This window comes from Hevea brasiliensis, chromosome 6 (assembly GCF_030052815.1).
Source record: "Hevea brasiliensis isolate MT/VB/25A 57/8 chromosome 6, ASM3005281v1, whole genome shotgun sequence".
NCBI classification, from domain to species: Eukaryota; Viridiplantae; Streptophyta; class Magnoliopsida; order Malpighiales; family Euphorbiaceae; genus Hevea; species Hevea brasiliensis.
The window spans coordinates 98,737,599-98,800,560 of record NC_079498.1 but is presented as its reverse complement, the minus strand read 5'-3'; the positions used below and the strand labels follow the sequence as shown (position 1 = coordinate 98,800,560).

Here is a 62,962-nt window from a genome sequence, read left to right as displayed (position 1 = left end):
CTTTCATTAAATTTTTTATTATTTATGCTATTCAAATTACTATTTAGTCTCTATATTTTAAGAAAATTAATTAGTTAATTCCTATATTTTTAAAAACACTACTATTTAGTCCCTCTATTTTAATAAAACTAATTAGTTGGTAAATGTACTTTGAAAAATATAGCATTACTATGTGGAAACTAAATCTAAAATAAGGGAGGAAGGATTAGGATAGTTTATGTATAAAAAATAATTAAATGACTAAATAGTTAATAGAGTCAAATTACAAGGACTAACTAATTAATTTTATCAAAATAAAAGGACTAAATAATAGTTTGACTAATATTGACTAGCAAAAAAATTGACAGATAGATTAAACAGTTTAACAGAGGCAAAATACATAAACTAAATAGTATATTTTTCAAATTACAGGGATCAAGTAATTAGTTTTGTTAAAATACAATGACTAAATATAGTAATTTACCTCCCCCCAAATATAAATTTTTTTTTTATTGTAATACTTTTTATCCTTCCCTCTCCTTACTCTTTTTTACCCTAAGTGTAAGATCACATATCCTTAAATGCAATAAAAAAATCTAAGACTTTTTTTAATAAATTATGTAACCAATAGGGTATTAAAGTATATTTTTCCTTATCAGATTCTAATTGCTAACTGTTAAAGGCAAGTTAGCAAAATATTCATTATCATTTGTTATCCTATCTTTTACGGATTTAAAATAAAAAATATTAGAGATAAATAAGTAATTTAAAAAAAAAAACAATTCTTCGAAGACTAAATTGTAAACTAACTTAAATTTATTTAATTCAATCTTATCAATAAAAGAACTAATTTGCCAACAAGTTGATTAAGTGGTGAGTGACTTGGGAACATTTTCAAAGTTAAAAATTGGAGTGGTCTTACTATCCAAAATTGTCCTAAATTTTGGCTCAATATAAATGTAGTGAGGTCCTTACTAATGTTTGTTAGTGCCATGAAAGACCATGTAATTAAAGAGTGAAGCACAAAACTTGCTTATTGGCCAATAACGAATCTTCTAAATTCTTTATGTTATTTTTCATATGAGTGTTTAATTTCATTTATATAAAAATATAATAAGTTAATTTATATTTCTCTTTTATTCTCTATTCGTAATTAATGAAATAATTTTTTATTTTTATAAAAAAGATAAACTTCTTTACAATAAAATTGACCAATAAATAGTTATTTTTATTTAAAAATTTAATTTTAAATATAAAATAATAGTGTTATGAATATATGGTAATTTAAAACTGTTTTCACAAACTGAGTATCAAATATTGATACTAATGAGTATGCACAAGATGTTCAACTTATTGCCATCCTTAATGACATTCAAGGCATTAAATCTCAGGATTGAAGTTATTGTTTGCAGAACATGAGCTTGCAATTTTCGAATGAATTTAGGATTATTCACAGAAAGTCTTTCAAATTTTATTTTCAAATACATTTTGATTTTTATTTTTTTAAAATTAAATTTTTTAAATATACTTTATCGTAAATGAAAAATAAGAAATTTTAAAAGCTAAAGTGTTTTTAATAAAATGATTTAAAGATCAAAGTAAAACTACTCTCCCAGTTTCTCTTCATCATTAATACATTCCTTTATATATATATATATATATATATATATATATATATATATATATATATATATATAAGTGTGAGATAAGAAACCACCATCTTCTCCATAGGGAAAGTATATAGATACAAAGCAGGATGTAATTTCAAAGAATTAACACATGACATTGACGTTATCTATTGTATTAGCATATGGCATTTTTTATATAATTCTCTTTTATTCTTCTGTTAAGTATATAACAAAATTTTAATATTTAAAATGATAAAAATAATCATATGATTAAACTAACTTTAAATAATTTTATATCTCTAAACAAAGTTTTTATTATATTAAAAAAGATATTTAATTAATAAAATATAAAATAATTGATAAAAATTTAAGATATTATTTAATTTTCATATATTAAAATTATATACAACTCAACTCAACTCAACTAAGCCTTTATCCCAAAAATTTGGGGTCGGCTATATGGATTCGCTTTCACCACTCTGAACGATTTTGGGTTAAATCCTCAGAAATGTGTAATGCTTCTAGATCTTCTTGTACTACTCTCTTCCAGGTCAATTTAGGTCTACCCCTTTTTTTCTTTCTATCCTCTAACCTAATGTGCTCTACTTGTCTAACTGGAGCCTCCGTATGTCTATGCTTCACATGACCAAACCACCTCAATCTCCTTTCTCTCAACTTATCTTCAATTGGCACCACTCCTATATTTTCTCCAATCCTCTCATTACGAACTTTATCTAGTCTAGCATGGCCACTCATCCACCTTAACATTCTCATCTTTGCAACTCTTATCTTAAATGCATACGACTCTTTCAGTGCCCAACACTCACTACTATATAACATAGCCGGTCGTATGGCTGTACAGTAAAATTTTTTTTTCAATTTATTGGGAATCTTACGATCACATAAAACTCCCGTGACACGTCTCCACTTCAACCATCCGGCTTTAATCCTATGACTAACATCCTCCTCACATCCCCAATCTACTTGAAGGACTGAGCCTAGATATTTAAAGTGATTACTTTTGGACAGTACCACTCCATTCAAACTAGCTCCTTCCCTATCACCAGTTTGGCCTTCACTGAACTTGCAATGCATGTATTCTGTCTTCGTTCTACTAAACTTAAAACCCTTTGACTTTAGAGTACTTCTCCAAAGTTTTAGCTTTCTATTGACTCCTTCTCGTGTCTCATCTATCAGAACAATATCATTCGCAAACATCATGCACCAAGGAATACTCTTTTGTATATGTTTCGTCAGTTCATCTAAAACTAATGTATAAAGGTAAGGGCTTAAGACTGATCCTTGGTGTAATCCAATTGAGATCGGAAAATCTCTTGTGTCCTCTTCCACTGTGCTCACAATAGAAGTTGCTCCTTCATACATATCTTTCAATACTTGTATGTACCTAATAGATACCATCTTTTGTTCTAATACATTCCATAAGATATCTCTTGGAACACTATCATAAGACTTTTCCAAATCAATAAAAACTATGTGTAGATCTTTCTTCACATCTCTATATTTCTCCATCAAGTTTCTAATGAGAAAGATAGCTTCCATAGTTGAACGACCGGGCATGAAACCAAATTGATTGAGAGAGATAGAAGTATAATGACGTAGTTGATGCTCCACAACTCTCTCCCACAACTTCATAGTATGGCTCATGAGTTTAATTCTCCTATAGTTTAAGCAACTTTGTATGTCTTCCTTATTTTTAAAAATAGGTACTAAAATACTCTTCCTCCATTCATCAAGCATTTTCTTTGAGTTTAGAATCTTATTAAATAATTTAGTTAACCATGCCACTCCCATATCTCCCAAATACTTCCACACTTCAATTGGTATTTTATCGAGTCCACAGGCTTTACCCACTTTCATTCTCATAAGTGCTTCCTTTACTTCTAAAGATCTAATCCTTCTAGTATAATTCACATTCTTTTCTATTGTTCTATAATCTATACTCACGCTATTACCATTTTGACTATTATTAAAGATATCATTAAAATAATTTCTCCATCTTTCTTTAATGTCCTTATCTTTCACCAACACTTTTCTCTCTTTATCCTTAATGCACCTAACTTGATTGAGATCTTGACATTTCCTTTCTCTCCTCCTTGCTAATCTATAAATATCTTTCTCCCCTTTTTTAGTTCCAAGTTTCTCATATAACTTTTCAAAGGCCTGTGCTCTTGCTTGACTAACTGTCTTTTTTGCCTCTTTCTTTGCTATCTTGTACTGTTCATATGCCTCATTATTATCACATTTAGGTAATTTCTTGTACCATTCCCTTTTTCTCTTCACTGCCTTTTGTACTTCCTCATTCCACCACCATCTCTCTTTTGAGGGTGGTCCATGTCCTTTAGACTCTCCAAGTACTTTTCTAGCTACTTCTCTAATCTTTGATGCCATCTGTATCCACATATCATTAGCTTCCATATCCAGCTTCCATACTTCGGACTCGAGAAGCTCATTTTTGAACTTCACTTGCTTTACTCATTTGAACTCCCACCACCTTGTTTGAGCTCAACTATTTCTTCTGACCTTACTTGAATTGTTCCTAAACTTGACATCCAAGACTACTAACCGATGTTGACTTGTTAAAGCCTCTCCTGGAATGACCTTGCAATCCTTGCATAGAGTTCTATTTGTCTTCCTGGTTAAGAGGAAGTCGATTTGGCTTCTATGTTGCCCACTTTTGAAAGTCACTAAATGTGGCTCTCTTTTTATAAAGTAGGTATTTGCTAGTATTAGGTCGTATGCCATAGCAAAATCCAGGATGTTTTTTCCCTCCTCATTTCGACTACCAAAACCAAAACCTCAATGAACATTCTCTTAACCTTATCTATCACTTCCTACATGTCCATTCAAATCTCCACCAATGAAAACATTTTCTTCATTCGGTATGCTTTGCATTAAATCATCCATATCTTCCCAAAACTTTTATTTACTCTCACTGTCTAGTCCTATTTGTGGGGCATAAGCACTAACTATATTTATTGTTTCTCCTTCTAGTACTAGCTTTACTAGTATAATTCTATCTCCTACTCTTTTTACAGTTATTACTATGTCTTTCAATGTTCTGTCTATGATTATACCCACTCCGTTCTTGTTTCTCTCCTTTCCGGTAAACCACAGTTTGTATCTTGAATTACCCACTTCCCTAGTTTTCTCTCCTACCCATTTAGTCTCCTGAATGCAAGTAATATTCACCCTTCTCCTTTCCAAGGTATCCACAAGCTCCATTAATTTTCCTGTAAGTGATCCAACATTCCAAGTCCCAACCCTGATCCTCCTCCTATCCTGCTCCTTCCTAATTGGTCTCCTTCTATGATATCTTCTATTGTTTTCTATATCTATCTTGTGTTCTGTTCCACTATCTGTTCTACTATCTTTACCCACACCCGTCCATGATGTGGGAACCCTTGCTCACTTAACACCACACCCAGGCGCCGGCATGGCGCGTCGCTTTCGGTGAACGTCCTACACCCTTGCATATTTCTCACTACACCCAGGCTCCGATGTAACGCGTCGTTAGTAGAGGACGCCCCAACGTTCATATTTATTTGAATCCATATCATAGAGTGTGACGAAATTTTTACGTTGATTGTCACCTACCGCAACCCTTCTTCTTTATGCGGATTTGGGACCAGCTAAGCGCAAACTATTTAAGCGGAGTTAAAATATATATATATATATATATATATATATATATTAAAATTATTTATATATTAAATTTATTAATAGCCGCAATTTCCTATTAAGATCAAATTTTGGATGGGAAGTTCTACCCAACTCAGTCAAATTTCACAAAGATGCCATGGCTGACCATCGAATAATGCCTAAGTGGTGCTATTAACTTAAGAGTTCAGAAGCTAGATTGCCCTCATAAGCAGCTAACTTAAGACTAATTGCCAAAGGGAAGTCTTTCCATAATCCAGAGAGAGAGAGAGAGAGAGAGAGAGAGAGAGAGAGAGAGAGAGAATTAGAAGGATATTCAAGTACCCAATTAGTCTTGCCCAAGAAATGTTGGCAATCGCTATACGACAAAAGATGGAGATGTCATTGGAGCCTCCATACTTTGAGATGACACAAGATTAGCATCTTGTTTCAAATGGGCAAAGACAAAGATAGTGGCCTTAGTCACAAAATGTTATCAGAGAGCACTAAAATGTCAACCGAAGCCTTCTAGGCACAAGTTGCACTCACAGGACTCTAGAATGTCAATTGCAGTCCCTACCTAAAAGACAATTTCAACTAATGGCTTCAGCCACATCTTGCATCCATATTTCTTCTCCTCTCTCTCTCTGTGTGTGTGCAACTATACGTGGCAAATATTCCAGGCCCAAAGGTTGAAGTTGCGCATGCCCTATTAAAAGGAAAAAAATAATCTATAATCTATATTTTTTGTCCTATAAATTGGCATCCATTTAGGTTTAGTTGAAAATCTACTCATCATTGTTGCAACCCATGATGGAAGAGATGAAACGGATTTTTAGTGTCCCCACAATTCATAGCCTGAATTGAATTTTTATATCTAAAATATCTATCACCTTCACCCATGCCCTCTTTCATTCCATCAAACCACTGCTGCACAACTCTCTCTCTCTCTCTCTCTCTCTCTCTCTCTCAAGTTTTCAGGACTTCAATTACATCATTATTATTATGAAGCAAGATGAAAACAGAAGCAGAGGGCTTCACAAAAGTAATATTAGTGAGCACTTAACAGAATAATAAAAATGGCATTCATTTGGACAGTTCTGCTGCTCCTCCAGCATTTGGTTTTAACACACCTCTTTGCAGTTTCAGGTTATAGTCACCATCTCAACCACTCCTTGCTTACAGACAAGGCTGCTCTTCTAGCATTCAGAAGGACCCTAATTCTAGATCCAAATTTCAGACTTGCTAACTGGGTTGAGGCTGTTGATGTCTGCAACTTCACAGGTGTCAGATGTGACAAGCACCATCACCGCATAGCACAACTGAATCTGTCCAACTATGAACTCACAGGGCCACTTGCACCAATCATTTCAAACCTCACTGGACTTCGAGTTCTCAACCTAGTCGAAAACTACTTTTTTGGCCTTATTCCTCCTGAACTGTCTTCCCTTCGACACCTGCGTCACCTCCAGCTAGACTTGAACCATCTAGATGGCTCATTGCCAGAGTCCTTTGCCCTGCTTTCGAAACTCACTTTGATAAGTCTCAGGGGCAACAATATGAAAGGTGAACTTCCACCTTCTTTCTTCTCCAACTGCACTTCATTAGAAAATGTAGACTTGTCTCGTAACTTTTTCACAGGAAATATTCCTGAAGAAATTGGAAATTGCCCTGACCTATGGACCATCAATTTATACAACAATCAATTTACAGGAGAACTTCCTGTATCTTTAACCAATATTTCATTTTCACTCTACAATATAGACGTGGAGTATAACCATCTTTCTGGTGAATTGCCTGCAAATATTGTAGGAAATCTACCTTCACTTAGCTTACTCCATCTATCATATAATCATATGGTTAGTCACAATAACAACACCAATCTTGAACCATTCTTCACTGCACTTGGAAATTGCACTGACTTAGAGGAGCTTGAATTGGCTGGGATGGGTCTCAGAGGAAGCTTGCCCAGTTCCATTGGCCAACTTAGCGCCAAACTTTCTTCTCTTATGCTGCAAGAAAACCAGATCTATGGATCAATCCCTTCAAATATAGCAAATCTTACTGCTCTTACAGTGTTGAATTTGACATCCAATTATCTAAATGGAACAATTTCAGCAAAGATCAGTCATTTGCTCAGCCTAGAGCAACTTTTCTTATCACACAACTTGTTCACTGGTGAAATTCCAGCAGCATTAGGTCAGTTTTCTCATCTTGGTCTGCTTGATCTATCAAATAATCAATTCTCAGGTGAAATACCAGCAAGCTTAGGAAATTTAGTTCGGGTGAATTATATGTTTCTCAACAACAATCTCCTTTCAGGAAACATACCTCCAACATTAGGACAGTGCATTGATCTGTACAAGCTAGACTTGTCCTATAACAGATTGATTGGGAGCATTCCTCCAGAAATATCAGGAATGCGTGAGATACGAATATTTTTAAACCTTTCACACAATCATCTTGACGGGCCTTTGCCAATTGAACTGAGCAAGCTGGAAAATGTTCAAGAGATAGATGTTTCATCAAACAATCTCACTGGAAGCATCTTCTTTCAGATATCAAGCTGCATTGCATTGAGGATGGTAAATTTCTCAAATAATTCCCTTCAAGGGAACCTACCTGATTCCCTTGGTGATCTAAAGAACCTTGAATCCTTTGATGTTTCTGGAAATCACCTCTCTGGAATGATCCCAGTAAGCCTCAACAAAATTCACACCCTCACCTATCTGAATCTTTCTTTTAACAACTTTGAAGGACTAATTCCCTCTGGTGGTATCTTCAATTTAGTTACAAATAGGTCATTCTTAGGCAATCAGCATCTTTGTGGTGCAGTTTCTGGCATGCCTGCTTGCTCTCAAAAAAGTCGCTGGTTTCGCTCACGTATGTTCTTGGTTATATTCATCCCAGTCATATCTGTATCAGCTTTCTTTTCAACAATATGTTGTGTAATTGGAATCCGCCAAATCAAGGTTATGGTTTCTTCTCGAAATTCACTGAGAACTGAGAGAACAGAAAAACCAACAGAGCCAGAATTGATCCACAATTTTCCAAGAATTACTTACAGAGAACTGTCTGAGGCCACTGAAGGATTTGATGAACAAAGACTAGTTGGTACAGGTAGTTATGGACGTGTCTATAAGGGAATTCTTCCAGATGGGACTCTGATAGCTGTAAAGGTATTGCAGTTGCAATCTGGAAACTCAACAAAGAGTTTTAACAGAGAATGCCAAGTTTTAAAGAGGATTCGGCACAGAAATTTGATCAGGATTATAACAGCATGCAGTCTTCCTGATTTTAAAGCTCTTGTTCTTCCATATATGGCAAATGGAAGTTTGGATAGCCGTCTCTACCCACATTCAGGAACAGGTTTGGTTTCAGGCTCCTCTGATTTGACTCTCATCCAGAGGGTGAACATTTGCAGTGACATAGCTGAAGGGATGGCTTATCTGCATCACCATTCACCTGTTAAAGTCATACATTGTGATCTAAAGCCAAGCAACGTTCTTCTTAATGACGACATGACGGCTCTGGTTTCTGACTTTGGTATTGCAAGGTTGGTTTTGACAGTTGGTGGTGGAAATGCTGTGGTTGTTGAGAATATGGGGAACTCTACTGCAAACTTATGCGGATCTATTGGATACATTGCACCAGGTACAAATTCTTCCATTGCTTCATCTGTAAAAGTAAACACCAAATCAAAAAGTTCAAGCATGTTTTAGGAAAAAATGCACTCATCAAGATTGAGTTGGGCAATGGTAAGCTGCAGTTCTGCACGTAAGTTCATTCTTTAAGAAGACACCATAATCCTTTAAATAAAAAAACTGGCTTCCCTTGTTTCTTTTCTGATTATCTTAAAAGTCATTTTCCACAATTTGGGTCGGCTACGAAATAGAAATGCATCATCTGCACAAATTATGCATAAAAGATTGGGCAAAAAATGATTCCTTAATTCCAACATTACACTGTTGCCATAAAAAGGATCCCACTAGCATCATCAATCATTATTTACATTTATTTGACTTTCTAATTCATTATTTAATAATTAAAGTTCTGTGTTGCAACCAATTGGTACCAAGAACATCCTAAGTCAGTTATAATTTGATAATGCAGAATATGGGTTTGGTTCAAACACATCTACAAAAGGAGATGTTTATAGCTTTGGTATTGTAGTTCTCGAGATTGTCACAAGAACAAGACCAACAGATGAAATGTTTGTTGGTGGGCTAAGCCTGCACAAATGGGTGAAGAATCATTACCATGGTAGAGTTGAACAAGTTATAGACTCTTCATTGGTAAGAGCTTTAAGAGATCAATCCCCTGAAGTAAAGAATATGTGGGAAGTTGCACTAGGAGAATTGATCGAGTTAGGTATTCTTTGCACTCAAGAGTCCCCCTCCACAAGACCTACAATGCTTGATGCTGCTGACGACTTGGATCGGCTAAAAAGGTATCTCAGTGGGGATACAACTGCCACATTTGCATCCTCTCTGGGAATTTCATCATCCACAGCAGGAGATGACTGATCTTCTCTAATTGTTGTACAAAAATTGTAAAAGCAATTAGTTCTCTGATTTTTTTCAAGAAATTTACTTTGACTCACCTCCTCCTGGGCCAAGTCATTTATGTATGATTTTTTTTTTTATCTAATTCCAGGAAAAATGCATATAGCTTGTGTTTGCTAAAGTCAAACGTTAATACATAAGCAAAATGAATATGTTTGCTAAAGTCAAATGTAAATGCACACGCAAAATGAACATGCAACCAGAAGATGATATTATTCTATCACTTATGCCTCTCCACTACTCATTCCCACAGGTAAATTAGCCATAAAACCTGTGAAGTCAAACAAGGATTCAAAAGAATATATGCAATCAACAAAGAAAAATGTTCTCTTTTTTTTTCCTGCTTTTTTGTTTGAGTGAGGGCGGGGAGAGGGGGCACCTCGGGAAGGAGACACGGAAATAATGTGACATAATGTGTTCTATCTCAATCAAAAGCAGTGCCAAAGCTGAAAAATCACCAAGCATAAAATATTCTGCAGTTAATACTTTTGCGACTGATACAAGCAGACAACAACAACTAAATCTTAAAAGCTCAAACTAGTTGAGATAATGAGATCAGTTATATGCATTCTTTTTCGCCATTCAGCTTTGTTTGAAATCAATTCCACATTAATATTCAAAAAATGTAAATCTCTTGTTACTACTTCTCTCCATAACACTTTAGGTCTCTCCTCCGTACTAGAGCACTTGATGCTACACGTTAAACATGACCAAACCATCTTAATTAACCCTCTCTCATATTCAAAATGAAACAATTACATGGTTTTTTGAGGAACATGAAGGTTTGACATACAATTGTACTCATGCACAACAAAGTTTGAGAAAATTGGCCAAAATGAAGAAAGAATTTTAGCACACTCAAAGGCATTCAAAATACAATTTCCAGTGATATTATTCTCTACCATTAGTGTCTTCTATCAAATATCATTCACAGGGCTTGGTTTTGTGATGCTAACATGGAGAAAAGGAAATTAGTTTGACCAGAGGAACATTCATAATTTTTGCTACTCCAGCGTATCAAGAAAAGATTCAATCACATAAACTATAGATAATTCACAACTGGAAGTAGATAACAATGAGGAAGAAGAAGAAGAAGAAGAGAACCTTATTTTGAAGCAGAAATTCGACAGCCATGAAATCAAATTCACTTCGTCCTTCATTTCGGCATACGTTTAGGGCAGTAAGAAGCAAGAGCTCAGGATTGAATTGAATGCATTGCTTGCCATCTTGCAAGGTTTATAAAAGCCCAATAATGGCCCAGCACGGCCCATATGATTAAGACAGAAAAATAAAAAAATAAAAAATAAAAATAACTATTAAATATTATTATTATTATTATTATTATTATTATTATTATTATTATTATGGCACCTAACAACTTAAACTGGAGAATTCATTCAAGTATGAACCAAAACAGAGGACCAAAGCAAAGCCTAAATACACGACAGTCTAAATTTCACGCATTCAATCCACTTCTTCAATCTTGGGTCCAGCACCTGAACCGCCGAAGCTGGTCTTTCCATAGTTTCCGTTCGGCATTTGGGCGCCACCCTGATACATCTTTGCAATAATTGGATTGCACAAGCCTTCTAGCTCCTTCAACTTGTCCTCAAACTCCTCCACCTCTGCTAATTGGTTCCTGTCCAACCACTCAATTGTCTCATCAATTGCTTTCTCAATTTTCTCCTTGTCTGCCTGAGCCAATTTTCCGGCGAACTTGTCATCCTTCACTGTATTTCTCATGTTATATGCGTAGTTCTCCAAGGAGTTCTTAGCCTCCACCTTCTTCTTCACCTCTTCATCCTCTGATTTGTACTTCTCTGCTTCTTGCACCATCCTTTCAATCTCTTCTTTGCTCAGCCGTCCTTTATCGTTAGTGATTGTGATCTTGTTCTTCACTCCGGCGGTCTTATCCTCTGCAGAGACATTCAAAATACCGTTGGCGTCAATGTCGAAACACACATTAATTTGAGGAACGCCCCTTGGAGCAGGTGGGATTCCGGTGAGCTCGAATTTGCCAAGAAGATTGTTGTCTTTGGTTTTAGCTCTTTCACCTTCATACACCTGAATAAGCACTCCTGGCTGGTTATCAGAGTATGTCGAGAAGATTTGCTCTTTCTTGGTAGGAATCGTTGTGTTCCTTGGAATCAAGACCGTCATTACACCACCAGCAGTCTCAATTCCGAGGCTGAGAGGAGTGACATCCAAGAGAAGCAAATCTTGAACCTTCTCATCCCCTTCACCACTAAGAATTGCGGCTTGGACAGCAGCTCCATATGCCACGGCCTCATCTGGGTTTATGCTCTTGCAGAGTTCTTTTCCATTGAAGAAATCCTGCAAAAGTTGCTGAACTTTGGGAATTCTGGTTGACCCACCCACGAGGACAACCTCATGAACTTGACTCTTATCAATCTTGGAGTCACGAAGACATTTCTCCACGGGTTCCATGCACTTTCTGAACAAATCCATGTTCAGTTCTTCAAATCTTGCTCTAGTGATCGTTGCATAGAAATCAATACCCTCATAAAGAGAATCAATCTCAATAGTTGTCTGTGAGGTTGAAGACAGAGTCCTCTTTGCCCTCTCACAGGCGGTTCTCAATCTTCTCAGGGCTCTGGCATTGGTACTAATATCCTTCTTGTGCTTCCTCTTGAACTCTGCAACAAAATGGTTAACAAGCCTATTATCAAAGTCCTCTCCTCCAAGGTGGGTGTCTCCAGCAGTAGCCTTCACTTCGAATATACCCTCCTCGATTGTCAGAAGAGAAACATCGAATGTTCCTCCACCAAGATCGAAAATTAGCACATTCTTCTCGCCTGATCTCGACCCCTTCTTGTCCAAACCGTAAGCAATGGCTGCAGCAGTAGGCTCATTGATAATTCTCAACACGTTTAGACCTGCAATAGCACCAGCATCCTTAGTGGCCTGTCTCTGCGAGTCATTGAAATAAGCAGGCACTGTGATCACCGCATTCTTCACCGTCTGACCCAGATAAGCCTCAGCAATCTCTTTCATCTTGGTTAAAACCATAGAAGAAATCTCCTCAGGCGCGAAATGTTTCTCTTCGCCTTTGTATTTCACCACGATCATAGGCTTGTCGCCAGGGCCAGAAATGACCTTGAAAGGCCAGTGCTTCATGTCGCTCTGGACAGAATGGTCAGAGAAGCGCCTACCAATGAGACGCTTAGCATCAAAGACGGTATTTTGAGGGTTCATGGCGACTTGGTTCTTGGCCGCATCACCTATTAACCGCTCAGTGTCGGTGAAGGCGACATAAGAAGGAGTAGTTCTGTTGCCCTGGTCATTGGCTATAATCTCAACACGATCGTTCTGCCACACGCCCACGCAGCTGTAGGTGGTGCCAAGATCGATGCCAATAGCTTTGCCTTCGGTCTTTGGCGCCATTGAAGAAAACGGTTAACTATAACAAGAAATCAAGAAACGAAAGAACTTGGCTATAAACAAGGAAAAAAAGCCAATTAAAGAATCAAGAACTCTTGATTAATTGGTATAAAAAGAGAAGATTTGTTTAGTTCGATTTCGAGCTGACTTTTGTGCTTCGGATTGTTCCAAGTCTAAGGGTGGTGAGTTGAAGGCAAGAGATATATAAAGGGTGTGAGGGTGCTATAGAGAATTTTCGAGAGGAGAGTAGAAAGAGAATGACGCCAGCCAGTCAATAAACCCCTGAAGCGCAGAAAGTGTAACTAGAGAGTTCTGGAGGAGTGGTGAGGTGGTTTCTTCTCTTTGGATTTTCACAAACACGTTGTTGTGTGGAGTCAGAACAGTTAAATGGTTGTGGCTTAGGTACCGCCCGCCCAGAATATTTGGGCCAATAATATAAACCGGCCCCGTATATTAACGATATATTAAATTAAATTAAAAAAAAATAAGCAAGAGATTTTTTTAGGAAAGAATTAGCAAGAGTTAAATTTTTACCTGACTCGATTTTAAATTATAATTTGCATTTAATGGTATTCTTTTTACACTTATTTTAATATTCATTTAAGATATAAAATAATATATAATAAAATTTATTTATTATATAATAAATTCATATATTTATAGAACAATTATATTTAAAAAAGAAAAAAGTCTAATCCCATGGTAGTGCAGTTGGGGAGATGATTTCATTACTTTTATAATAAATTTATGAATATGCCTTTAAATTATTTAATTGTAAATTTATGTTTAATTAAAGATATTTTAATTTCTTTTTTAAATCTACAAACATTTATAATAAAATATGTAAAATTATTGCATGCAAAAATAATTTTTTTTATTTTATATTTTGTTTTATTTATATTATAAAAAATAATTTATATATGAAAAATATTTTTTATGATATAAAAAATATTTTTTATAAAAATATTTTTAATTATTTAATTATAATTTTAAATTAATAATATTTATTTATTTATTTCATATTTATATAATTATTTTTAGAATATTAAAATCTAAGAAATAAAAAATAATTTTATTTTTTAAAAAATAAAAATTATTTTCTTTTAAAATGATTTATTTTTTATTAAAAAATATTTTTTATTAATTAATTTTTTTAATATTTTAAATATTAAAAAATTTAAAAAATATTTTTTATAAAATAAATGAAATTTAAATATTTTTAAAATTAATTAATATTATCTAATATCTTATTTTAAAAAATATTTATGAAAAAGATATATTAATTTATAAAATTATATAGTAAAATCCTTGTACAAGGATTTCCCTATACAGTAATATCTTCTTTTTATCATGTGAACGATGAGTAAAAGATTTTTCTTTGGAACTCTCTCCATTCTTCTTTGCCTAGTATCTTCTACCAGTGTCTGCAAGTCTTTAGCACTTTCTTCACCTGTTTACATCTCTTATATATCAAACCCACAACCCCCATTTCCATCCAAGACTGAAATCACAGCAAAAAATCCACATTCACACAGACAAATTAACCTTTCTCGGTATCAATCTCATCCTTTCTTGAGCTGTTTGTTTGAAACTTTCTTGCTTCAATGGCCTCAAAATCTGAAGGCAAGGCTATTGGCATTGATCTTGGTACCACCTACAGCTGCGTGGGCGTGTGGCAGATCGATCGTGTTGAGATCATTGCCAATGACCAGGGCAACAGAACCACTCCTTCTTATGTTGCCTTCACTGACACCGAGCGTCTTATTGGCGATGCGGCCAAGAACCAAGTCGCCATGAACCCTCAAAACACTGTTTTTGATGCCAAACGTCTCATTGGTAGGCGCTTCTCTGATCCTACTGTCCAAAGCGACATGAAACACTGGCCTTTCAAGGTCATTTCTGGCCCTGGTGACAAGCCTATGATCGTGGTGCAATATAAAGGTGAAGAGAAACAATTCGCGCCTGAAGAGATTTCTTCTATGGTTCTAACCAAGATGAAGGAGATTGCTGAGGCTTATCTGGGTCACACCGTGAAGAATGCTGTCATCACTGTTCCTGCTTATTTCAATGACTCGCAAAGGCAGGCCACCAAGGATGCTGGTGCTATTGCAGGGCTAAATGTCATGAGAATTATCAATGAGCCTACGGCTGCGGCCATTGCTTATGGTTTGGACAAGAAGGGGTCGAGGACTGGGGAGAAAAATGTGCTTATTTTCGATCTTGGTGGAGGAACTTTCGATGTTTCTCTTTTAACGATCGAGGAGGGTATATTCGAAGTGAAGGCTACTGCTGGTGATACCCACCTTGGAGGAGAGGACTTCGATAATAGGCTTGTTAACCATTTTGTTGCAGAGTTCAAGAGAAAACACAAGAAGGATATTAGTACCAACGCCAGAGCTTTGAGAAGGTTGAGGACTGCCTGCGAGAGGGCAAAGAGGACTCTGTCTTCCACCACACAGACGACTATCGAGATCGATTCCCTCTATGAAGGTATTGATTTCTATGCCACCATTACTAGAGCAAGATTCGAAGAACTCAACATGGATTTGTTTAGAAAGTGTATGGAACCTGTGGAGAAGTGTCTACGCGATGCAAAGATAGATAAAAGTCAAGTCCATGATATTGTTCTTGTTGGTGGGTCAACAAGAATTCCAAAAGTTCAGCAACTTTTGCTAGATTTCTTCAACGGAAAAGAACTCTGCAAGAGCATAAACCCCGACGAGGCTGTTGCGTATGGAGCTGCTGTCCAAGCTGCAATATTAACCGGTGAAGGAGATCAGAAAGTTCAAGATTTACTTCTTCTGGATGTCACTCCTCTTAGCCTTGGAATTGAGACCGCAGGTGGTGTCATGACGGTCTTGATTCCAAGGAACACAACAATTCCAGCCAAGAAAGAGCAAATTTTCTCAACGTATTCCGATAACCAGACCAGTGTGCTCATTCAAGTGTATGAAGGCGAAAGAGCTAGAACCAAGGACAACAATCTTCTCGGCACATTTGAGCTTAAGGGCATACCTCCGGCTCCAAGAGGTGTTCCCCAGATTAGTGTATGCTTCGATATTGATGCAAATGGTATATTGAATGTGTCTGCGGAGGATAAAACTGCAGGAGTGAAGAACAAGATTACAATCACCAATGACAAGGGAAGATTAAGCAAGGAAGAGATTGAGAGAATGGTGCAAGAAGCAGAGAAGTACAAGGCAGAGGATGAGGACGTGAAGAAGAAGGTGGAAGCCAAGAACAAGCTAGAGAATTACGCTTATAATATGAGAAATACGGTGAAGGATGAGAAAATTGCAGGTAAACTGAATCCAGCAGACAAGCAGAAGATTGAGAAGGCCATTGATGAGACAATTGAATGGCTTGACGGGAACCAACTGGCAGAGGTGGATGAATTTGAAGACAAATTGAAGGAATTAGAGGGCTTGTGCAATCCAATTATTTCAAAGATGTATCAAGGTGGTGGTGGTGAAGATGTGCCAATGGGCGGCGGTGCTCAGCCCGGAAGTGGGTATGGCCCTTCTAGCTCTAGTGGTTCTGGAGCAGGGCCAAAGATTGAAGAGGTGGATTGAGGCTTGAAAAAAATGGGGTTTGTTCTGTTCTCTGTTCTGTTTCAGCTTGTGGTTAAGCAAATTCCAAATAATGCTTGTAGTTCTGTAACCATAATAATGGTAATGCTTGTAGTTTAGGAATGTTGATGATAGAGATTACGATGTTTGTGATGTATGTTTTACTGTTTAATGAAATAAAAGGAGTTTTTTTTGAAAATTTTTTGTTCTTGATCTTTATCCTTATGAATCATTTTATATACCAACAATAAAATAACAGCTATTTATTAATAGTAATAGAGAGTTTAGTTTAAGTTTAATTTCTGGAAAACAACCCTAGTGTGATATCAATGCACACTTCAGCCAACAGGAATTGATGTATGACAAGATGGATTTGTACCTATACTGAAATTGTCCCTGCAAGATGAATGTTGAAGCCAAGATTGGCCCAAGGTCCCTCTTACGATCGGTTCAGTATTAAATTAAATTGAATTGATAAAATTAAAAATAAAAAATTTTAAAATTTAAATTAAATTTAATATTAAAAAAAATTAAATTAAATTAATAAATATCAATTTAATTTAATTTTAAAATTAATTAAATTAAATTTTATAAAATTTTATATTTTTAATATTAAATTTCAATAATAAATATATGAAAAATAAATTTAAAAATAAAAATAAAAAAATATTAAAGTTTTCTTGATATATATATATTAGTAATTTTAATTTAATTCGGTTCGATTTTTTTTATTTTTTATGAAAATAATTAAATCGAATTGATTAATTGAAATTATCAAAATTTATAAATCGAATTGAACTGATTAAATTTTAAAATTAAACCGATTAAATCGAATTAACTTGATTCAATTCAATTTTTCAATTTAAATCAAAATCTGCTCACCCCTAATCACACTCTCCAACTCAAAGGCTGGAGCTCATTGAACTAACCCAAGCCTGTTAACATGATGCTATATTGAAACAGAGTAAATATATATTAAAAAGGAAAAAGAGAAATGAAAATTGTTACGAGAGATTGATATTCAATCATTAAATTTATGATTTAATAATATTTTTATTAATTATATATACAATGTTTTACTGTCAATGTAACTAAACTTATAATAACATAATCAAATATTGTAATAAAATCGTTTTATATGCATTAATTTGATTAAATAAATTTATTAAATAAAAGTTATAATCAAATTTAAAAAGAAAAAAATCAAAAGATTTATATTCTTTTATGTTTAAGTATTAAATGATAATTATATTTTTTTGAGATATAATAATAATACTTTTTAAAATATAATAAACAATTTTAGATGAAGCATGCCCTTAATATATCATATCATATGCTATGTTAATAATTTGAGAGTTATATTTTGAGAATTTTAGTATATATTCTTTCAAGTTTGATTAAAATCAACAATGATTTCAAAAATTATGCATACAATTAAAGATTAAAAATACAAGCTATAATGACAAATTAAATTAAAATAAGAATAGTTAATTCACACTAAGAACCCTAAAATAAATTATCTTTTATTATGTAATAATTTAAATCATAAGATTTTATGTCTAAAAGAATGAGTTTGACACCACATCCAACCTCAATATCACCAAGAGTCTCAATTACTCCACCAAACCCTTCTAGCTCCAAACTCTTCCTACTCCATAGGGTCTATTAGGAGTCTCACGACTCTTTCCATCCACGTGTCAAAGTACTATGGGAATCATTGACTACTGTTTCCATACTTATCCTTGTCAAACAAAACTCTGATATCACTTATTAGGGATGGGAGAGTCTAAAGTGTTTGGAGAGAATTCCTTTTAATGAGTCTTATAAAGAACAAGCTTATGGGTTTAATACTGTATCTAACCCAAAACCTTAAAACAACGAATATAGATATCATTCCCATGTATACCACTCTCATTGACCTATCTCGCATGTTTCCAACAATATCTATTAATTAATAAATATAATAAAATTAATTTTTAAAATAAATTTACTAAAAAAATGACAAGTGACGCTCCATTAGAAATGCCAAGAATTAGGTCAATCATCATAGAAAACTCCTCATAAAACATAACCTTTGTGTAGGAAAGAAAAAGAAGCATCAGATCCTCTTTACACCTCTGCTCAGCAAGCACTAAAGTTGATTTTAAATTTGTCTAAGCATTTTGGTATTAATCTAATAGTGCCTTTATTCTAGCTGCCACCCATTTGAAGGATCTGTTCCCCTGTATTTTTTTCGAAGGCAGCTAATCAAATTATGCATTCCTTTCATACCCAAAATTTGGAGAAATATCTCTTCTCAAACAGTGAATTAGAAAAGTGAAATGAGCATTGAATAAGGAATTATGTATATGAAGGATCACCTTTCATACTGACAAACCCATCTCAATTTTTTGGAATTTTGTACTCGTTCTAAAATTCTTGCTTCCTTTCCCATGACTCACCAGCCAAACAAAACCTTTAACCAATTATCAAAGGTGGTAAGAGTAATCTAAAAGTTCATGATTGTGTCTTAAAAATTAAATCAACTTCGGACATGAGAAGGAAAATAGGAATGGCAACAAGCCGAGAGCAAGAATCACTCTCCTTGTCTCTCTTTGCCCCACAGGAAATTAGAGTCGGAGCAGAATTTTCCAAAGAGATTTTTCTTTTTCTTTTTTATTTTAATTTATTATTTTATAATGTAAATTTATTTATTAAAAGTTAAATTATAAATTAAAAATATAAGTTTTAAATATAATTTTAATAATATACATGTATTTTTATTAAAACTATAATATTTTAATATATAAAAATAATTTACTTTTTAAATTAAAAAAAATTATCAGGCTGTTACGAGAATTCGAGGCGTAAAAACCTTCTCCTTGTTCTCACCCCACACAATATTTGGATCCAAACGATAAGTAGGAAAAAAATTGATCGAGGACAAGTCGAATCCGTTTTGAGAAGAATTGCCAATTGCCAATTGCCATCCCTAGGAAAGAGAGAAATAACAAATTTAGACCAAAAAGAAACCAAAGGAAGAAACATAACTTTTGAATTGAACCATTGAAACACTTGATCTTGATATTTCTGTTTTAACAATTTAAGAAATTGAACTACCTGTTGTTGCTTGGCTTGTACAGATTCCAATGGAACTGTCTTCTTACTCTTGTCACACAATGAAATGAATAGACAAATGTGAATGGTAATCTGGGACAGCAAGCACTTGAAATGGGATGCTAAACTGATACCTTCAAAAGATTTTGCTCCTCTTTAACGCTACCACTTGGTCAGCATCCTCTTTTTTTCACATAATCTTGATGTATATAACAAGCTGTAATGATGGGCCATTCTTTCCTATTCTCTCACAAGTTTTACTTTTCTCTTTCCAAAAAATTCCTGAAATCTCCAGTGAAATCTATAACATCCGCTTACCCTGTGCCTATCAGAACAGGTCACCCCTATACTACAATAGCAACATCTCTCTCCCCCAGCCAAACTTCCATTTCTTGATTTTCTATTAAAGAAAATAAAAAAACCCATTGAGGAAATGAAGTTTACATTTCTTGCATGGTTCTTCATCTTCTTATGTGGTCATACCACATCAAACATGGCTTTTGAAGGCAAACCCACATCAAAACAGGAAGATTTCACTCTCTCAGAACCTGGTAAATATGGTAGGGACTCCACTTGTCTTTATTCAAGCCTTTCTCATTTTAAATAGGCCAAGGTTTAATGTTGCACTAAAATTTTCTACCCTGCAGGTCTAAATGACACTGGGAAATTGAATGAAGAAGATGAAAGAAAGGAATACAAGGGAAACCATGAACTTTTCCCCTCAATCAAGGGACAGAAAGGGAAGGGAGCTTATGGGGGTGCAAATATTGTTCACCGCCCACGCCCTGGTGAAAAAAATGCAGCAATATTAACAGTAAAGCCTTCCTTCTTTGTGTCAGCCACCATGTTGTATGTGAGTTGGGCTTTGGTTCTCACGTCTCTCCCCATTCTAAGTTAAATTAGGCGCGAGGTCGATGCTAAACTCTGAGTTCTCTCTTGGTGCCTAATGGCAGAGTTTGGTGTAGCTCTTGGCAAGCATATGCTTGAACTACTTGAGCATTTTGATATTGTTAATGTCAATCATTTTTGTGGTTAGTACTTGGGTGAGTTTTACTAGCCAACAATACGTTGGTTCAGCAGTTGGAGACTTAAAGCACTCTTAAATATTGAAAGTTTGATTGGCCTCTCAAACATAGGTGTGATGGGATTCCTCCATGTGTGTGTGGATGTGATGGAAGCAATGATCTACTTGCTTCCCATTTTCATATATAAAAAAACGCAAGTGTTATCAGATGTGGGCCATTTTTTTTAATTTTTTGAAATTTTATTGTTTCACTCAGTAACTTAAAATAGTGAGTGTTGGTTTTGTAAAGGGATATGTTAAAGAGTTGCTTTCTCCAGCTATTATCTGTACAAACCACAGTAGCATTGGCACTTGAAATTGGGACAAAATTCAACCATATTAATTTTTAATTTTCTTCCAAAAAGTTAACATTTGTTCACAGGTGACAGATGTACAACACGAGCCCTCTCGAAGGGACATTTTCCCTGTAAATCCCTTCTTGCATTAACCATGCGTAGAGAACTAAAGATAACAAAGCCACTAAGGAAATAAAAGAAAGGAGCAAAAAAATTTCTGGTACCATGTGAAACTGCCTTGGCTTTGATTTATTGCCAGCGGCTCAATTTCTTAAATTTCATAGATGAACTTCTCAAAGAGTTTCATATGTTCTGATTGCAATGCAATGGCTACTGATAAGCTCCCATCATTTGTTGGGCTGGGCAAGATGAAGGAAAGACCCTCGTAAGGAATCCCACCAGGCCCCATAAATATGGGTCTGCCCCATCCAAAATCAGCATCATGGATGGGCAGCCTAACCCAGCTGGTAATCCCAAGATTTGGGCACTTAAATGTATGGGCTCCACGAACAAGAGCTGATAAATCAGGCTGAAGCTCCAGGTAATCAAGGGCTGACCTTAAGTAATCGTTGTCCATACGAACCAATGCATCATGAATCCGGCCTGCAGCATACCAGGTTGGCTTTGATTGCAGATCACCTGCTGCTGCAATTGGTGTTGCTGTAAAGATCACATTGCCAAAGTAACCAGGTGGAAGTGGGGGGCGTAATCTGGACCGTCCATCGGTTGCAATGTATAATTTGGATTCTTGATCATCTGCAAGTCCACGAGCCCTGCAAGCTGATCTCCATACATGACCTGCTAACATCTCATAGGAGCTGTAACTTATAGTGTTTCCATCTTCCTTTGCCTTGGCTTTGAGTGTGGTAAGCTGATCCCTTGTCAACTTGAAAATGGAGACTGTTGTACCATCTGGTTTCAAGTTTTCTGCAGGAACCTTCATGGCTGGAGGAGGCTGGTACTCAATGTGGTGGAATGCAGGCTGAGGTGGGTCTCTGGCACGGAGTAGGGTGCGGTCAATGAATGGGGGAATGGTAATGTCAAGACCACGAGCTATATCTGACCATGCATTCACGAAGTGAAGACCGGAAAATCCATCAGCCGCATGGTGTTGCATACCAACTCCAAGTGAAACTCCACCACATTTGAAGTACGTCAACTGCAGAGAATGAGAATCAAATCAAAAGCATGCTTAATAACCATATAAATACGATAGTTATTCAAATTTTACTAGAACTTTCTTTTAAGGATTTTACTTGAGTGCCCCTAATGCAACAACCTTTCGCTGCTGATTTATTGTTTTAGAAGTAAAAAAGGAGCAGAACAGCATTAATGGATATGAGGAAAGAAACATGCTGTGTAAAGCATCCCAAGTTGAACCTTCCTTTAGTTAATGAAAGTCAACTGACAATCGATGGTTCTGTACTGTATGGGACATTTCTTTATTGATCGCCGAAAGGCAAAACAACTAAACGTGCTAAGTTATTATGCTTAATTAGTAGATACTTATACATGTTCCATTCTTAATCTTTCAATAAATATGTGCTAATATTCTCCCATCCCTTAACCAACTGAAGAAATCCATAGAGTCTACGCTCTCTGTTCTTAAATTAGCTAAGTTCATAGATCACTAAATATCAATAGCCTCAGCTGCTCAAGCATAGCCAGACTAAGCCAAAGCCAAATATATGTCATCAAAGTGATTCCAACAACTCAAGTTTTAAGCCAACAGATTCTACAATCATGTCTTTCCACAAGCAAATTATGAAACTACAGCAGTCAATAGTAGAACGCAATCTCTCTAAGCATAATTATCTTTCTGAACTCACTCATGCTTCAAACATTTTTGCAATAAAAGGTTACAAACAGCAGGGAATGTGGGATCTATGTATCTGATGGTTGAGTTATACCATACATATTGTTTGATAACATTCATGCACGCTTAAACTGATCAATCCAAAATATAAATTATGATGGCTACAAAATAGTAAGTAATTAAAAATATAACGTCAATTATTAGTATTATAACTAATTTTATAATGATTTATTATATATATAAATCAATTAATATCAACCTAATAGTATACACACATTTAAAGTAATTTATGTGATTTAAAGGTCACCTAATTTTTATGAGAAGATGCAATGGCTCCTATCAGAACAAATATATATGGTCTAAAGATATCTTTTTTTTTTCCCTGAATGGACTAAAGATATCTGCTGCCCTACAATATGAGTGAAAGTTATCTTTCATCCCTGTCAATTACCTTCAAATTGAATGCTAAAATAACCCTTCAACAACTGTTGCAGTGACGCTTTAATTGGAAAACAGATTACTTTAGTATCTAAGCAAAGCTTACTTGTGGTTGGGAAGCCAGCTGCACAACTATAATTAAAAGACCCACCAATATACATGACCCTACTTGATTTAATGTCACAAGTCACAACCAATAAATTTTATGATGTTGAGCACTAGTGCAATTTTGGTCAGAGCCATATTTTGTAAACCATATCAGCTGGTCCAACCGAACCGACCGGAAATTGGCAAATAATTCACTCTAATTGATGAAAAATTTTAGCAAGACTTAGTTTATTATGAATTTAAAATATAAATATATAAAATTTATTAATTTTATTTATAGATCTCGCTATATATTGTATCTTGAATTCACGATAAATCAAATTTAAATAAGAATTTTTTCTAATTCATAATCATATATTGATTTTATTTAAGAGAAAAAAATTATGAGACCTTTATTTTTTTAGAATAACTTTTTTTATTTTGAAAACAATTTTTCTAAAATTTTTAAAAATAAAATCATATTTATGATATCATGACAACGTCACATTTATCGGGGCAGACAATCTAACAAAAACCCGGGACCCCATTTTTAAAAACTATACCAGAAAAATGCCCAAAATAACAAATCCAAGCAATTGACCCATTTGGACATCTACGAAGAACAAGACGTTTAAGCTTGTACAATGCAATCGGAAACTACACACGGAAAATGCTATGTATAAATGTAGAAAATTGAATAGAAATGTAAATAGAGCTTTTATGTTATTTTTTAATTGAGGGAATTCTCAATTAGAAAAATTAACCCAGAAAAATTCATGGAGTTGCTGAGTACTTATGGAGGATTTGGCTTTTGCCGTGGATACTCTGCATAGTTTCATGAGAAAGAAGCTTAAAAAATTCTTATCCATTCGTTCATTGGTGAGAGGGCTTAGTCATGTAATATAGTTTGGAATAATAATAGTAAAATATGGCATGTTCATAAACATAGCCTGTGTAGAGGTGAAATATTATTGTTTATTTTGTCTCTTTTTGCACAGATCAGCCTTAGATTTAGATAGTGTTTCAATGTATAAAAATAATTTAATTAATTGATTTGATCAGCACATACCTGCAAAACTAAGAGAGGATAGGTAGATATCCCGCCGGAGTAATCCACGGTTGGAATAAGCTTCTTGAGCTCCAAAGTTGGAGCGAAATCGCCGAAGTCATCGATGACAGAGCTTGTCTCCGCCACGACAAATAACACGCCCTCGGCATTGCAATCAATCTCAATACGACCATCCTCGTCTCTCCGCAACCGTCCGGCCATCGGATAGAAAGGCACGAGGGCCTTACTGAGAGCCTCCTTGACCACATTTGGATCGAAGAAGTTGGGAGCACCAGTAGGTCTGTAGAAGTAGACGCTTGGGGTGTGGAATCTCGGCACTACGAGGTCGACGTTCGCGTTCCACAATCCCAACCGTGGCGTCTTCTCCGCCGGCTGCACCAGCGTTGACTCCTTCGCGTTGATAATCATTGTTGCGGTTGGTGAGTGCTAACTGCTAACTTACGACGATCTGTGGTGGGTCCAAGTATCTCACACGCACAATTTGACTGCAGTTTGTTTGGATACAAACAAATTAGTGAACGGAAACCTTTCCTTTCCTTTCCTTTCCTTTTACTTTTCTTCCCGATAAGTTAAAATTAAGATAACCTGAAAACTGCAATGGATTTGAAGGAAAGAACAAGAACAGAAAGGAAGAAGATAAATGAATTACCTGTGAAGTGCAAGGACGTGTTTGGTACGGAATGGGAAATTGGATGGAGGAGAAGAGGTTTTGATGAAAAACTTGGAAATGGAATTGGTGAGAAGGGGTTGCGAAGCAACTTATAAACAAGAAAATGTGACATGTACATGTATGATCGGTCGCTCACCTACCGCGCCTACTAATATTGACCAATTGTCAGCTGCCACGTTTGCTTTCCTCTCTCGTAGACTGGACCCCCTCCAATTGTTTTTAGGAGGGGAGAGAGTGTGTTGACAAAATTTGGTGAGCCAGTCCGTCCGTGCAAACTTTTTTCCAAAACTTGGTATTTGCTTTATATTAATTTTAAAATTTTAATCATAAATGTTTAAAACCAATCAAGTTAATTTAAATAGTTTTAAATATTTAATATTAATAATTTTTAATATTCATAATTTCTAATTTAAAAAAATTCATAATTTTTTCTTTCATCCTTATTTTTTATTTTGTCATAATATTTTTTATATAATAACATCTTATAATTTTTGACAATGAAATCATTTTAAAAAGGGAAGGCTTAAAATTATCATAATATTATATATTTTAATAATTTTAAATTTTAATAATACAAAAACCGCTTAAAAAATTAATTATGTCATCTATGCCATGTGCTTCTCTAATATAATATTTTAATTTTGATTATTGATTACGGCCCGTCTCTCAAATATTTTACCATAATCAATTTTCATAATTTATTATTATATATTCAATATTTACATTAAATAATTAATCATTATCACTAGGGGTGAGTATTTAGTTAATCGAATCGAATTAAATTTTTAACTAGAATTGTTAACTAATTCTAAAAATATTAATCGAAGCAAATTAAAATTAAAATAAAATTAAAATTAATCTAAATAAAAAATATTCGATCGATTATCAGTTATAATCAAATTAACTATGTGTATATATATATATATATATATATATATATATATATATATATATATATATATATATATATATATATATATTAATTATTTAATAAAATATTAATAAAAATATTTATAATCCTTTTTATTTATTAAAAATAATAAATATCATTTAATATTAATAAAATAATAAATATAATTAAATATTATTATAAAATCATATAAATAATAATTTATAACAAATATAAATAAAATTATAATTAATATATTAATTAATAAAAATTCAATTATTTCGATTAGTTCTGTCACACCCTACTCCTCCGTAAGGCATAACATGATCCCGTAGTACACTTAATGAATTACCGTACTTCGCCTACCGGTAATCCATTAAATATACTACAAGAGATTTTAAAACAATTTTTATAGTGGTGGAATGTTTAATATTTATTAAAAAGCCTTTATTTGAAATTTTGGTCATGGATCAAATCCTTGATTAAAATCTAATGTTACAAAAAAAATTTTAAATTTCGGCAAAGTGCCAGCTGTATTTTAAGAAAACAGTTCTTCAAATCTGAAAGGAAAAACACTTCCAATATGTTTTCTCAACCACAACTCCAATACAAATCATTTTCATATCCCAATTCAACACAATCAACTCAATTTAATTTTCAAGCCATGCATGGGTTTCAAAACTCAAGAGGAAATTTGAATATCATACTCATTAGGATAATAAAATTACTACTATAAAAATATGCAAGTAAAGAAATTCTCAAATTAAGATACAATAATTTGATTTCATTACATACCAAAATAATATTACAAGAGTTTTTGTATAACTGCTCAAATAATTTATATACATATAATTACATGCATATATCCAAATCTAATGTACAAGGGTATACCTCTAATATATCCGAAACTAATCCCAATGAGTCTTCAAGGCGCAGCTGCCGGAAATCTCACTCAGTTGCTTTATTTTTACTTTCACCTGCGACAGCATACAAAGCTATCGCTGAGTGGTGAACTCAGTGGTGCACAACTATAATTTAAAATGTAATACAATATCCATTGACAAAGTTTATAGCAAATAATTTAGAAATCTTGAAATTTATCAAAATTCCAAAAAATCAAAATATTCATTGTCAATATTATAAATCATTTGTTCAAATGACCTTGATCAATAAATTTAATTTATCAAATCACAACTAAACATTTAAAGTAATTCCAACAATTTATGAAAATAAATCTTAATTTCAATAATATCAATTATGCACAATTCTCATTTAAATTCAAAATTCATTACTATTCAAAAACTATTCTTTATCTCACTAACTATGCAAAACTAATCCGTAAGGGCTATCTTCGGGGCAATTCTAACTCCCTATGGTCGGAGAGGTCGAATCATCGTGCACAGTACACACCACAATAATGCAACTTCCGAAAGAGCCAATGAAAAACTTAGATCTAACCTCTAATAAGAGCAGAATCTAAGCCTGTGCACATATCATAGTATTCAAAACAAAACAAAGCTAACTCCATGGTCTCCTCAACAAATGAGAGAGACGGGTAATAACCTAGTCAAGCATCTATAGTGAGATATAAAATAATATCATAAATCTCTTTGTCCTTTTTGTGAGCATAAATCACAACGCAATTCAATTCAGTGTCAATTCCAATATTCAATAATTTTTATGCTCATCACAATTCAAAACAAATTTTATCCCTTTCCCATGTCAAGTATGTTTCAATCAAATTTTTCCAAAGCTAATTTTATTCAATTCATGACAAAATAAAATCATAACTAATTTTATTTTCCAAAACTAAACTCATTCATACTATAACACGTTTCAATAATTGTTGAGATAAATTCAATATTTGATAAACATAATACAATAAGAAATAAAATCATTTAGTCAAAAGACATATGGAAAAACATAACCAATAAAAACACTAGTTGTGCACAAACCTCTTTGTTGACTAGTTTACTCCAAAATTTGGTTTTTCTTTGAAGATTCATTTTTACTATCTTTTTCAACTGAAACACATAGTTTACAGTGTTTTAGTGCCATATCTCATAATAATCCATTAATTTATTTCATGCCTACTTAGTTGTAGCCTTAAATTTGCTTAAATTGGTATCCATTGAATTTTGCATTTTGAATCACTATTCATTGCACTATTCAAGTCAAAATATTGACTTTTTCCTACTAAATAGGTTTATTAATTCTAATTGCACTCACATACCATATTTTGAGTCATGTTTTTATTGGCATTGATTGTCAAATTCAATTCAAAGTCTATTAGGATTAAATCTCAAAATTTTAGTTTTGGGTTACTTGTTTGTACTGTTCCATTGATCTGCCTACAATGGGAATTTTGTTACACCCTACCCCTCTGTAAGGCATAACATGATCCCGTAGTATATCTAATGAATTACCAACTCCGTCTACTGATAACCCATTAAATACACTACAAGGGATTTTAAAACTTTTCTTACCTTTTTTTTTTATATATATATATACAGTGGTGAGCACTTTTTACAGGTGTTAAAAACCTTTTTGAACTGAAGTGAAACAGCTAACTCATTTGGACTATTAGTAATTTCTGTAAAAATTTTGGCGGAGTGCCATCTATATTTTGGATAAAACAGTTCTTCAGAAAACCTGTAAAAAGCACTTCAATATTTTCCTCAATCTCAAACTCCAACAAAATTCAACACAATATTTTTCTCAACTCAAATCCACAACAATTTTTCAGTATTTTCAAAGGATGAGATAAAAGAAATATAATATAAATTTTACAAGTCAAAATAACTCATAATTTACTTTATAACTTCAATGTACAATTTTAATTTACAACTGCTCAAATAATTTACATACATATTATTACATGCATACATCAGACCTATGTACATGGGTATACCTATAATATACCTGGAGCTGATCTGAAAGTGTCTTCAAAGAAACTTACTCACTGCTCTATGCTCTTCTTACCTGCGACAGCATACAAAGCTATCGCTGAGTGGTAAACTCAGTAGTGCACAAATATAATTTAAAACATAGTACAATATACATTGACAAAATTTACAGTAAATAATTTGGGAATCTGAATACTCATCAAATTCTAAAACTCAAAATATTAATTGCTAATAATGTGAATCATTTGTATAAAATGACTTTGATCACGAAATTCAATTTATCAAATCATAACTAACCATTTAGGTAATTCCAACAAAATCAATTATACATAAATCATAATTGAAATCACAATTCTTTACCATTCAAAAACATTCTGTGTCTCAAAAACCATGCTGTATCTCAAAAACCATGCTGTATCTCAAAAATCATTCTTTATCTCAAAAGCCATTCTTTATCTCACTAACTATGCAAGACTAATCCGAAAGGGCCATATTTGATGTGATTCTAACTCCCTATGGTCGGGGAGGTCGAATCGGATTCTAACTCCCTATGGTCGGGGAGGTCGAATCATCGTGCACAGTACCATCACAATAATGAATCTTTCGCAAGGGCCATAACGATAAAATAAACTTAGATCTAACCTCAAATCAGAGGAAAATCTAAGCCTGTGCACGTACCATGGTAATCAAAACACAACTAACTCCATTGTCTTCTCAACAAATGAGAGAGACGGGTAATAACCTAGTCAAGCATCTATAGTGAGATATAAAATAATATCACAATCCTTTTAGTGAGCATAAATCATAATATAACTCGATTCAAATTCAATTCCAATATCCAATAATTTTTATGCTCATCACAATTTAAATCATAAATTTGCATTTTCCATGAAAATTACCATCACAATTCAAAACATGTTCTATCACAATTTTCCAAAACATAATTTATTCAATCTATAACAATGCTTAATACTTGTGGAAATACCATTTCACAAAGCTAAATTCATACATACTATAACAATTTTCAATAATCATTGAATTAAATCTAATGCTTGTTAAACATAATACATAAGAAAATATGTCATTTAATCATATGAAATATTCAAAACAAAATCAGTTAAAAACTAGTTGTGCACAAACCTCTGATAACTGTCTCCTGGTCTTGACTCAGTGTTTCCTTCCCTTTTCCTGAGTCTTTGCTAAATGAGAAACACAATTTGAAGTGTTTCAGTACTAAATTAAACTGTCTCTAACGATAATGCTTGATAAGTAATTCACTGAATGCTATTATTTGCTTAATCAATCTAATATGTCGACCCTCGATGCATTCTAGGTAAATTTGGTTTTAATGTTACTAACATGTCACATTCGATAGTCTTTTAGGGTTGGTACATGTTACCAAGTTCATTTCCGTGTATACTGCATTTTCTTGCAATTTGCTGGATTTCGGGATACTAGTTTGACCTAGCCAGACGACTTAATTTCCTCAGTTTTCGGGTTTCGGTCTAAACTATAAACTTGTAGATCTATGTCTTATGGAATGCGGGGCAAAATTTCAGGTCATTCTGAGTTATGTAGACCAAGTTATGGTCATTTTACTATTGCTGGTCAAATTGCACTAAAATTGGTCATTTTAGGTCATTTTAGGTCAATTTTGGTTCGGCCAGTTTTTGGACCCGAACTTGTGCAAGCTGTTTGACTTGCTTATGGTCATTTCTGGGCTTTGGTGTCTTCATAAGACTTGTAGATATGGGTCTTAACTATTCATGGTCAAAATTTCAGGTTAATTGGACCTGTTTTGAGTGAGTTATGGCCTAAACACTAACTGCTGCCCAAATGGTCAATTTTTAGGCCTTATTTGCACTTAATACGGATTTGGTCATTTTTCAAGCTATCTTGCAAGCAGAATTTTGGCAAGCTTTCTTCATGAAAGTTGGCACATTTTGTGCCTAGTTTCACCTCCAATTGGTCTCATACCAATTGGAGCCACACACTTAAAGTTCTAGGCCCAAAACACAAACTGCCTTATTGCATTTCTTGCATACACATCAAGGATCATTTTTAACACCTACCAAACTCAACATTCAAGCCAATTCTGGTTGTACCATGACCTAAACATAATTCACAACATTTTATAGGTCATTTTGGCTGCTTACAATTGCATTCAATGTGCACCAATAAGTGCAGAATTTTTCAAACCCAATTTACAACAATTCAATCACCAATTCATGCTCATTTACATGTCCAACTTCACACCACCATACATACATTCAAACTGCCATAACAACCAACACATTTTAACATCATTATTCCATAAACCAAGCATGAATTCCAGCATTCTTCAAGAGTTAACAAACTGCCACAATGGTACCTTTACATTTCATTAATTTCCAAGCTTCAAATTTCAATTCACATTTACATACACTAAGTATACATCACCCAAACAATTTCCTACACATTATACATTTAATCAATCATTTAATTCACCATTAACAAGCAAAAAAATAAACTGCCTTCAAGGTTTTCCATGGCTGCCAAAAATTATACACATCAATAACCCATTAAAATCTTCCAATTTCTTCACCATTCAACTCATTTCAACCTTAGTATAAAGTTTAATCAAGTGAGGTAAGGAAAACTAGCACTAACCTTTTGTGGAGCTTGATCAAAACTCACTAATCTTGCTTCCTTTTGCTACCCAAATACTACCCAAGCTATGTAGAGTAACTTTAATGAAGAACAAGTGAAGAAATTATGGCTTGAAATGGAGGATTGGAGTTCATGCATGGTGGGTGGCCATGGAGTCTTAAGGAGAGAAAATCAATTTCTGCAATGTTGCTTGGAATGAAGAAATGAGGTGGTTTTGGTAATGAAATATGTCCACTTAATGAGTTTAAATAATCCATAGTGCTCCACTAACATAATTAACATTTAAATAATCTAAATTTTTAATTATTCCACATTTTACCCTTAATTCCTCTTAATTACTCCACACATTTGACTTCAATTTTTTTTTTGCATTTTTAAATTTTTAACACTACTAATTATTTATGGATATTTAGGTCAAAAGTCAACTCGGGGTATGAATTGACCAAAATGCCCTTATTCGGTTTGTATTTCAAAATTTTTAGTGTTACCGAATAAATTCTTGACCCGTCGATTTCTAAATTTTCATTTTTATTTATATTGACTTACTATTTTTTTTTGACATTTTCCAAGTGTAATATTATTTATTTTTAATGGACATTTAGGTCAAAAGACAACTTGGGGTGTCAAATGACCACAATGCCCCTGTTCACATTGTATTCCCGATTTTTCGGTAACACCGGGTTTTGTCCGTTTTTCGATTTCCCACTTTTCCTTGTACTAATTATTTAATTTTTATTTAATATTTCTAATGATATTTATACTTCAATGGGGGTCTATTTAAGTCCTAAAAATATTTTTCAGGGTTTCCCGCGGTCCAGGGCTAGTCAACGGTCCACGCCGTGACTTCCCGGTGCTGTCACCCATCGCTAGGGTTCTCGGCTCGCTTAACTTGGTTGCATTTCTTTGCTATTATTTTTCTTTTATTTTTCTTGCATTTTCTTTTCTTGTATTTCATTATTTTATGTCTCCTCACTCATATTGAAGTGTAGTCCTAGGCATCCTAGCTGTCCGGACAACACTGGTCACTGGAACAGTAGAACGCACTACCGAACATAGGGGTGTTACAAATTTGACCAAACTTCCTTTATTAAAGTTGTTCCTTAATGTCTTATCTTTAATTCCCTTTTTGAATCACTCCATTTGGAGTTTTGTAGCCCAAGTTATGGCTATTTTCCTAAGGCTGGCCGGATTGGTATCTACCTAGAATTCTGGGCAGGTTTTTGGTTTTGGCAGTTTTGGGCAACCAACTTTGGGTGGTAAAATGACTTGGTTATAGGCAGAATTTGGGTTGGTGTTCTTCATGAAAGTTGTAGTGCTATATCATAGATTTCTAATAGTTCAAAAATTAGGTCATTTGGACCTGTCTAGACCAAGTTATGGCCAAATGAACAAACACTGTTCACTGTTCATTTAGTCATTTTTGTACAGTGGCAATGTGCTAATTTCTGATTTGACCTAATTGTTCACTAACTTAGAGTCATTTGTTGGGCATAGTTTCAACATGAAATATGTGTGATCATGTGTCTAGTTTCCATTATGTGTCTATTTTCATCCCTAATTGGCCTCACACCAATTAGAATGGCAGAATTATAGTTTTGGTCCCTGAAAGGGATCTAGGTCAGGCTGTCCAGGATTGGACTCCTACCTATCCGAATTTGATTGCAATTCTAACCATTCAAACACATCCTAACTTGTCTCAATTGACCATTTTGAGTCTCATTTTGGTCAAAGTACATCAATTTACTAATTTCTCAATTTTTCTTCCCAAAACCCTAAGGGTCAAGAACCCTAATTTTTGTAAATGGTTCAATTACTGGAATTAAAGTAGCTATTCAATATCTACACACTTAATTACACTCAACTAACCTTTCAATTGTATCAAACTCACTCAAACCCTACCTTCCTTACATTGGCCGAAATTCATGCGGATGGGGATGAGCATGATTTGTTTCATTTGTTTATCAATTTTTAGTATAATTTAACTACTTAATCATGAATTAAAACATAAATTTGAAAACTAACCACTAACCTCTTGGTAGCTCTTTCACTCTTCCAATTCCCACTTCCTTTTTGAATTTTTCTCTTCTACTCTTGCCAAAGCTTGATTATAGGTTTTTAACTATGAAATTTAGGGGATTTATGGGTTAAATTCAAGCTTTAAAAGCTTGAAAAATATGGCTATGGAGGAAAACTAGAGAGAGAAGAGAGGATGAGGAGAGGGATGGCAATGGGGAGGTTGAAGACAATTGATAATAATTTTTTTTTCTTTTATTTGTATATATTTATCTCATATTTTGACTTAGTCAAAAATTAAATTAAGTGAAATTTATTTTTGATGTCATTGCTTATGTCATCCTTATGATGTCATTATTCAATTTCCTTTTCTTTTTTTTCCTTAATTTTTTCATACTTCTTTAATTTAATTCCATATTTCAAAATTTTCATTTCTCAAATTTTATTAGACAGTTAGGTCACGAGTCACCTCTAGGGGTGAATTGACCAATTTGGCCCTCGCCGGTCTGATCTGGTTTGCCAATAATAATGTATTTCTTTCAGAGCCCTAACCTAATTATTTGATCTGCTTATCAATATTTTTCTATGATTTTCACATTTCTCTTAGCTTTGCAATTTTTCTTAGGCCTGTGGTGTCACAATGCCCTGTACGAAAACAGGGTTATAACTGACTCGTAGTCACTTCCCGGTGCGGTCACCCATCGTTGTGACCCCCGGCTCATTTAACTTTTTATGCTTTGTTTTTTTTATTTATATTTTTTTTCTTATAATTGTTATTTATTTTTATCTATGACTTTTCTGGATGTCACAGATATAGCTCCAGACGTCTTGACTGTCCGGGCATACATCAAGTGCCGGAACAGTAGACTGTATAAGAGTGTCCAATGTGAGAGCGTTACAAGTTCGATTACTAAATAAAAGGTAACCAAAACGATAATCAAAATTTAAAAATTTTAATTATTACTAATCGAAAATCGAACCGAACGAACTTAATTTTAATGAAATAATTAAATTTCATTAATTCAGTTCAATTATTCGATTATAACTGAATAATATATATCGCAATTATCACCTTATAAAAAAGGTAATTTAATTGCATGTAAACTGTTTAAAAATAATTATTAAACTAATTTTAAAAGGTTACGAGATTAATAATTAATTATTACATTTTTATTTTATAAATTAAGGGATTAATAAAGCTAAAATGAAAAATACTTCACCATAAAATTTCATTTATAGTCTATAAATATAATATATGCTATATTTAGTAAGCCGTTATGTAATTGAATCTTTTGTTGAAGTACAATATGAAAAACATTTAGAAAAAATCATTTTTCAATGAAATAATGTAGAAAAAAAAAAAAAACGAATAATGAGACTAGTAAGATTAAATGTTGTATGAAAACAGGTAGAGATTGATAACCAATAAGCCGATTTGACTGGTGTGTTTTGGTTATTAGACAACTGAGAGGGACGTTTACCTCAAAAGTAAGGAAGAGAAAGTTGCCCATATGTGATCGCGCATCTAAATAAAAGGTCCCTCAAGCTTCATACGTTGGTGTAGAATTGAATGAGTGAAGGCAATGTCACGTAGCCGTAGCTCACTCTAGTACGTGATTTTAATGGATGAGGCTAGGGCTGAACAAATTTTGGTTCAAATCGAAAAATTGAATCGAATTGAGTCAATTTAGTTCAATCGATTCGGTTTTAAAATTTAATCGGTTCGGTTCGGTTCGATTCTGTTTTATATTATAAAAATTTTAGTTATTTCAGTTCGATTCGATTTTAAAGAGAAAAAAATCAATTAAATCGAATCAAATCAAATAATAATTTATATGTTCAAATCGAACCAAATCAAATCGAATTAATTTTTAAATTGATTTATTTTTATGGGAAATTTATGAATTATATTTAATTTTATATTAATTATTTAATTTCATTGATTAATGGTTATCAGGTTCAAACCAAAGTTAAAATTAGACCAAATAACTTAAAAATCAAGTCTAAATTAAAAAATCAAAATCGATCTGTTTAAACTGAATCAAACTGAAATAGAGCGATTCAATTCGATTCGATTTTTCACCCATTTCGGTTCGGTTCGATTTCTAAAATATATAATTTAATTTTTATAATTTAATTCAGTTCGACTCGATTCAGTTCGAACCGAATGCCTACCCCTAGATGAGGCTGTGGCCAACTACATAATATGATTTATAAATAAATAAATAAATAAAAACTGAATTTGATTTAGGGAAATGATTGAGGGATACTTACTCTGTTTTACTGTAATAAATAATTTTAAAAAAATTATTTATTTATTATTTTAAAAAATTAAGAGAATATTAAATTTTTAATTTTAATTTTATTTATTATTATTCTCAATATATTTATATTTTCTTACTGCTTTTATATATTTTAATTTTATTATAAGATATTTTAATCAATTATTAGTAATTTTTTCATAAAAGTCATGCTATTTAATTATAAAAACAGTAAAAACGTGGACAGAGGGAGTGTATAATTATATGTAATCAAAATTAATCAATAATCCCTCCATTTCATAAAGATAAATTTACTTTTATTTTTTATTTGTATTAAATTATAGGTCAATCTCTTTTTTTTTAAAATAGTAAGTTATTTATTAACTTACTAATATAATATATTTAATATACATTGAAAAGGTAAAATTTTTAGGTCCAATAATAATTTAAACATGAGTTATTTAATTTTTAAAAAGTAATATGACTGAAGGGTATATTAGAAAATGGTTAAATATAATTTATTACTTTAATTATATTAACTACATAGTTAAAAAAAAAATACTATATTAACAACATTTTTTTAATTCATTCCTTGTGAACATATGAGTGACTCTCTCCGTTTATTTTTATCTATTATTTAAGATTTTTATTCTATGATTAAAAAAGTAATTAAATCACTTAAAATATAATAAAATATTATTTCCTTTTAATTTTATCTGTCGTTTTTTAGAAGTTATTTTATTTATAATTATCTATCATTTTGAGAAGATCAACAAGTATTAATTAATTTTTTTTGTGTAATTTTCTAAAATTCATCATAACACATCTCACTATCTCTCTTAATTAGATGAGATAAATGGTAAATTAGTTAAATTAAAGAGTATTTTATTATAATTTAGATAATTTAATTATTTCTTTAATTACAGTAAAAAATTTTAAACGACAAATAAATGTAAACAGAGATAGCATATTTAATTTGACTAAATTATCATTTGTTATAACCCAATTTCTGAGCTAGACCGGCACTAAGACTTTAGTAAGAATAAGACCCTCGAAATTCGTAGTAAGTCTAATTATTGCTAGCCCAAATATATAGCTCATAAAAGTAGTCCAATTTCAAGAAAATAAATAGACAGAGTCCGATCATAAATTAGACTATTCAACATTTAGCATTAACTCACCCAACCTGTAACACAAAATATCAAAAATCTAGAGAGGTCAACTCACATTCACAATAAAAATAGATAAATAAACTTTTTGGAGCTCAGCTCCACAGTAATAAAATCCCAAGCATCCAAGTAACCTCACATAACTAAGTTTACAATTCCATAAAATTAAGTTATTACAACCCCAAATAAAAATAATACGCTACTGGTACATACGGAGTTCTGAAATTGAATAAAAGATAATAAATGTAAAACTAAACTTTTTTCAGTTAAACCTGTGAAGAAAGAAAACAGGTTATTTTCAATAAACTTCATCTATCACTTGAGAAAAAATAGTTAAACAGAGGTGAGCATTCGACTCATTAAGTAAGATATTGATTTTAAACATAATTTCTATAACTATCTAGATCTAATGCATTCCCTATGTGTGAAATGGAGCATAATCATATAGTATCAAACAATTCAAGCAATACTCACACAAAAAATAATTTGAAGCATACACACATTCGTGTGTCACATCAATACATATATGGAAACTGATCCCCTATATAGCTCTTTTAATTCAATACCTGTCAGCGATGTCAACTCAAGCCGGACTTTGCTTAATAATCAAAATGTGAGGGTTAGCAAGATCAACTCAAAGTCGTACTCACTCTGACTTATTCGTATATAAGGATCGAGTCTCAACGAATTAAGCTCCAGCCGCGACTACCCATCCTACCCAAGTCCACATCCATACCATACACACACCAATACACGCACACAGCTCCAAATTACCTTAAAGCGACATCTACAAACAAGTTCAATAAAATATGCAACAGGAGAGTGCGCCTAGCATTTAACTAAATATATTTATACATATATGTGAATACATGAGCATGTCTTGAATATAAATTTTTAAAATTGAAATTATAAATAAAATCAATATCAACTCACTGATTAACTGAAGATCATTGAAGCTGCTAAGAAGAAGAGGGTTGACTCGGATACCTAAACAATCATATTCATGAATTTCTCAATATTAAAACAGAATAAATGATTTAAAGAATTAAAGACACCCTAGATTTTATATTAGAAATCTGGCAAAATTTTTCCTATACTTAGGACCTACCCAACCTGTAAAAAAGCTCAAACAACACTTCCTAATCTAAAGGCTTTAGGCCCACAACATAACAACAACATGCTACCCCTTCTGGGCTATCAAATCAGTCAAAACTGATATAACTACACAATTTAACTATTAATTTTAAAACTAAAATTCTGCAAAAACTATCCAAACTAACCCTAAAAATTCTATAATCATGCATCGCAGTCCTTAGCAATGCTATTTTCTTATTGCAAAAGAAATTATAATTTTCTGGTTATCCATAAATATTTTATGAATTTTATTCTAAACCTAGCATTAGGCCAAAAAGGCGAATTGAAGTTCAGGTATACCTACGCTAATTCTGACATCTGGAACACGTCTGGGGCATTTCAAAATGATGAAAAGCACTGTAATATTGACCTACTTCTGAAGTGAGTCCAGCAGCCTGTCTGTCTGGTTTGAAAATGCGGACCCGATCGCTGGTGGAATTTCCTCAAAACGAAAAAACTTGCATGAAGTCCACAATACCAGGAGTTAGAATATAAATTTTATTTGATTAAAAAGGTCCATTAAATACCCGAAAAATCACTAGTAAGTTCATGAGACCCATCAGATTTTTTATGTCAAAAAAATTCAAATTGGTATCGTTGCGAAACTCTCGATGAGTGAAGCGCGCTGGTGGTTTTAGAATTTCAGTGGAGTTTACGGTTTGGGAGAAATCTAGCCTAGAAATCGAAAAAAGTTAAAACTTTTCAGGCTTGATTCGCACAAACCGCTTGATAAAAATTGAAAAAATTGGTGTTTATGAAAAGCTCTCGAGGAGTATAACACAATGCGGACTGGATCCCGTCCAATTGGTTGCCAAAATTGACAAGAGAAACTAAAAAGCCACGCGAAAGGAGAAAGAACTTTTGAGCTGGTTTTCCAACCGAACGGAGCAGCGGCAGCAACAGAGAGGGTTGCTGGAGGGGCGCCAACAGGGAGGAAGAAGGGGGGAGGGGTGGTCGGCAGTAGGAGTGAGGGAGGAGAGTGAAAAAGAAGATAGAAGGGAGGGTGCTGCAGTGCGCAAGAGAGGGGAAAGAAAATGGAAGAGGGCCGATTTGATTTGATAAGTTCAATTGGTCCAGTTTAATTTGATCGGTTCGATTTATGACACCCTAAATTTAATTTTTACTCTGTCTTGAAATCTAAAATGAGACTCAAAAATTTCAAAAAAATTACAAAAAACTAAAAAAAAGTTATGAAATCCAAATACAAATCTAATTTTAAAAACTCAAAAAAAATTAAATTAAATATCATAATATTTAATATATTAAAATATTATAAATTAAACATCAAATAATTATTTAAAAATTTAAGATGTTACATCATTTATCTCATTTAATTAAAATAAAATTAATAAGATGAATAGTAAAAAAAAAAAAATAATAATAATAATAATATTTAATAAAGATAAAGATAAAATTAAAAAAATAATATTATTTCTTTTATTAAAATAATAAATAATTATAAATAAAATAATTTATAAAAAACGACTCGTAAAAGTGAAGGGAGGATGACGGAGTTTTCCAAAAATATAAGTATTGTAATAAAATAATCAAAGATTGTGGGAAGTTGGCGAGATGGTGACCTAAAAAGGATCGATCAATCAGAAGTGGGAATGGGTAGTCTTAAGGCATACATATACCAACCTTCACCATATATGCCCATCTAGATAACGTTTGGTGGAACTTACCTGGGTGCGTGGGTCCTACTTCACGGTTGGTGAGAAGCTTGTCCTCATCTCACCTCATCTCATCTCTCACTCCAAGGAAGCGCTGACGTCCATGCTGAAATCAACTTTTTTTCCTTGTCCGAGTTGAAATCGATTTCGGTCTGACTTTAGCTTCGATTTCAAAATTCAGTTGTAATTGGCATTTTAATTATCTCCAATTATTTAAAATTTGGAGTAATTGAAAATGTCCATATATACCAAGATGTGTTATAAATTCAAAGACTTCAACTTCTTGGTCATAGACTCATTTATAGAAAAATTAAATACAAGTCAATGATCCCAAATTCCTTATAATTAATTAAGTAAAAAGAAAAAAATATATATTTTAAAAAATAATAGTCGATAAATTATACAATACACTAAAAATATATATAATGAAAAAAAAATAACGCATGATCAAATAATTTAAAACTTTAAAATAAGTAAAATTCAGTTTAAAATCTAAAAATAAAATAAAATAAATATAACTTCGTTGAAGAATATTTTATTAAAATTTGTACAATGTGAAAAATGCATAGTTATTGAGAGAGTTGTAAATTCTAAATTAAATAGAAAAATAATTAAAAAGACCTAATAATATAAATAAAAATAATATTTTAAACGTCCTATACTTAATAGGAAGTAAATCATAACTAATTAAGAATCTAAATGCATAAAATAAAATTGAAATTTTAATAGAAAATCTCACGCTTTTTTTTTTTTTTAAATATACAGAAGTCTTGTATTAAAGCTCAAAAAAGGAAAAATAGATACGATAGTCTAAAATTATGAAAATACAATTAAGCCCACCCAACATCAAGTCCATTACCTAAACTCAAATCACTGTCATCCAACACCATACACAGGCACCAAGCAACAGAAATAGTAATAGATCACTACCCACATTGGAGAGAAAAGAAAAGACTACCAGGGACAAAAACAAGAAAAACCCAACATACTTTGCAAGCTTCCATAGAAGCCCAACAAAGCCCATCAGTCACGCTTTAGTTATGAGGTTTGTGTATTGGCAAAGCCATTAATCTCACACTTCAGTCATGAGATTTTGTGGAACTCACACCGTGGACGTGGGATTTTGCAACCTTCTTTTTTGATGCCCATCATTCATGTTATGCTCTGTATTAATATGTTCTTTCATTCATATAGATACGAAACTCACTTTCAATAATTTATAAAATATTAAAGTTTAATGTTTTAAATACACCTAATAATTATTTGCGATAATATTGTTTGATGTTGAACATAATAAAATCCAGGGAGAGCCAGTGAAGCGTAATTGTAATGGAGCCAGCCTAAGTACAATGGCTAAGGGGTAACTAAAGACAGAACAAACTAGGCCCAAGTCTTCTATTCTATTAGCAGGTGCTCTAATGGGCTTGAAACCCTAAAATTAAATTACGTAGAAAATTTTCAACTTAAAAAAAATTATTAGCATTCCATCTTTGTTGCTTAAAATAACGCGAAGACTTGGTGAGATGAGTTTAACTCACCTTGTTTGATTCTTTGTAATAGTATAATAATAAAATATTCTCTTACTTGGGAGGGTAATGAGAGAAGACAGTGAGTCATTTAATAATTTATTTTATTGAGTGTTACATTAAGTTAAAGTTGAGTTAAATTATTAACGTTAATCATAACTATAAGTCTCGAGTTTAAAGAAATTATGATTATTATATTAAAAAAATCTTATTTTTTTATTTTAAAAAAATATCATGCAATTATTATTTAATAAAATTAGAATTAAGGTGATTAAAAAAATAAACCTTATGATAAAAGAAACTTGGTTTACAATTTGTTATGATATAAGTGCTTTTCAAATGAAAACACTTAAAAATAACTATTATATGTGAATTAAAGTAAAATTTGATTTCATGTAACTTTAAATTTTATATAAAGAGATGCTGCTTTCATTAATCGATAATTAGATTACATTATACTTCCTTCTCTAATGAATAATAGTTACATTTGACTTTTTATTTTATTCAAAATTATTTACTATATTTAAAAGATCAAGAAGAATTAACTTTTTTTTTTCAATTTTATCATTTATCTCTATAAAATATAATAAATATTTATATAATTTTTTATAACTAATATTATCGCCTCATTATTAATTAAACCAACTATTTGTCACATTAATAGTAGGGGTGAGCATTCGGTTCGAACCGAATCGAAGTAAATTATAAAAATTGAATTTTAAATTTTAAAAATCGAATCGAATCGAAATGGGTGAAAAATCGAATCGAACAGCTCTATTTTGGTTCGATTCGATTTAAACAGATCGATTTTGATTTTTGATTGATTTTTTAATTTAGACTTAATTTTCAAGTTATTTGATTTAATTTTGACTTTGGTTTGAATCTAATAACCATTAATCAATGAAATAAAACAATTAATATATATAAAATTAAATATAATTCATAAATTTCCCATAAAAATAAATCAATTCAAAAATAGATTCGGTTCGATTTAATTAGATTTGAATATATAAATTACTATTCGGTTCGATTCGGTTTAACCAATTTTTTCTCTTCAAAACCGAATTAAACCGAAGTAACCAAAATTTTTATAATGTAAACCGAACCTATTGAATTTTAAAACTGAACTGATTGAACCAAATTGACTCAATTTGGTTCAATTTTTGATTTGAACTGAATTCTGCTCAGCCTTAATTAATAGTCTTTTTTTTTAATTTCTAAAAAAGATTAATTAAGTAAATTATTATTATTTTTTTATAAAATTAAAATTATTTAATTATTTTATTAATTATCTTGAAAATTTTAAACATGACTATTATTTATGAATTGAGAGAGTATATTTTAAAAAGTTAATGATAATTTTATTAAAATAAAAAATAATTAATATTCCTTTTTAAAATAAATTCAATAATGTGCGCAGCGACTGAATGTGTGCTTGCTCTCTAATTAATAAAAAATTTATCATATGATTTAATATTATATAGTATAATTACTGTATGTGTTTAGAAGATTAATTCTTAAAAAATGATAATTAGGGTCGTAAAATAATGAATTCCTAATTATTATTTTATTATAATTTTTTAAATCACTAAATTAATATTTAACATGATTTAAAATTTTTATTTATCCATATTATCTTGTATAATATATAAAATTTTAATTATATAACTTTAACGTTATATATTTATAAGATATATTTAATTATTAATTAATTATTATAATATTTAAATTATTTATATATTTAAAATAGTAATAAAATTATTTTAGTAATCAATAGCTCCATTCAATCAAAACGGGCTAAGCACTGGCCTTCAAATTCCAGTACTTGGTTCCTGTACAAAGGATTATCCATCCATCTGTCTCCTCCATTGTGATCCTACATACGGACGCTGAAACTGCCAGGTTGGTACACTAGCATCGCTAAACCCTAGACGCCTTTCTATCTTCTTCTATCATCAATCTCTATTACTCGTCAATTACTTTATACACTGTCATCTCATCCTTGACTCTGATAATTTTTGTTATATCTCCATGGATTACTTCTTTCTGTATTCTATGATCTGTTTGTTTGGCATGAAAACGTGAAAAAATCAAATGAAACTGAAATTTTTTTATTTATCTCTATGACGTGAATGATAATCACTTTTTTTTTTCGCATTATTTCATTTGAGGTTTAATTTCCATTTCTGCTTTTTTTTTTTGGTGATCAAATTACTCTGTTCTATTTCGATTTGTTTGTGTGATGGTTCGTAGATTTAGACATAGTTTTCGGTTGTTGATGGAATTGGCATTGGTTTGAACTGTCATCAGTTGATTTAGTTAATGTATTTGTCTCTCTGTTTTTGAATTTGGTCTTCATTGATCTGTTATTGTGATTGCTGCGTGCATTATCACTTTTTCTTGGAAATAATTATTGTGAGTAAATACCATTGTTTGCTTAATTATTCGATTTGCTTTGTACATGAAAAGGAAATAGTATGGAAACATCAACCTGATTTTTTTTTTTTTGTTTATGATGTATGAATAATTATTGAAAATGCATGTCCAACAAAGTGGTGCACACTCAAACATGTCCACATGTATGCATGTGTTCCCATGAGCGCTCACATATATGTTTGTGCATGCTTGTAATTTGCACATGTATTTTGTAGAGAATGATTGATGTGTTACCTACCATTTTTATATGCATATACTTTTAATAAATAGACTTATGTTTGTTCATTTGTATATGTGCATGTAATAGACCTGATAATTTTTGACTGCATAGTTTTCTATTTGGTTTCAGCAAGAGATGGGGGTATATCTCAGCTCCCCTAAAACTGAAAAGGTATCAGAAGATGGTGAGAATCATAGACTTCGATATGGGTTATCCTTCATGCAAGGGTGGCGTGCAACCATGGAAGATGCTGTCAGTACTCTTTGTGATTGTGTTATTTTGCTTAATGCTGGTTTATTTTTGGTCTTTGATTGAATGATTACATGCTCAAGTTATGAGATTGATCGGCCTTGTGTGGATATAATCATCAACATCATTACGATAGTTGTGCTTGCCCTTTTTCTTGTTGCACTTGTTGCAGAAGTTTGAACTCATAGGCAAGGCATTAAATTTAAAATGCCATGAACTGTGGTTTGGTGAAAGTAGCAACAATTTGAAAACAGTGGAAACTCAAAATAATAAATTCTTTATTTGATTATCAAATAAAAATTTGGATGAAATTCTATGAAAATATAGCAATATTAACCTTATTGAAACAAAATTAAGGTTGAGTATTTTCTCATAGAAATTAAAATTTAATAATCATGTTTAAATAATTGATAGGTTTTCTGATTATAATTGCTATTAAGACACAGAATTAAAACTGACACTGATTCTCTATAAGAATATATATGCTGCATAGGACACAGTTTGAAGTCCCATTTAGGGAACTTAGAGTTTCATGATTTTTCTTAAGTTGTGTACTTTTGCATACTGAATTTGTATGAGGTGTTTAACAGCATGCGGCTTATCCAGATTTGGACGGTTCCACATCTTTCTTTGGTGTTTATGATGGCCATGGAGGTCAGAATTTATTTGACTGCTTTTGTTTTATGGGATTATTTTATTTCATTCACATAATTCGCGTTATTTAGTTAAAAAAATCCTTAAACTTTAGATTTGGAATAGTTTATCAATTAATTAGATTTGGAATTCAAAATGCTTTGGGTGTAATCGAAAGGGCTTGGGGCTAGTAGATTGATTAATTAGTTTTGGAATGTTTTTGAATTTGACCATTACACTATAACTTTTTTATGTTATGGTTTCTGAATTTTGCATTTGTGCAATCAAGTCTTCAACTTTCTTTCCTGTTCAATTAAGTCATTTTTTCACAAATGTTGTCTAATTGATTGAGCTAGCCTTTATTATTTTACAAAGTCCTCCCGTCTTAAGCCAGTGTGGCACTTTCAGATTTTGTGAAACAATCAATCATTGGTGTCTACTGATAAGAATTGAAAAAATATAGTTAACAAATTATTAATAAAATCTTAATATTGAAGGACTTGATTTTTCATTTTCTGAGGTTTGAGGACCATATTAAAAATGTCCTACAAGTTTGAAAACTAAACTTAGAATGATTCACTAAATTTCGAAGCAAAAACTTGAAAATAAGTTAAGAGATGGTTCGCTATAATTGAAGGCTGTGATGACAATATAGAGTAAAGATCTGTTTATTTCATAAAGAATCATAAAAGGAGGCAGAGCTTAAAGTTTAGGCAACTAAATAAGAATGATGGTTGTAGAAGTGGTATGTCCTCAGTGTTGTTGTAATCACCCTTATGGTGGTGGCTCTTGGGCCCACATCAAATTGCTCCTCTTATTGAGGAAGGGTTTATTGTTTTATTTGGTATGGTGGAGTTCATTATCGTAGTAGTAGTGATTCAATGAAAAAAAGTTCTTTTAATCTTTTGTTAGGTTAGTAATGTGTAGTTATGTGTTATTGTCAACAAGGTCCACCAATTTGCAGGCAAAGCAGTGGCTAAGTTCTGTGCTAAGTATCTTCACCAGCAAGTGCTCAAGCATGTAGCTTGTTCAGCTGGAGATTTGGGCACTTCTGCACAGAAAGCCTTTCTCAGGTTATCTTATGTGATGGTTAATAGCGCATAAGTGAATTGTCGCTTCTTTCGGTCTTGGTTGTTTAAGTTTCTAATTTTTCTGGAATCTTTGGAATGGCTACCATTTCAAAGTAAAATTTGTGGAGGGATACGGTTAATTGCTTGTTGACATCAAATATTCATTCACTTAATTTATTCCTGCTAACCTTGATGCAGAATGGATGAGATGATGCGTGGACAGAGGGGGTGGGGGGAATTAGCCATATTGGGTGATAAGAGAGATAAGGTTTCTGGTATGATGGAAGGGCTGATATCGTCACCTAGGGTTGGTGAAGCGAATGGCCATGTTGATGATTGGTCTTCTTACGAGGTACTCTCTACACACACATTAAGAGAAACACATTCCTTTTCAGTTTGCTATGGGATGTTATATTGCTGTGTAGAATTGCTATCATCAAATATGCATGACAGAGCACACATACACTTGAAGAACACTTAACTCTGCAGACTTTCATGTTCAGTAGTTAACCCTTTTGCATTCCTGCATGGTTGCATTAATGTCTGTGCCAATATGTCAAATATCAACTATAGACTGAAAATCCTGATAATGAATGCAAATGAACTGTCTTTGTGGAAATTTCCTCTGGTTCTTATGCTTATTGAAATTACTAGAAGTTATACAATTAATTATATTCACCACCAGCTTACCATTGTTTTGTGATACTTCCATCTATGGTTATTGACATATTTGAGCAGGCAGTGCAGTGGTTAAATCTTGAATTTCCAACTTGGAGGTTTCAGGTTCCAACCAGTGGTGTGGAAAGATATTGGGGGTAGGAGGAGAGGTGAGGGATTGGGACTTATAGGATGAGTGAGGGTTGCTCTTGTTGTGTAGCTTGAAGCCTCATGAGACTCCTAGTCATCCAAAAAGAGCATTAATTGTGGTTTCCCAATATCTTTTTGTGCATGTTGTTGTGAATATTAATATTTTCGAGTAATATGTTTTGACTTTGAAAACAAATTGTGTGAGAAGCATAATATTATTTCGTCTGCTTCTCATATACCTAGCTTAATGTTAAGTTTGAATAAGGAAATGACCATAAAATCATGTACAAACATGCAAATGCATGTAATGTAGGATTCAAGAAAAATTATGGTAAATGAACCATATTTACATTGCTTTTACTTCCTTTATAGTATATGAAAATTTTGGATAGTTTTGTCATTTCATGGGCCATGCATGTTGAGAAGCTGACAGGTGCATGGAATTGTTCGATAGGGTAAAATGAGGGTTTAGATGTGGAGTTCACTCTCTTTGGCATTTTCTATGATAGTATGGGCTTTGAATTTGTGGGACTTAGGGTTGCTTATCTTAATTCACTTATCAAATAGTAATGCTAAAAAATAAGCCACTGGCTGACTTCATTATTTCTTTCTATATTTTCGCCTCTTCTGGATATTGTGTTTTCTCCAGAAATGTGAATGTTTTCCTTTATAAAAGTTAAGGAAAGAAATCATATTTGCTTAATGGATCTGTTTTATGTTTTATGTTTTATTTTAATGAAGGAAAACCATATATGTGCTCCATAAAAAGAGAAGTGTATACATTGTCCATCCTTATGTTCATAACTTGGATTTTAGAAAGGAAGAACAATGCCCTCAAGTAAAATTTAATGGAAAAGTTGTAAACAGATATTCAGTAAATAAATTGAATTTAAGATGCTAGCTGGAAAGGTTGTACTGGGAATTTTTTAGCCCTTGAGCTGAACAAATTTGTATATAAATTAGTATATTTTCATTGATGTGTACTGTATCCACTTATTAATGTAGGTCAATAATATAAGGAAATTTTTTGGAAAAATCAGGGACCTCATTCTGATTTTCATGGACCCAATTCCGGAAGCACAGCATGCATTGCAATGATTCAAAACACTCAACTTGTTGTTGCCAATGCTGGTGATTCCCGTTGCGTTATATCCAGGAAGGGTCAGGTATTTTTTTTTTTTTTTTTGGTCCTGTCCTTTTGTTAGCTTTCAGCTTATTTTCCTTTGGATGGGTGTAAGGGATTAACTTTAGTTGTTTCTTAATTTTTCCAATTTATTAACCAAACACACATGCATACATGGATGCGCATATATATAATGGTATCTATAAATAACTTTGCAGCTGATTTACTATGTTTAATTAGACCAAGATCATTTAATCATATTGCTTTCTATCATGTAGTTGATTTCAGGGAAAATTACAAGGAACACTCTTTACTCTGCGTCCAATTGCACACTACAATCTATCTTTCTAAAACTGCATTTTACATTTTGAAAGTGGGAGTATCATCATCAAGAGGACACTCAATTATTGAAGCTTAGGATTTCTATTTGTGACAGTATCATCATCTATTTGTGACATAATGGGTGGAAGATTTTCTTTTTTGGTGGTGGTGGGGAGGAAATGGGGATCACTAAAGAGGCCAAAAAAGAAAGAAACTGGATGATGAAGATAATAATTAAATTCAACAGGGCTTGTACAGAAACTGAAGCAAATTCAAAGCATCTTTGTTGTCTTTCTCTTCTTTATTTCCCTCCATGAGGAGTGTAGAGCTGTTAATGTGGTGTAATCAGTGTTTGGGGAACACAAATATTGACCATTGTAAATTTGTTGAAATTAATGTATTACAAGTCAATTTCTTCATTAGTTTTGATGCTCTACCACCACCACCACACTCTCTCCCCCCCCCCCTCTCCTAAAAAATTTTCCCAGGAATTTCATACATCATATCTTAGACCTAGTACCTTTTTTGACAAAGTTATTGTGTTACTCCATGGACTTTTCATTATAAGGCATGGCTGGAATTGTTAATTGTGATTGATATAGTTCCATTTACTAGTACTATGGTACTTGGGTGCAACAGAGTGCTATTGCACATTTAAGCATAAATTAATTGAAAAAAAATCATGGCATCAGAATCTTGATGTAAGGAGTGTGAAGCAAATAAATCTCACTTACACATTTTTGAGCTTCCTTTTCCTGGTGATGACAAACATTTTTGAGCTTCCTTTTCCTGGTGATGACAATCTGATATCACAGGATCTAAAAGTTGAAGTTTACCTTTTTTATTGGTTAGTTGCAAGGAATGACTTTAATTATTAAGGTAGGTTGGATGTTGCTCATGTCCTCCAACAAAGTGGAACTTTATATTTGATTTTGCCTTTGGTAATTGTAGAAGAAAATTCAGAGTCCAGAGTATTTTGATGGTTTTGTTTCCAATTTTAAGCGGATTTGCATTCACCTTCTGTTGTTGAATTAATGTGGAACATAACCTGATATATTCAGGTTATTGGTCCTTTTTGCGTGATGCCTCTATTAGATGCTTCAGAAAATTTCATTCTCTTATGCAAGTCTTTTTATGCAGGCATATAACTTATCAAAAGATCACAAGCCTGACCTTGAGGTTGAGAAAGATAGGATTCTGAAAGCTGGTGGTTTCATACAATTTGGACGTGTTAATGGAAGTTTAAACTTGGCTAGGGCAATTGGTACATGAAGTTGTTCCAGTTTTATTCTAAGATAACGAAGAAGAGGGGAAAATTCCTGTTCTAACCCAATTGCTTCTCATGTTGACTTTGTTTATTGTAGGGGATGCAGAGTTCAAGCAGAACAAATCACTACCTCCTGAGAAGCAAATCATAACTGCCAATCCAGACATAAATATTGTATGTAATGTCACTGTTTACACATGATTCCCTTTGGTTTTGATTGTTGTTCTTTCTTTTTTCTTATAAATTGTTTATAACTATTTTCATTTAATATTTGTGGAGCTTTACATATGCAATTTGATGTTTAGAGAGATTTTTAGTTTTTAATTAGAGAAAGATTTTTGTTAATTAAAGCTATCATTGGTATTTATAAATTTGGCATATTTTTAAAATTAATATATGTGATGTGTGTTTCAGGTTTTGGCACTTTTTTAATCCAAAGAATATGAGAAATGATATACATTTGAGAATACTAGATGGATTGGCTGGCATCACATGATTTACACATTTATCATGTAACATGTATTCTGTCATTGCTTTAGTTTTATTTATTTTTAATTCCACTTGCATAGGTTGAGCTCTGCGATGATGATGAGTTTCTTGTCCTTGCTTGTGATGGCATTTGGTAAGTTGTTTCTATATTGAGAAGTATGAACTTTCATTACCATGAAGAAAATTGCTCACACATGATGCATTCTTTTTTCCATTTCCTGTCATTATGAAACACGTCTAGAGTTTTTGTGGATGATATATTGATATTAGAACTTATTTATTCATTAGTTAGAGTTCTAAGTAGGATTGGAAACCTAAGATACTTACTGAAAATGTAGACCATGTTATTTGCAAATGTATGAATACATTAGATCTATAGGTGTAGTTTGAAACTGTATCTAGGAGCTGTTGTTAATCACCGCAAACCTAGCGGACTTAAATGATGGTTGCTTACAAGGTAAATTAGATTCCATTTGCATGTGGAACTAAACATGCAAGGACAAAGGACATTAACCGTTATGTTTCCCATTTGATGGATTCTGTTTAAAGTGTAAACCAAATGGAACCTATATCTTGAATGCCAACTCTCTTTTTCTCATGTCCCCCCCTCTCTCTCCCAATTCCTCTTTTTATTTCTCTTTTCTCTTCTCTCCTCTCTCTTGTCATCCTTCATTTGTCATTTTCACCCCAGCCTTCTTCAAGATCATCCTTCTTTTTTCAGTTCCACTCATGAGCTGCTATCGGCTCGGCTCGGCTCATTTGCTTAATGAGCCAAGTTTGAGCTTATTAATACTTATATAAACACACACACACACACACACACACACACACACACACACACACATAAAATTGTGACTAAAGAATTACAAGATAATTAAGTTATAAATAATATAACTATAGAAACAAAAGTATAATTAAATTTTTTGATAATTATATAAGATATTTTACTGTAATTATAATTTACTTAATGTTGTCATTATAATTATTAATTTAAATATTATGGACTTATTGAGCCTATCATTAAACGAGTGTTAGATAATAAGTAACTAAATTATTTTTTTAGTAATTTGGATAATTAAGCTTGATGAGTTAAGCTTGATCTCGCGAATTTGATAAATGAGGTAAATGCGATCTGAGGTTGAGCTGTGTTTGAATCTAATACAATCTAATCGAGCTGAACTCATTTTTCAAATATGCACTCGAGTTCAATGAAAATCTATCAAGGCAAGCCTAAACTCTTAAAATTTTGGTTCGTTAACACCTATAAGATAGTCTGATTATGAGTTAAGTAAGACATAGGGTTTTGTTTCTCTCTTTAATTCTGGAAATCTTCAAATTTTCTGTTTTTGGTGTCTTTCAATCGATTTGCTGTGCACAATGGGATGAGAAATAATTCTCAATTTTTTTGTTAATTCTCTAAATCAGTTGTCAAATCATAAAAAAGTATCTAATAATAAAATTCCTAAATGACATATTTATAGTAAAATTGTTAATCCCATTATTACTATGATTAAGAATCCCAAAATAAGAAAATACTACACAAATACTGATTAAGAATACCATATACAAACTCAAACTTTCTAAATAAAATAAAATACTACTTTCTAAATAATAATAATAATAATAATAACAATAATAATAATATAATTTTTAATACTAAAAATCTAATTTAAAGATATTAATTTTAGAATTAAAAATAAAAATAATTCCAAAATAGAATCTTCATTGATTGCATCACCATGTCTTCTGAGAATCAGATTATTAGGCTTCATATGAGGGCTTTAGTTACTTTAACACCTGTGTACTCCAAGCTCCAAGATGAAGTGTAAAATGTGGCCCTAAATTTTATTATGAGCTGAAAGTAAATGTGGAATGAACCCTAAGTGGAATGAAAAATTATGGTGTGAATCTTCCCTCCTTTCTTCCCCCTCTGGTGATTCATTATGAAACTAATTAGCATTCACTTGGAATTTTTATAAGTCTCTCCTGTGCACTAGGGATTGCATGTCGAGCCAACAGCTAGTGGATTATGTGCGCGAGCAGTCAAACACTGTAAGTTGTGTAAACACTTGCTAGAATTATGTATATGTGGAATGTTTTAGTTAACTGTTTTTCTTTCCCAATTCATACAGGAAAGTAAGCTTTCAGCAATTTGTGAGAAAGTTTTCGACAGGTGTTTGGCACCTACTGTTGGTGGCGAGGGATGTGATAACATGACCATGATCATAGTGCAGTTCAAGAAACTGATCAATCCAGACACTTCTGCAGGGCAGCCGTCACTGGCTTCTTATCAACGATCTGAGACTAACTCAAATGCAGTAAAGATCGATGAAGGTTCAAAGGAGACCAAAGAATAAGTAACAGTAGTCCAAATGAAATGACCTAGTCGTATTTTTTCTTCAAGTTGACGCTTTGATGGGCACAAGAATATGGAATTGGAACTTTACAATTAGGAAGCCAATTCTTGTGATTGTAAATGAGGTGTTTTTTTATTTTTTATTTATTTTTTTTTTATTAGTCGACGCAGTCCAAGTTTCTGTACATTTAATTTTGTGGTTAGAATTTTAAGTGGCTCATTGACGAGTCCTGGCTCATAAATTTCACGACTAGAGATTTTGGAGAGACGAAGTGTATACTAACTGCCCATCTAGCTTTTTTTTTTTTTTTTTTTTTTTGATACCTGAAAAAACCATGCTTGGAGTTCACCCCTGAATTTGATTCATGTTTCTGGCATTCTATAGCTCTTCAGAAACAAATATGTTCATTTACAGCCTTGAATGACATTGACGAATTTAATCACATTCACTCTATGATGCATTAGCGTATACACTTCAAGTTTTGATTATCGAAAATATGATGAGTTTTGCTCACTCTTTTTAATGTGATTTCCGCTTGCAGGAACTATGCAGTTATCCCATTTTTGCTTTAGATTTGTCCCTTTTCCAGTGCTTTTTAACTTGGAAATGGAAATCTTTAGGCATAGTTTATTACTTAAGCGACCTCTCGAGAATCTTCGGACTACTAAGGTTGCTTTCTTCTTGTATACAATACAACTTGAAAATCCTCATTTTATCTATCTAAAAATTATAAATTTAAAAGTTTGTAATATTACTAAAGCTATTTATCTGCTTATCTCAATTCTTTATATATTTGAAATTATTCGGATCGAGATATTAGAACGTGATTTTTATCTTGGAATTTGGATCAACATGTATAGTGAGTCAGCATATTCTTGATTGAACCTTCTTTGAACCTTTCTGCGTGACAAAAGAGTGGATGGGTCCGCCTTTGAATAAGACGATATTGTCAATACTGGCCCTGAATTTGAATTAGAAATAAGTTGGAATCCTAATTTCTCTGAAGGATAATAAACACATAGCTTGTCTCTACTAATATTTATGAATTTTTAATTAATGATCAAATGATAAAAATTGAAAATATCAAAATATTAATTTAAGATATTAAAGAGACAAACTAAATATTTAACTACAGTTAATTAATTTTTAATAAAAATTAAAATCAAACCGGACCCGAGCCCACCTCCTCTTCTTGCAGCCTTTCACCTCCTAAATTCCAGGACGCCTCTCCTCGATTTTTGCATTATCCCACGTGTAAATTATTCTTGGGACCGTTTCTAACGGAGTGAGTAACGGTGGCGTTATCTACTCCTCTGTCTGTTTTCGTTCACTTTTTCCTTCATTTGCGAGCCATTTTGCTGACGTTTTTTTTATCCATTATTACACCCTCTGCTTAACTTTATCTTGCCCTGTTAAAATTGTCCACCTGTCATCTATATTTTGTACGGCCCTCTATGTCATCGTTTTTGCAATTTGCTCCTTCTATTTCAGTTTTTCTAGCTTTAGCGCCATCTCTTTTTAGAATTGGTTGGCCTTAACCCTTCTTTTCTTATTAATATTACGTTTAATTTTCTTTTTCTTTTTTGTAATTTTTTATTATTATCATTATCAATAATTGAATTGAAAGTCTATCACAATTTATATTTTTAATTATTTAAAGAAAAATTATAAATGAGACTAAAGAAAATCTTTTTATTATATTGATAAAAAAATTAAATTTCATCACATTTAAACACTTGAAACTTGTAACTATTATTTTATAAATTTTTACACTACGTAATTATTCAAATAAAGAATTTTCAACACTCAATCATACGTAAGAGAGAAATTAAATAATTGAATAAATTTTATTATTTAATTTATTGAGGACATTTAATTTATATTTATTGAGTCGACTATTTTACCATTCAGTATAAATTAATTATTAATATCACGAGACTTTGAGACCCATTAAATGCTTACATTCGAGAGGCTAGTTAAGATAATCGTATGTTTTCAGTCAAATATAGAATTACAAATATTTTGGCGCATTTACAGCTATTTGAGGGACACATGTCACTCATCAAACATGATTGCTATTTATGTTGGATAAGAGTATTAAGTTGCTGGGTAATATATTGAAGCCTACCATTTTGATTTGAGAAAGAAAAATGTTTAAATAGATATGTTATTTATAAATATAATTAATATAATTATTTTATATAATGTGGTTACAGATAAATATAGGGTTTAATTTTTTAATTATAATTTTATATTTATATAATTATAAAAAAAATAGATAATGTGAAATTATTTATATTATAAGTAATGTGGTGGATTATACCTACTTTAAAAAATATTTTTAATGGGATATTATTAGAGGTATAAAATTAGAAAATTTATGGAGGAATTTTACAAAACCACAAAAGATATGGCCTAAAAAAAAAAGCCAAAATTTACAATGACAGGGAATATTCCCAAAATAAATCCACCAATTTAATATATATATATATATATATATATATATATATATATATTGTAAAAAAAGCCAAAACAAAAGTCGTTTCTTCCAATCTGACTAGTACCAGGATAAGCACAGAACTCCTCTCAATTTTCCCTGAAACCTGAAATTTCTACGTTTACACGTCACAACCATCACAAAAACCGGACATTGTGGATAAGGACCTTCAATGGCTATATGAACATTCTTTCCCTTTGCCCTTTGCACATCTCCTTGTATCAACACTCTCCCTTACCTTTTTTTCTATTCTATTATTGAAAGCTTTCACCTTTACCAATTTCTCAAGAGCCAAAACCGTCCATTTCTTGCCCACTGTTTTGTTTTTCTTGGTTTTTTTGTTTCTCATTAAATCATTTATAAGGACGATTTTCTGGGTATTTCTTGGATTGTGTTGTTACCTTCTAAGATTGATCGGAAAATATGGCTTGTGCTGCTGTTGGAATGATTGGAGGAAATGGTTGTACTGGTTCTTCATCTTCCTGGTTTCAGATCAAGAAGAGGAGGAAGAATAATAACAATATGAGGAGAGATAGAGTCAGGTTTCTCTGTGTTTCTTCTTCATCTTCTGTGATGGATCCTTACAAGACCCTTAGGATCCAGCCTGGTGCCTCTGAATCTGAGGTCAAGAAAGCCTTTAGGCAGCTTGCTTTGCAGGTGCATAAATTTATTTCTTCAATTTCTTTGAATCTCTTTACTATTCTTCAATTTTTATTGTTCAATCATATCTTTTGAGGGATTATTTGTTTCCCTTTACTAATTAGATGATTTTGATGTTTCAGTATCATCCTGATGTATGCAGAGAAAGCAATTGTAATGTGCAGTTCACTAGGATTAATGAAGCTTATGATGTATGTATCCATCTCCCTCTCAGTCTCTGCTAAAGCTTTTGGCTGCAAATTTGAATTTTTTTTTCTTCATTTTTCAGATTGTCCTCTTTTTTTCCTTGCATGTCATTGGATGAAGATAGGAATTTAAAGTATCCACAGACTTACAGATATCTATTCTTGATAAACTGAAATTTTTTATAGGTGAAATTGTTGAATTTGAATAATTAATCTTCTGCAGAAGAAGATAAATTAGTGTAGACAGTGTTCAAATCTTCATGGATCATAACTCCTTCCCCCACTATTAGGGCAAAAAAAAAAGTAAAATATATATATATATATATATATATATATATATATATATAACCCTTTGTTTCTGGGCTAATGAGTCCATTTGGGGATTGGAAACATTTGTATCTTAATTTCATTTGATGGAAAATTTCTAGCATAACATTGTTGTCTGCTTCCTTGTGTGGTTCCATGGCTTGTGTGGTAGGGCACCCTACCACTTATTGTCTTGCAAAACTACAAACCAATCATTTTGATGGGTTGGGATCTAACTCTCATTGAATTTTTATTTTATGGGTGGCTTTCTTATGATTTTTATTTTAAATCTGAATTGCAGATTGTGTTGAGCAGTTTGAGAGGAGAAGCAGATGAATCACAAATGTACTCATCACATGAGCCAACTGATCAAGGAATAGATGAGCCAATGAGAGGAATGGACGATCCAGATTGGGACATGTGGGAAGAGTGGATGGGATGGGAAGGGGCTGGAATTAGGGACTACACATCCCATATTAATCCTTACATTTAGGACAGAAAATTGTAAATAAGAATAATCATGTAAATTAATTACAGTAGTTAATTAAACCCACCACCCCCACAAGCTTGCATATGAATTTGAGCAACCTTAATTAAAAGAAAAGGTTGTGTTTCTTGTATATAAGATCGAATTATTATTATTATTATTATTATTATTATTATTATTATTTGAAAAAGATGGAACCATAAAATTGAAAAATAAAACAGTTAGTAATTTCCAAAGTTGAGAAAATGGATTGATTTCTAAATGGTGAGAGTGTGTGAACAGATTGCTGAGTCATATATTAGGGTTAATTATTTATCTGAAACTATTGCTATGGTACCAATAATTTGTAATAAATAATTGCGCAGACAAAGTGGCCATCAAATTTATTAATCAACTATTCATAAAATTGACTTTGACAAAAGATGCAGAAAAAATTTATCAGCTCAATTTTCCTCTAAAACCTAATTCGAGGGAGGAGTTTTGTTTATTCTAAGGAAGAGTTTTGTCAAGTGCTATATATAATAAAATTATTTTATTTCAAACAAAATTAGATATGAATATTTGGGTCAGGTATGAATATCTAAAAAATATGTGTGAGTAGTTTAATATTTAAATAGGATAAATTTTAAATACAATATAAGAAAATAAATTAGGTTTAATTTTATCTCAAAAGTTAATTTAAAAGAATGAGATTTATCAAAGTCTTATATATAGTACAAATATTTTATCCCATATCAGCTTAAGATAATAAAAAATGAGTTTGCTTTTTTTTTATTATATATATATATATGTATAGTGAAATTTTTTATTTTATTAATAGTTATCTCTATATAATCTTTCACTTTCAATATTTTTCAAATGTATTAAAATTTTTAAAAAAATAGATGTATTTAAAAAATTAAGTGAACTTTTTAACTATAATTAACCTCTTTCCTTTTATTAATATTATTTATATATATATATATATATTAAAAAGTGCTTATTAATTTCAGATTATTGTTTAACACTTTTGTTAAATAAATATTGTAATGTAAAGATTCGCTCAAAAAGATATTGAAACATTAAAATAATTCAAGATTCATACAAAAAATAATTTTATGTAGTGTTTTTAAGGTGCAATAATGAATCATATTATAAATAAAAAATATTATTCCCATGTTTCCTTTTATTATTTCTATGTTGCATATCATCCCTTTCCCTTTCTTCCCATAATAAATCCTTGAATCCAATTAATCTTTTTTTTTTAATGTTTTTACCAAAAATTTCAATTAATTAATAAATACTATCATAAAATATGACATTATGATACAAATATAGAATTTTTTTCTAACAACTTGTCACCTAATTCTGATTTTTTTTCATGATGTATCATCTATGAATTTAAAATGATAATTAATTTGGGATACACTAATATGTCTTAGAGTTGGACTTAATTTATAGAAGATTTTGAGCGGATGCCATTTCATGATCATTAGATTTCAAGTTTAACAATATAATTTTTTTTTTTAAATTTACTATGATTTTTTAGTGAATTTTGCTTTAAAAAGTCAATGCTTGAATTTCAAATCTAATAGAAACTGTCACGACCCAACCTATGGGTCGGACCGGCACTAGGACCTGGGCTAGCCTAAAGCCCCCGAGGCCCGTAGTAAGCTAACTATTCATCAACCCAATTCTAAGGCCCATTTTGGCCCAATTTCATGAATTCAACCGGATAAAATTTGGCCATAAAATTAACCTTTTAATGGGGATTTTTTGACTCACCCGACCTGTAAACACAATATATAATAAATTGGGGAACTCGACACACCCTCCTCATAATCAAATTATCATAAAAATAAATGGGAGCTCGGCTTCCTCATCCAATCTAACCATACATGCTTTTAATAAGTTTACAGATCCAATTTAACAATTATATTACAGACCCAATCAAATAAATATTTCTAATACATGCAGAAATTCTAGGAGTTAACAGAATTATACAAACACTACAAACTTTAATAAACGACTTGCGAGAGAGAGGCAGGTTAGAACTCAACAAGAAATCTCCTGTAACCTAAAAAAATAATAAACAGGAGTGAGCGTTCGACTCAGAGAGTAAAATATCAATTTTAACCATAATCTCTATAGCTATCTAAAGCTAATGCACTCTGTGGAGTGAAATGCAATATCGTTATAAATTTCATACAAATCACATCAAAAAGGTAATTTTGAGCACTCACACACCCAACACTGTCAAACAATACATATATGGGAGCTGATCCCCTATACAACCCTCTTAATCGAACCTCTGCCAGCGAAGATCTCAAGCCGGACTTTCGCTTAATAAACCAAATACGAGGTCCCAGCGAAGAACTCAAGCCGTGTCTACCCCGAAGGACCGGGTCCCAGCGAAGATCTCAAGCCATATCTACCCGTCCTGTCCATATCCAACACTATACCACACGCACGTCAAAGTACGCACACTGCTCCAAATTACCACAACAACATTCATGGCACTTCAACATTTATGAATGCAATGTAAAATGTGCCTATTGTTTAATTACATAGATACATACATATAAGTGATGCATGGACATGCTTGAACATATAATAATATTGAAATTACAATTAAAATTAATATTTTACTCACTGACTTAACCGAAGTCACTGTGACAGCTGGGCGGAGGAGGAAGGCTGTCCCTGTAACACCCCGATTTGCATAGCCTGATATATTTCACTATTTCAGTGACCGGAGCCGGTTCGGACAATTAAGGGGATTAGAACCACACTTAAGACAACTAGATAAGCCATAAACACAAATAATTAGTAATTGTCAATTAGTTAAGTATAAATAAGAAAAATAGAACATAAGAAGTTAAACGAGTCGAGAGTCACAGCGATGGGTGACCTTCTCGGGAAGGACTGCGAAGTCGATTTAAACTCAAATTTCGAACCGTAAAATGTGACCCTGCGGTCCTTAGGACTATTACGAACATAGTGGAAAAGAGAAAATCATGAAAAAGAATTGTTAAGCCAGTCAAATAATTAGGTCAGGGAGCCAGAAGAAATATGGAATTATTTGCAAACCGGGTTGAACCGACGAAGGGCAATTTGGTCAATTGACCCTGAGAGCTGACTCCTAACCTGACTGTTAAATAAAATCGGAGAAAAGAAAATTTCCAAATCGGAAATCAAATTAAAGAACTAAAGAAAAAATAAAGGAAAAAGAAAAAGAATTAAAAGTTGAATTATTACATCACACATATGACATCATGAATGATGTCAAAATTTATTTTAATTTTCCCTCAATAATTGACCAAGTCAAATATAATTAGTAAACAAATAAAACACAAAAAAAATTAAATGAAATTTTACTCTTCTTCCCTCACCATTTTCGGCCAACTCTCTCTCTCCTAAGCTCTCTCACTCAAAACTCCATTACAGCTCATTTTGAGCTTGATCAAACCCTAAATCCCACCATAAAAACTCCCCTTTCTATCATTAAACCTTGTTAACTCCACTTGAGAAGAAACTTGAGCAAGAAAAGAAAAGAGGAAAAGGAAGAAATTGAAGGATTTAAAATTCTAAGAAAGTTTAGTAAGCTAAACTTGATTTGTTAGTTGATTTAATTGTGTTTATAGTTGAATAAACTTAGAAATTCACTTTAAAAAAAATGAAAACAACTTTGGAGGACTAGTTATGGAATTCGGTTAGTTAGGGTTTGATGTGGAAATGTAAAAATTTGATTGAATTAAACTTGTTAGAATGCTTGAATGATGTATGTAAGCTATGGATTGGTGATTGGAATGTATTAGATTTGAAGTGCATGTAAATTAGGGTTTTGGGTACCTAGGGTTTGGGAGGCAAAAATGTGAGAATTGGTCAAATATTGTGTTTGACCTTATTTGAGATGAAAAATGGCCATTTGTGACCCAATGAGATGTGTTGGAAGTGTTAGAAGTGAGTTTAAATTTGGACTGAAAATGACCATGCTGTAAGTAGCAGGACCAAAGTCCCTTTGAGGGACCAAAACTAAAAATTTACAAGTCCAATTGGTGTGAGGCCAATTGAGAATGAAAATAGACACAAAATGACACAATTTTCACTTAGGAATCATGCCCAAAAAGTGACAAAAACTTAGTGACCAAATTGACCAAATCCAGAATTTTGTAGTCTGACCTGTACAAAAATGACCAAATGAACAGTGTTTGTTCATTTGGCTATAACTTGGGCTAGGTAGGTCTAAATGACCTGAAATTTTACCAGTGGACAGCTGAGATATAGACCTAAAACTTTCATAAAGAACACTAACCCAAATTATGCCCTTAACCAAGTCATTTGGCCACCCAAATTTGGTGACCTAAAATTACCAGAACCAGAATTTGCCCAGAAAATCTAGGTTAAGTCCAATCCAGCAGCCATGATTCAAATGGCTATAACTTGAGCTACAAAAGTCCAAATGGAGTGATTAAAAAAGAAGAATAAAGTTAAGACAATAGGAAACATTTTCTATGAAGAAAGTTTTGCCAAATTCTAACAGAAAAATGACCAATGGAACAGTGCAACTTAAGACACCAAAACTAAAAATTTGCAAATTTGCCTAAAAGACTTAGAATTTGAGTAAACAACAAAAACCAACAAATTTAGTTACCCAAATGTGATATGTGGGTGAAGTTGGAATTCCCATACCTATTAAGCCTTAGAAAGTCAACAAATTGACTTGAATAGTATCGTGAATAGTAACCCCAAAATACAAATTTTAAAGAACGTCAAGTTTAGCACATTAGAGCTAGGTAAAAGTGAATTTAAATTTATTTTTGGATTTATGCTAAGTTATGATACTGAAACACTGTGAAACTGTGTGTTTCAGTGGAAAAGAATACCGAGAAGGAACCCGAGGTGTCAAGTCATGGCCAAGAGGTGACTCACTTAAGATTTGTGTACAACGTATAATTTTTGTAAATTATCTTCTGCATATTGTTTTGAATAATGTGAAATATTAAATTGTAACATTATTATGATGCTTTTGATTTAAATTGTTGAAAGTTATTTGTGTATATTGAAATGGCAATGTTTAGCAAATTGTTAAGATAAGTTTTGAAACCACAGTATCATTACCTTATATTTGAACACCTCACTAGCATGACTAGTGGGGGTAATCAGTTTCGAATTTTGATTCCTTCTCTGGCTGAAGTGTTGAGGTGTGTGCCAGTAGAAGAAGAAATTGAATGGATATCCATATATTTGAGCTAGCTAGCCTTGTGATATGACTTCTCCTTAGCCTCTGGCTATTGAGATTATATTTGTTTCGAATGGCATGATATAACTGTAGGTTTTATGAAATGTGTTTTGACACTTCAAAATGAACTTGTTTGGATTAAAATCTCATAATTCATGTTTTGTATTTAATTCTCATGTTTAGTCCAATTTTTGAATAAATATGATTTAAATTCTGCATAAAGATTATTTTCGTATATTGTGCACCACTGAGTCTTAGTACTCAGCGATGGCTGTTATTGCTGTCGCAGATTTAGAGACTAGAGGAGCAGCAGAGTGAGCTGCTGAGGATTGTAGAGCTACTTACCTTGAAGTTATATCGGGTATAAGTTATACCCCGACTGTAAATATTTATTTTGATGTATGTAATGTACGTAATTGTATGAACATGTAAAATTGGTCTTGAGCAGCTTGTACAAAGTTTGTAATAAAATTTAGTTTGAATTTCTTTTAATGTAAATTTTTAGTATGATGTATATATAGATTGGTTGTCTTTAATGAAATATGAATGAAAATATTTTATTTTAATTTGAATGAAATTGATAGATATTATTTTGATGATTACTGAATTTTTGAAAATTGAGAAATGAGGATTATTGAATTTTGAAACTTGAGAAATTGGTTGAGATTGATTGTGGAGTTGTTCGAATTGATTGTGAATTTGAAGAAGTTGTTGAGAAAAATTATTGAAAGTGCTTTTTTTCAGGTATTTGAAGAACTCTTTTCTCAAAATACAGACGGCACTCTGTCGAAATTTTTATAAAATTTGCGGAAAAACAAAATGGGCAAAAAATTTTTAATAGTTTGAAAACTTCAAATAAATGATTTTAATACATATTAGAAAATGCTCACCACTTATAAAAGTAAGAAAATTATTTTAAATTCCCTTGTAGGGTACTTAATGAGTTATCGGTAGGTGAAGTTCGGTAGTTCATTAGGTATTCTACGAGATCATGTTATGCCTTACAGAGAAAAAAGGTGTGATAGTCCTGGCTCACCTGACAATTTTATTACAATTATTTAATACTTTTGACTCAATAC

The 62,962-nt window shown here is 32.4% G+C and overlaps 7 protein-coding genes across 18 annotated transcripts; 5 read left to right on the top strand and 2 right to left on the bottom strand.

Moving 5' to 3' along the window:
- Positions 1 to 6,102: 6,102 nt before the first annotated feature.
- Positions 6,103 to 9,790, top strand: LOC110672659 (putative leucine-rich repeat receptor-like serine/threonine-protein kinase At2g24130). The gene is made up of 2 exons (XM_021835485.2): positions 6,103 to 8,918; positions 9,378 to 9,790. The coding sequence occupies exons 1-2, from the start codon at positions 6,344 to 6,346 to the stop codon at positions 9,788 to 9,790; spliced, it is 2,988 nt and encodes a 995-aa protein (XP_021691177.2). The 5' UTR covers positions 6,103 to 6,343.
- Positions 9,791 to 11,030: 1,240 nt separating this feature from the next.
- Positions 11,031 to 13,560, bottom strand: LOC110672660 (heat shock cognate 70 kDa protein). The gene has a single exon (XM_021835487.2). The coding sequence runs from the start codon at positions 13,232 to 13,234 to the stop codon at positions 11,294 to 11,296; it is 1,941 nt and encodes a 646-aa protein (XP_021691179.2). The 5' UTR covers positions 13,235 to 13,560; the 3' UTR covers positions 11,031 to 11,293.
- Positions 13,561 to 14,595: 1,035 nt separating this feature from the next.
- Positions 14,596 to 16,999, top strand: LOC110672655 (heat shock 70 kDa protein 5). The gene has a single exon (XM_021835482.2). The coding sequence runs from the start codon at positions 14,836 to 14,838 to the stop codon at positions 16,801 to 16,803; it is 1,968 nt and encodes a 655-aa protein (XP_021691174.2). The 5' UTR covers positions 14,596 to 14,835; the 3' UTR covers positions 16,804 to 16,999.
- Positions 17,000 to 20,151: 3,152 nt separating this feature from the next.
- LOC110672658 (uncharacterized) lies at positions 20,152 to 20,928 on the top strand. The gene is made up of 2 exons (XM_021835484.2): positions 20,152 to 20,456; positions 20,544 to 20,928. The coding sequence occupies exons 1-2, from the start codon at positions 20,330 to 20,332 to the stop codon at positions 20,792 to 20,794; spliced, it is 378 nt and encodes a 125-aa protein (XP_021691176.2). The 5' UTR covers positions 20,152 to 20,329; the 3' UTR covers positions 20,795 to 20,928.
- A 349-nt stretch (positions 20,929 to 21,277) lies between these two features.
- Positions 21,278 to 25,457, bottom strand: LOC110672657 (shikimate O-hydroxycinnamoyltransferase). Of its 2 annotated transcripts, XM_021835483.2 has the most exons (3): positions 25,315 to 25,457; positions 24,666 to 25,150; positions 21,278 to 22,414 (listed from the first exon to the last, which is right to left on the bottom strand). In XM_021835483.2, exons 2-3 carry the CDS (start codon positions 25,071 to 25,073, stop codon positions 21,527 to 21,529), a joined length of 1,296 nt encoding a protein of 431 aa, XP_021691175.2. In that variant the 5' UTR covers positions 25,074 to 25,150; positions 25,315 to 25,457; the 3' UTR covers positions 21,278 to 21,526. The 2 variants fall into 2 exon arrangements, with proteins under 2 accessions (XP_021691175.2, XP_058004704.1); XM_058148721.1 differs by having other exon boundaries at positions 24,666 to 25,408.
- Positions 25,458 to 43,327: 17,870 nt separating this feature from the next.
- Positions 43,328 to 52,997, top strand: LOC110672664 (probable protein phosphatase 2C 60). 11 transcript variants are annotated; one of them, XM_058148714.1, is made up of 11 exons: positions 43,328 to 43,457; positions 44,341 to 44,463; positions 45,067 to 45,114; positions 46,042 to 46,166; positions 46,362 to 46,515; positions 48,011 to 48,136; positions 49,555 to 49,678; positions 49,779 to 49,855; positions 50,251 to 50,303; positions 52,168 to 52,222; positions 52,303 to 52,997. In XM_058148714.1, the coding sequence occupies exons 2-11, from the start codon at positions 44,347 to 44,349 to the stop codon at positions 52,525 to 52,527; spliced, it is 1,104 nt and encodes a 367-aa protein (XP_058004697.1). In that variant the 5' UTR covers positions 43,328 to 43,457; positions 44,341 to 44,346; the 3' UTR covers positions 52,528 to 52,997. The 11 variants fall into 11 exon arrangements, with proteins under 11 accessions (XP_058004697.1, XP_058004695.1, XP_058004699.1 ...); XM_058148712.1 differs by having other exon boundaries at positions 45,051 to 45,114; positions 46,058 to 46,166; XM_058148716.1 differs by having other exon boundaries at positions 45,051 to 45,114.
- A 2,049-nt stretch (positions 52,998 to 55,046) lies between these two features.
- Positions 55,047 to 56,843, top strand: LOC110672675 (chaperone protein dnaJ 8, chloroplastic). Its single transcript, XM_021835512.2, has 3 exons — positions 55,047 to 55,681; positions 55,807 to 55,875; positions 56,477 to 56,843. The coding sequence occupies exons 1-3, from the start codon at positions 55,448 to 55,450 to the stop codon at positions 56,666 to 56,668; spliced, it is 495 nt and encodes a 164-aa protein (XP_021691204.2). The 5' UTR covers positions 55,047 to 55,447; the 3' UTR covers positions 56,669 to 56,843.
- Positions 56,844 to 62,962: the final 6,119 nt, after the last annotated feature.

Bases quoted from the DNA above. Each gene is read 5' to 3' on its own strand.
- LOC110672655 (XM_021835482.2), top strand. From the start codon at position 14,836: ATGGCCTCAAAATCTGAAGGCAAGGCTATTGGCATTGATCTTGGTACC.
- LOC110672660 (XM_021835487.2), bottom strand. From the start codon at position 13,234: ATGGCGCCAAAGACCGAAGGCAAAGCTATTGGCATCGATCTTGGCACC.
- LOC110672664 (XM_058148714.1), top strand. From the start codon at position 44,347: ATGGGGGTATATCTCAGCTCCCCTAAAACTGAAAAGGTATCAGAAGAT. The intron at 45,115-46,041 runs GTCAGAATTTAT...ATTGTCAACAAG, and splicing joins TGTTTATGATGGCCATGGAG to GTCCACCAATTTGCAGGCAA. The intron at 46,167-46,361 runs GTTATCTTATGT...ACCTTGATGCAG, and splicing joins GCACAGAAAGCCTTTCTCAG to AATGGATGAGATGATGCGTG.
- LOC110672658 (XM_021835484.2), top strand. From the start codon at position 20,330: ATGAAGTTTACATTTCTTGCATGGTTCTTCATCTTCTTATGTGGTCAT. The intron at 20,457-20,543 runs GTAGGGACTCCA...TCTACCCTGCAG, and splicing joins CTCAGAACCTGGTAAATATG to GTCTAAATGACACTGGGAAA.
- LOC110672657 (XM_021835483.2), bottom strand. From the start codon at position 25,073: ATGATTATCAACGCGAAGGAGTCAACGCTGGTGCAGCCGGCGGAGAAG. The intron at 22,415-24,665 runs GTATGTGCTGAT...CATTCTCTGCAG, and splicing joins ATCCTCTCTTAGTTTTGCAG to TTGACGTACTTCAAATGTGG.
- LOC110672675 (XM_021835512.2), top strand. From the start codon at position 55,448: ATGGCTTGTGCTGCTGTTGGAATGATTGGAGGAAATGGTTGTACTGGT. The intron at 55,682-55,806 runs GTGCATAAATTT...TTGATGTTTCAG, and splicing joins TTAGGCAGCTTGCTTTGCAG to TATCATCCTGATGTATGCAG. The intron at 55,876-56,476 runs GTATGTATCCAT...TCTGAATTGCAG, and splicing joins GGATTAATGAAGCTTATGAT to ATTGTGTTGAGCAGTTTGAG.
- LOC110672659 (XM_021835485.2), top strand. From the start codon at position 6,344: ATGGCATTCATTTGGACAGTTCTGCTGCTCCTCCAGCATTTGGTTTTA. The intron at 8,919-9,377 runs GTACAAATTCTT...TTGATAATGCAG, and splicing joins TATTGGATACATTGCACCAG to AATATGGGTTTGGTTCAAAC.